The sequence below is a fragment of the Bidens hawaiensis genome, unplaced genomic scaffold, assembly GCF_021521415.1.
Source record: "Bidens hawaiensis isolate Kalapana, Puna unplaced genomic scaffold, B.hawaiensis_p1.1 tig00006734_1, whole genome shotgun sequence".
Lineage (NCBI taxonomy): Eukaryota > Viridiplantae > Streptophyta > Magnoliopsida > Asterales > Asteraceae > Bidens > Bidens hawaiensis.
Genome location: NW_027491459.1, coordinates 123,070 through 195,158, shown reverse-complemented (window position 1 = coordinate 195,158; position 72,089 = coordinate 123,070). Strand labels below are relative to the sequence as shown.

Below are 72,089 nucleotides of genomic sequence, written 5' to 3'. Positions count from 1 at the left end.
CATGGCTCATGAACTCCATACCTGCAATTGAAAGTAAAACTCAAAATTAGGGCAAAATTGGATACACAAATAGGTGGAATTTTAAAATGAAATGAAATGAATTAATAACCTGGAATTGGGTTGACGAATTAAAGATGGTGTCTGCGATGGAGAGAGAGAGAGAGAGAGAGACGGGAGGTCAAGTCCGGCTTGCAGCGGCGCGATGAGGCTGTCGGTGTCTTAAATCTGATTTTTAACCCTACCTGAAGAGTGAAGAAGAAGATTGAGTTGAAGCTGTGTTTGAATCTGGAGAGAGAGAGAGAGAGAGAGAGAGAGAGAGAAGGTACAGATCTGTGTTTGAAATTTGAATTGTAAATGGGAAGAGAAAAATAAGCAGTCAGTTTTTTGTAGGGTTTTGAGAAAGAAAGGGACGTTAGAAGTGGGAGACGTGACCTTCTATATTTTGAACACCATAGCAATTAAAGGTGGGGCTGACACGTGTCCCAAATGAATGTGGGGATGACACGTGTCAGAACCTGTTTTCTTTTATTATATATAGAGATAGAGATAGAGATATTATTGATCACTCATAATCACACAAGACTACAAGACAATTGCCTATATATAAATATATTATTCATCACTCTTGATCACACAAAACTATTGCCTATATAAATATACTAGATGGGTGCCCGCGCGATGCAGCGGGTGTTTGACCCTATCAATCACGTGACAAATATGAGTGTTTATGGTTCGGTTAAAACCTTGAAATCTTTTAAACCGGTCATTGGTTTTACTTCTTTTTTTCTTTTTCTTTTTTTTACTTTCAGTTAGTTGGTCCGTTTCAAATATTTCAAAACGTAGTGAACGATTGGTTCGCGGTTTATACTGGCACCAGACCAGATTGTAAATGTTAAATGCATTTTAATATTTGTTATTATTAATTATTAGATATGTTTAGTTATATATATTAGATATAGTTAAAATGTAATTGAACATAAATCTTTTTATTACAAATAACTTGGCTATAAAACTTTGAATTAACCTAATTGTAATATGCATCTTTTTGTGATATTTGTTGTTATCATTTCGCGTCATAGATCTTCCAGTAGTATTTACCATTTATGTGGCTAAAATTATTATTCTTTATTTATGATCCTCTCAAGTATCATATTATGTTGGTGTTTAGTTATAATTGATGGTACATGTAAATTATTAATTATTTTAAACTAAATTTATTATTAAAGTTTAAACTGTGAAACCAAACTGGAACCAAGCCGTTGGTAAAGATTCGGTTTCAACTTTCAATGGTTGAGTTTGATTTTGAACGACAAAAAATCAGTATCAACGGTTGGATTCACAAGTTTAACTTAAAACCATTAAAACCGACACTAAACACCCATGCGTAACATATTAATTTATTTAAATTAAAAAAATTATAACAATATCATATTCAAATTAAATAGAATAAAATGCTCGTTTTTTTGATGTAATTTTTTTTATAAAAATATTAATGTATGAAAAGGCTATAGTCGTTTAAAAATCATGGGTGAGAAGTTAGTTTAAAGTTTAAATTAAAAACATAATATGGTTAAAGATGATGAACAAAACTTGTAAGTTGAATGAATTGTGTTTAAAAGACAAGTTTCCCCTTACTAACACATGTACCTTATGCATTAACAATTATAGATCCCTTAAAATCAAGTGTCATAATTTGTCTTTGTTTTGTGTATTATATACAGTATAGATATAGATTATATTTAGTTAAGACTAAATCATAAGTTACACTTATTTAAATTAAGCTTAAGAGGCATCTAAAAATGTTATTTATAATATGGGTTAGGCTAAGGGGCTGTTTGTTTCACCTCTTAATGGTACCATTCAGACATGAATATCTGAATTGCTCAGATTCAGACCGTTTGTTTCATTTAACAACTTCATCTGAATGAAAAAATAAACATATGAGTCGCTCAGATACATGAAGAGTCTGAATGAGAACATAGACAACAATAACCCTAACCTAATACACCCCTCTTCTTCATCTGTTATCCCTCCCCACCCTCAACCTTCCAATCAGCCTACCTCCTTCCAGTTCGGTGTTGCTGCAGTGCTGCTTGCCAATTAGTCTTTCTCATCTACTATCCCTCCCAACCCTCAACCAGGTAATTGTTTTCTTCAATAGCAATTTGAGATTTTTATTTTTGAAATTGATGAATCATTCGATCCTTGTTCTCCATCTGCTAAGCATGTATAATGTTTGTGTGTTTGTATTTATAACATGAATTAATTAGATTTATAAGATTAGTCATAATTGTTAGAGATTAGGGTTTCAATTAGGGGTGTTCTTTGAGTTATTTTTGGGTTTCGCATATATGCAGGTTGAGTGGGTCGGGTAACGACTCAATGATTGGGTAAAAATACTACTTAAAGTTTGTATATTTGGCAAAATGGATGAGTCAGGTTAGACGGATAACGGGTCAAAACGGTAAAAATACTACTTAAAGTTTGTATATTTGGCAAAATAGCTCGTGTTCCTGCTTAGAATGTGATATGAGCTCACACTTGGCTAGAATGTAAATGCCATAGGTGAGCAATTTCTACATTTGGTGATTATTTCATATTTACAGTTATGATTTCTTAATTTTACAATCTGATGTTATTATCCTGCTTAGATGTTATACACTTTAAAAGAACACCATAAAGTATATTGTTTGGATAGTAAATCATCGCATAAATGACACTGATAGAAATTGAACCATTTAAATTAACATTGGCTAATTATGCTAATTTTTGTGATTATATGATCTGATTATGTTTTAATTTAATGGTACTCTTCAAATATTCAGAAATAGAGTGTTAAGAGAGAAAATTTTGTAAATGTTTGTTTCTTAAAACCACATATAAAGGTAGTTGTAACAAGATTTTTAATAAGCCTAAAAAATCAACTTATATATGTTATTTTTTTTCTTTTGAATTATTCAAAGAAATGGCACAAAAAAGAACTAGGACTAATTGGAAACCAGAGAGTGTTGACAAAACATTTCTTGAAACATGTATTCATGAAATAACACTCCATGTACTTCAAGGAGGTAGCCTTAAATCAACATCATGGAATAATGTAGCAGAGAAACTGAAAACAGAACACAAATTCATTGTGGATCAAAAACAAATGAAGAACCGGTACGATTATCTCAAGGGAAAATTTCAAGCTTGGTCAAGCTAAAAAACAAAACCGGCAATGTTTATAATCCTGTAACAAACACTTTTAACATGTCCGAAGAAGAATGGAAAATTGAGATTAAGGTATTTCTTTTGTCTAAAAAGTCATTATTATTATTATTATTATTATATATCAATAAGATTATAGTATTTTGTAATATATTTTTTTCACACAGACCAACAATAAAGTAGAGTCTTTGAGAAGTGCGCCACTTCTCTTCCCCGAGCTTTGTGTTCAATTGTTTGAGGGCTCTACTTCAAACGGCTTTGATAGTTGGGGGCCATCTTCTACACTTCCTCATCATTCTGAGGAAGTTTCTGACCACAATTTAAATAATCTTGAGGATTTCGAATGCGCTCAAATGGACCCCCCAACTCAAGGTGTTAGTGAGGAGTCATCCGGTCGGTCTAAAGGGAAACGTAAAGTTAAGGAAACATTTAATTCAAAGCTAATATAAGTTGGTGACCATATTACTAAGGTGGCAAAGATGTTGATTGAAAAACACAATCTTTCTAATGACATAGATGCATGCATGGAGAAGTTGGAGACAATGGGATGGGGAGAATATGATGCCAAATATCAAACGACGCTTTTGCTTTTTGGTGAAAGTGCCGATTTAAGAAAAGTGTGGTTACGACTTCCACCGCCCGTTTGTGAGATATGGGTTAAGAATGCGGGAGCGAAGTATGGATTGTTTTGATTTTATGTGTCATCTATAGAATTTATGTGGATGTTTTTTGGATGTTATGTTGGGATGTTTTGGATATTTTTTAGGTTATGTTATGTAGGATTTTGTAATGTTCGGTTTGTAGGATGATCTTGTAATGTTATGTGGATGTTATGTTATCGATTACCTGGATGTTATCTTATGAATATTTTTAAAATGTTGGCAATTATTGTGACAGGTAGTCTATGGACTCGGATGATGAGATTATAGTGTTCATTTTTATTTGTTGGCATTGGCTAGGGTTAGCCTCAAGAAGAATTGAAAGGATAAGAGACCTAAATTCGGCATTAAGCAGTCATGCATATACACAAGAATTGTTGCATGGATCTTCTACCCAATGTTATGAGATGATGCGTCTTTCACGTGATGCATATGTACTATTGTGCAATCATTTTAAGCAAAGAAATTGGTTGCATAGTAGTATGTCAATAAGTTTGGAAGAAAAGGTGGCTATGTTTTTGATTGTTATAGGACATAATGAACGTTTTCGAGTGGTTAAACGAAGGTTTCAACACTCAACGGAAACGATTCATAGATGTTTTCATGAGGTCCTAACTGCAATGATGAATTTCGCAAGAGAAGTTATAATTCCAACATCTTCTAATGCAATCACAAATACCTCAGACCGACATAAAAAGCTAAAACAAATATTTCCTGGGGCAATAGGTGCGTTAGATGGAACTCTTATACATGCGATCGTGCCTGCTGATCAACAAACTCATTATAGGGGAAGAGGAAGAGGTGAATGCTATCAAAACGTGTTAGCAATTTGTGATTTTGATATGATATTCACGTTTGTATGGGCCGGATGGGAAGACATTGCACATGATTCACGAGTTTTAAAAGAAGTTGCATTTAACCCAAATTCCGGTTTTCCTTTCCCCCCATCAGGTTATTAATCATTTTTCAACTTTTAGAATTAAATACATTATATATATACATATATATGCAACCGTATTTGTAAAAAAATTTTGATACACATTTACAGACAAATCTACCTTTGCGACGCTGCATACACTAACACTCGTGGATTTATGGCTCCTTATCGTAATACGAGGTATTGGTTAGCTGATTTTCGACGACAACGTGCGTTAACTAAGGAAGAAAGATTCAATCATGCTCACGCACAACTCAGAAATGTTATTGAGCGCACGTATGGTGTTTTGAAGGCTCGATTCCCAATCCTAAAGAGAATGGCTCCCTTTTCTTTTCCAATACAAAGAGACATAGTGATTGCATGTTTTGCTGTCCATAACTTTATAAGAAAATGCAATATCCATGATCAATTATTTTTGGACTATGATGAGAACACCATCTTTTCTGAAATGCAAGGCGAAGAAAGTGATGGCGAGTTCGTTCACGACATAGAATGGGGTTCACAAAATGTTGAGTATATGACTACTTTGCGTGACGAGATAGCTACTCGACTAATTTCAAATTAATAAAATTAAAATTGTAAACAAAGTATTAATTTCTATTTGGATTTTAGTATGTTTCCATGAATTTTGAAGTAATAATGTGCAATTTGAATTTTCTATGATTTCTGTCTTTTCTTTTATAATTATTTATCATTCATTGTTTTAAACAAAAAGATACATTTCATTTGGCATAAAATAGTTCAGAGGGTAAGACAGTCATTTTGTACAGTTATTCAGATGTCCAACCAAACAGACTTTAATTTGTTCAGATCTTAGTGGTTCAGACCCTCTTAATCATTCAGACTTCTTAATGGTTCAGCACTTGCCAAATAGCCCCTAAATGTACCCCCCTAGTTGCTTGTCATACCCCCCATTGGAAAAACCAACTTTCATATTAACCCTTAAAATCATATAATTACCAAATTAGCACAAAAGTAAGGATTTAATATTATTTTTTTTACAAGTTGCGTTTTCTTTTTATGATTTCGAGTTTAGGGTTTTGGGTTTCGGTTTTAGGGTTTACGGTTCGGGTTTAGGGTTTAGGGTTCGGTTTCGGGTTTCGGGTTTAGGGTTCGGTTCCGGGTTTAGGGTTTAGGGTTCGGTTTTGGGTTTCGGTTTTAGGGTTCGGCTTTAGAGTTTAGGGTTCGGTTTCGGGTTTCGGGTTTAGTGTTTAGGGTTTCGGGTTTAGGGTTCTTGGTTTATTTTGTAAAAGATAAAATGGTAAAATAAGGATATTATAAATATATATACTATTAAAATTAAAAAAAGATATTATAAATATTTATAATATTAATATTTAATATTAAAAAAATAAATTAATAGTAATACTTGATAGTTTTTAATTTGATATATGTAGTGGAAGTTATCAAATGAAAGTAATATTATAGAGACTAATATGTATATAAATAATGTTAAGAGCTAATTGTAATTTATGTAATAAGTTCAGCGGAAAGTATATTTAGTAAAAATAGAGTAAGAAGGAGTATGTTTAGCAGCACCTTTATAATATTTAACATCATAGAAATTATCACATTCCAAACACATCGATCAACAAACCAAAATTTGAAAAGTCAAAACAATCTCAAATACCATATTATTTTCCGGTCAACTCTAGGGTACCATTAGCACGTCACCACCACATCGAAACGACACCGTTTCACCCACTAAATAATATCACTTTCCCGTTCTGTTCTCGGTTCACACTACCTGTCCACTTGATTTATATACACACATATACATATACATATACATATACATATACATATACATATACATTTACATATACATCCCACCCCTCATCTCTTTCTATGTTCAAATCCGTTGACCCAAATCAAACCCTAAAAATTTCAATTCTTCACAAATTGAATCGATTACAAACTCATCTCGATTCAACACTTCAAGATCTGTCCGATTAACTCTCAGATCTCATCTAGTTTCCAAAGGTATGCTTTTTATTATTATTTTTTCTCTTTGATCTTCAAGAAATCTTGAATCTGATGATAAAAATCGAGTCTTTTTGATGTTTTTGTTTCTGGGTATGATTAAAGATTGGATCTTTACTCTCTTTTTATCTTGTTTTGTATAAATTAGTGCAGATCTGGTTCAATTCTAAACACAAAGTGAATACCCATCAGTAAAAATCGAATCTTGAACATGTCTATTGTCTTACCCAAAAGTGACTCTGTGCATATTAGAGAGGTCTGGAATAATAATCTTGTGGAGGAGTTTGCTTTGATCAGAGAAATTGTGGATAAATATCCTTATATCGCAATGGATACCGAGTTCCCAGGTGTCGTTCTTCGTTCGCTGGCGCAATTCAAGAATATTAATGACTATAACTATGTGACTTTGAAGGATAATGTTGATATGTTGAAGTTGATCCAATTGGGTCTCACTTTCTCTGATGAGAATGGGAATTTGCCCACTTGTGGCGCCGATAAGCCGTGCATTTGGCAGTTTAACTTTCGTGAGTTTAACGTTAACGAAGATATCTTCGCGAACGATTCGATCGAGATGTTGAAACAGTGTGGGATTGATTTCAAGAAGAATAGTGAGATGGGTATTGATGCGAAGCGGTTTGGGGAGCTTTTGATGTCGTCTGGTGTCGTGTTGAATGATAATATTTGTTGGGTTACGTTTCATAGCGGGTATGATTTTGGGTACTTGCTTAAGTTGTTGACGTGTAGAGAATTGCCTAAATCTCAAACCGGGTTCTTTGATCTCATCAAGATTTACTTTCCGGTTATTTATGATATCAAACATTTGATGAGGTTTTGTAATCATCTTCATGGTGGGTTGAACAAGCTTGCAGAGATCTTGGAAGTCGAAAGGATTGGTGTTTGTCATCAAGCGGGATCGGATAGTTTGCTTACTTCTCACGCGTTTAAGAAGTTGAAAGAAGGTTACTTTAATGGGAATACTGAGAAGTATGCGGGCGTGTTGTATGGTTTAGGGGTTGAAGATGGTGAAAAATAAGTAGTGAATGTGATTTGTGAGATTAAGGTTGTTTGTGATTTAGTATGGGTTCGTGTTTAAATGTAGTGTACACAAATGGCACAAGAGTTGTTGCCTGTTTGATGGTCTTTTTTTTCGGATCGTTTTTATGTAACCAAATGCCTCAAGGTGTTGTAGTTTGGAGTACTGTAAATTATTACAGTTAGTGTTTTAAATAACAATTTTAACTTTTTACTTTTGGTTCTTGATTGTTGCTTCTCTTGTGATGTTGGTTTTTGTTAATGTGATCATATTTATTATTGACAGATTTGATGTGAAATAAATACTTGATAAAGTTGCAAGCTTGTGATGGTGGTGATGGTGGAAGTAACTTGTTTAACATGTTATATCTAACCTGTATGGAATGAGTTCGGGTTGACCCGTTTAATTACGGGTTGTGTTTTAAGGTGACCTTTTTAACTAATTTTGTTACAGCCAACCAATCTGGTTAATATGTTTATAATACTACCTGTCAAATCAAGTGTGTGCGTGTTATGGTTAATATTTTTTACATGAATAAATAAATCTGTTGTGTTGGGGTTGAACAGTTCAAAGTTCAAAGTTCAAACTTTTAACCTGGAGTCCTAGAGAGTGGTTGGTGCAGTGGTTTTGGCAAGTAATTGTAGTGGGGACTATAACATGGACATAAACATGGAAGCAATGGTGGAACCATGGTTATGATGACGATTGCAGTGGTGGGTGTTAACGCGTCTATATTTATGGCAATGGCGATTGACATTGGTGAATTATTTATGGCAATGGTGATTGACATTGGAGATGTGTAAAACATGGTTATAGCAGGGGCTAATAGAGGAGCTAGGGGCTAATAGAGGAGCAAGAAAATCATATTAAGTGATGTTGATAAACTATAGTAAACACCATATAAATGTTAAATGATTAATGGTAGACTCATTAAGAATATCAAATAAGTGATGTTAATCAACAATGTTTGAATTAGTAGTGGAGTCATTAATTTATCAAGCAGGGTCAAATTTTTTGAGTTGATTACACATTTACACACAAATTTATATCCTTCTCAAAAATTGTTATACTACATATTTTTCTAACATAAAAAATCATATATTGAATTTATAAATTTTTAAACCATCACATTTATATCATTCATTTTACTAAATTATCCAAGTAAGAAACACTCTAAAATTAAATAAATAAAAAAAAATACATACATAACAATCGTATTTTTAAATTGTAGCTGACGTGATTGACATATATTAAATTTTAAACCTTTTGAATAGGTATACTTCATACTACTCTTTTAACGGTCAATACAATTACAGTTGGCCTTCTGGTCCAATGACATGATGGTAATGATCAAAACTTGAGATCTTAAAGGTCACCTGATGTTGTTGGCTCGACTGAGTCAAGGGTCTAGAGCGTCAATCAGTACGTCAATCGGTATCGATTGTTGACGTCCTGTTTCTCATGTATTAAGGGTGTTTCAAACGCCGTTAAAAATTGTTTTAAGTTAAATAAGAAAAAAACATGAGGAGTATGAATAGTTAAAATTATTAAGTTTAACAAACAATGCAATTTATGATGAACATAAGAAATGAAATGATTGAGTTGTTTGTTTCCTTCGTCTTCAAGCGTCCTCTGTGATTCCAATTCGATTCAAAATCAATCAAACAATTCAATTTCAATTGAATTCAATTCCCATGGATCCGCCAAGTTCTTGGGACTCCTTACGAAAACAGGTTTATTCATTTCTATTAATCAATCCTTAATCCACACTTATCATTATTTGTTTTTAATCGTTCAATTTTCAATTGACGTTATACCGCCATATATTTACATTCAATTTTAGGTTTTGTTTGCTTGTTTGAACAAATTAGGGTTTTATAGACGCCGATTAGTGGACGTGGATCACAATTTTAACAAATTAGGGTTTTATTATCAATGAATGATTTGATTCACATAATGAAGCTTTTATTACCTGTTGAATCTCATAGTTTGTTATTTATATGAATATGAACAATGTCATGTATGTTGCATGTTAGAGTTAACATTTTGGATTTGTAGGCAAGGAATCTTGAAGCAGAGTTGGATGATCAAATGCATATGTATCGGAAACTCGTGTCTACGAAAGTTGACGACGGTAATAACGAGAGTAACCTCGGAACAAACATAGACCAGCTGCTTAAAAAGTTGCATCAAGTCATTTCACAAATGCAAGCTTGGGTGTCGTCCGGTGGGTCAGAAATCTTTTCTCATTCGTTGACACGTCATCAGGAAATCCATCATGATCTTACTCAGGTATTTGTGTTTCTTTGTTCTTTATTGTTGTTTCATTATAGGTGAACACATTAATTATGCATGCTATAGAACTGGTTTGTATGCAAGTGTTAATAAAGGTTGGTTGTGTTATTTTAGGAGTTCAATCGGCTTCGTTCTAGCCTTAGAGCTAAACGAGAGCATGCGTCACTGCTTGAAGATTTCAGGGAATTGGACAGAGCAAGATTAGATATAGAAGAGGGCAGTGGGTCCCAGGAGCAGTCTCTTCTTAAGGAGCGTTCCCCTCTCATGAGAAGTACAGGACAGGTGCTTATCTTATGTCTTTGGTGACTAGTTTCTGATTTATTAAAGTTTATGTTTATCTTGTCTTCAAATAGTTAGTAGTTTTGGTTTTAGGATTAAATTGGTTTATATGAAGTTAGATAGGAATAAGTCAGGTTATACTATTGACGTTTTCTGTAGCAAATACTAACCTCTAAACAACATTCTTGGCTACAAGAATTACAAAAGGAAAATAGGAAATCCAACATAATTGTTGTCAAGTTGCATTAGCCAACAGAACATCCCTCCGTTGAACCAGCAGCTTGACAGCGGCCGCTTTCCTCGTTTAACCAACTTCCGGTCTAAACTTGCCAATGGAACAACTTCACTGCGCACAGGAGCTAGTATAGAAGTCACCTGATCAGGAGGCCCATAATCTAGTTTCAATAAAGAAACTTGAAATGTGGGATGAACCTGTCACTCCGGAGGAATATCCAGTCTATAAGCAGCGTTACCAATTTTCTCTAAAATCATAAATGGACCTCTTTAGTAGCTCCTTTCCAATAAAGCATCTCCTTTGGACACTGTAATTTGACAATTTGATAATGTCATTTCTTAGCTGCCATTTGGCATTCTTCACTTGCTGAACTTGCTGTAGCTTTAGAGTTTAGAATAATAGCTAAGAGTTTGAAGGTTAGCATCTTCCTGCCAACTGCAGAGCCGGCCATGAGGGGAGGCAGGGAAGTCGACGGCCATAGGCCCGACACCCCGCTAGGCCCAAATTTTTTTTTGTTTTTTTAAATATATACTTTTATGAAAAAAAAATTTATGTATAATCAATGTTTCAACACAATTACATGACCACTAGCTTGGTCTAATGGCAAAGATGTATGCCATCTAACCAAGAGGTTGTGAGTTCTAGTCTTATTTGAGACATTTTTAAATTTATTTTTATACAAAAGTTTTTTAAACAACTCAAATCATAACCAAGTAAGCCCATTTAAAATTAAATTGTTTAAACCTAATAAAATGTTCCTTTCACTTAAGGCCCAAAAAAAATTTCGCCTTCTCGGAGCCGGTCCTGTTGCCAAGTTGCTTTAATCCTTTTCAATAACATAGTAGTAAATGATGACAGTGACATATACCCTTGACAAGGCATCTGCTACCAAATTGCCGACGCCTTGTTTATAAACGATCTCATAACTGTAGCCATTAACTTTGCCGTCCAAGTTTGTTGCTCAAGAAGTGGCTTTAAACTTCTATGATCAATCCGAATAACCAAGTGTTTCATAATCAAATAACTCTTTGCCATCCAAGCATAATTATCAAATGCGCTAGGCGCATAGACCTCGCCTAGGGCCTAGGCGCAAAAAAAGCGAGGGCCTAAGGAAAAAAAAGTGCACTCAAATAAAAAATAAAAAATATATTATGTATATGAAAAATAATACTAATCTTCAAATAGAATAAACAAAAGCTAATATATAACATTTAATATCATCTAATTAGTACCAAAAGTTATAAAATAGTCAAGATTCAAATGTAAGTCGACCTTTCCTAGACCAAAGTTTCAATAGCACTCTTTGCGTTTGTTTTGCTCGGCTTTTATCTTCTCATGTTCTTGGCATAGACAATGCCGAAGCGCTCGCCTAGGAACTAAAAGCGCATTTATTGAGCCTCACTTGAAAAATGGGCCTAGGCGCAAGAAGCGAGGGCTTTTAAATAACTATGCATCCAAGTTTGTTGCTCAATAACTCTTTTTTCATAAACAGAAAGTGCTTGTTGTCTGATTTAGAGTGCCTTGCTTATAAAAGCAATTGGATGGTGTTCCTGCATAACGACAGCCCCTAACCTTTTAGACGAAGCATTCGTTTCCACTACGAAAGCCTTTAAGAAATCAGGTAAATTGAGCACAGAATTGCTTGAACTAAGACCTCATTCATTTTTTCAGCTGTACGCAAGATTACTTCATTAGTTCCAGCCCCTTTATGTTCAAACACTTGGTTATTTATCTTGAACTGCATAAACTTGACAAAGTTCCAAACTATATCATTGAGTGGTTATAACCATTGCACCCTAAGGACCATAAAGTAGTTATCTAAAGGATTAACCAGGACATCCTCCTAGAACCAGGTCTCCTGAATCAGCCATTGAAAATCGGTACGCATTTCTGGACATGGCAGTTGGTGGCCATAGATTATTGTTACCTTCATTGCACTAATTTTTTGAAGTGGATGTTGCAACCTCAACGCTTAACGTTGATCAATGAAATTGTGAGTTGAACTGGAGTCTATTAAGATGTGCAACTGCTTAGCTTCTATTATTCTTATCACTTTTATCGTTAAATAGGTTGTAGATTTGACCTGATGCCCCATCGATTGTGGGTGCAAGTTCCATTTGATACAAAGGTGAAAGGTGTGTGAGCTTGCCATTTAAAAAAGTAAAACTAAGGGAAAATTGCAAAATTTGGTTACATATTGTCTGATTTTTCTCTGTTTGGGTAACACTTTAGGTAAATGATTTGGTTCAGTTGCAGAAACAGTCACGGCACCGATGTGGATTAGATGAATTATGTGATTAAATAATCAAATGTTTAAAGGTAAGAACATTTATATTATATTATTATCAGTTGTATCTATTATTCTTATTAGTATTATAAAAAACAATAATTAATTAAACATTCAAGTTCAAAACTGACCACCGCCGCTGTTCTTCGGCTACGTCTTCCTTTCTCCATATTTCCAATCCCCCCCCTAAACGAGACCTGAAGTCTGAAAATGTGATTTTGGCTTCTCTGTTATCGAGTGCGGTTGTATACATGTTTGCTTGATTGCGTGTGTTGGGCTTTTGGGTTTGGAATTAGGATTTCTTGATTATAATGCTAGTTATCTGGAAGTTGGGGTTTTACGATTGATGCATTGTTGGATTGCAGACCTAAACTTATATTTGATTTTATCGCAAACCAAACGCAACCTAAGATTAGATTGTTTATACGTGGCATTGGTGGTGGTTGAAAGTAAGGGCTGGTGCTGGGAACACCAAGAGCTTCAAGAACAATGGTCGTGGTGGTTGAAGGGAAGTGACGGCAGTTAACTCTGTGTTGAAACAGTCACAAAGAACCCAACCTTTTATAATAAATTTACCAATTATCTATTAACATTTCATATAATCAGTTTATAACATTACCACTGTTTTATCTAAAAAATTCCATGTGTATGCACAGATGGATGGTGTAATATCACAAGCACAAGACACCCTTGGTTCACTTGTGTTTCAACGCTCGACATTTAGAAGCGTTAATTCAAAACTTAGCAACGTTAGCAGTCGCCTACCAACTGTAAGCATCACATGTTTAAAATATGGTTTTCTTCTTAATATCGACACCAAAATCAACAAGCATTTTTATATGCCGGTTTAATCTGTTACAGGTGAATAGCATTATTTCAGCGATAAACAAAAAGAAGTCTATGGACACCATAATTCTTTCTCTAGTTGCCTCGGTTTGCACATTTTTAATTCTGATTTACTGGCTCACAAAATAGGGAATGGTCATTGGTAGTCAGGGCTTTGAGGTACCAATCATTTTTTTTTGTAATCAATTGATTGTAAAAGTGAACTTTTTAGCTTGTTTTTGTATAGAATCACACATATTTTTTTACTTTTTTTGCAAAATACAAAGTTTGGTAAGTGTTTTTTTATGAGTGTGAGGGTAATTTATTTATTTATTTGTTTTTATATTTTCAACTTTATTTGTGAGACACGTCCAGGTTTAACTTGTGAAACTGGTCCAGGTTTAACTTGTGAAACTGATGACGTGACACCTATTCGGTTTAGTTTTTGTGATTGTATTACATGGTTTGGTTATATGTTAAGTTGTTAACGTATGATGTAATATAAGAAATATCGGTTTATTTCTTATATTACATCTTGCTGCAAATGTTAGCAAAATCAAGCCACCCCGTCATCAGTTTTGCATGTTTGAAAACGCTTCTTGGTTGCAATATACCTACAAAATGAGAACTAGAACAAGTGTGTTGTACAAATCAATAAACTTGTGTATGTACATGAACACCTGATAGGGGTGGGGTGTTCATCGTTTGGTTTGGTCAGTTTTGATTAAAATTTTGGGCCGAATAGCTAGTTGCTGTTTTGGGAAACGACAAACCAAAGTGAACGGGTTGGGTACGGTTTGACGGCCTTGTTTTGTCGGTTTGAAAATTTCTTTTTATCGAAGTCATTGACTTATTTATATTTTTGATATGATGCATATTCAAATATAAAAGTATACAAATAACAAATATTTGTATTTGATATGATGCATATCCAGATATAAAAATATACAAATAACAAATATCAAATGGCAGGCTTATTTTGGTTTGGGTGGTTTTGTTGGTTTCAACGATTTTTGAACACCCCGATTCATGAACACTATTGTTACGGTGTGTGTTCTTTAGCTGCAATGAATGTTTTTGTTTTGAATGCTAATTGGCATGCTTGGTTGTATATTGGAAATGATTATGTGTAGATGTTACTATACTTTCTTGGCCTTTAATCATTGATGATGTTAATCTTCCTGAAAGATGCAGTTCTAGCTTTTATAGTGCTCAATGCAAAACCTCGGAACACATACGAATCGCGCCTATAACACCTATCCTCTTTTACCCTTTTTACTAAAGTTACATGCTAATCTAGAAAACCCCAACTAATCAGAATATAACAAGTCTAAAACGTACTACTTTTGGAGTCATTTCCTACATACTTATATCAATGTGGACAAATGGCATCATTTGTTTGGTTACTTTTTCGTCACGTAGTTGAGAATTGATCTTAAAACATTATTTACATGTAAAACTTTAAAAAGTGTGACTTTTTGTTGGTCTTATCTAGATTGAATTGCAACTTTTACTAAAGAAAACATTTTTTCGAATTTTAGTAAAAGAAGTGCAGGTAACTTTATTTACCTTTGTTTGATGATATTTCATTGCTTTAAGGCTAAAGTGGGTACTTGGGTTGTTGGTGTAATATGTCTTAATGTTTTGTTTTTGGAAACAATGGGGGCTTGTTTTTTTGGACAACAAATCTTGTAAAGAGATTTGATCCACTTTTTGATTAGATTAGACTTCCATTAAATTATGTGGAATCATATGCTATGTTTAGTAACTACTCCCCCTCTTGTCCCCTTCCTTTCAAATCAAATTATTTAATAATCTCTTTTCATATGCAATAAATATCTAAGCAACATATAGCTAACTTTTTTTTTTTTTGTAAGTTTTAGTTATTGACTTGATTTTGTTAAAAGAAAGAAATTAAATCAAGAACTTACACTTAAATTTGTACAAAAAGTAGCAACATATTTGAAAAATACTTAACAAATGTATGTTTTCTTTTTAATTTTTATAAGTTTTATGTAATGTTTAAAGTACGAACACGTTTACGTGTAAATTCAACATTTATATCCTTTTTTTTCCTACTAGAAATTGTAGTATTTATATACCAAAAAGTCTTGGCAATGAACAAAACATGTTATTCCAATTAATGGTCTAATCGTTAATTCTATTTTTGATCCAGAAAACCCAATGTTTTTATGTAGACAATAATAGTGTGAACGGTTGCTAGATTATTGGTGAAAATCTATTGTATCGAGCCTTCCAAATGCACCAACATGCCACCTTTTAAATTTCCCTTAATTTCCTTTTTCTTGCCACCCAAAATAGTGCTATGGTAAACGAAGATGTATCTAAGTGAGTAAGCAAAAATAGGCCGTATCTTGCACCATTGACTAGGTGTCGTCCCAACCATACTTGTGATTTCACAAGAGACGAGTAGGTGATTGGCTGTTTCATCAAACGAACCACATAAGGAGCAAAGGCTAGTGTTAATTTGAATGTTTCTCTTCCATAAAGCTACTCGAGTTTGTATTTTTCTCAGTAAACCTCACGCCAATCGAAAATATTTAATTAATCGACACCCAATTATTCCATTCATAATGAAAATTCCCCAAGATGCAATTTTTGTGATCAATTACGCATCGAATGGACTACACTGAGAAGAAGCCGTTTTCTTGGTCTGTTAGAAATGAAGATTGAGTTTAAAAGATGTTGACATCAATTTAATCTATTTATGAGTCTCCTCTTGTGATGAAGGGGTCCGCAGCCAACTCAGATTCTAAATTGGAGTCGCCAGCATTTGTATATGTTGTTTTCAACTTTTGATAAACATAATGTTTATGTTCAAGTAAAAAGATTAAATTTCTTATCTACATTTGACTTACTTTAGACTAAACTGCTTAGTCCTATTTGGTGAATTGATTGTTTCTTAAATGATTGTTTCTTCTTATAGTGATTGGTTAGCTAAACTGATTGATCAAGTATAAAACACAAAGAGGACTTTTATTAATTGTTCTTAATTGATTGTTTCGTCTTAGTGACAGGTAGAGAGATGCAATGATAAGTCGCCGACAGGTCCGACGGCAGTGTGGTGGCGCGAGAGAGACGAGGATAGAAGTGGAGGTGTCTGAGTTAATAAAGAGAAAGCCCGTGAAAATATGTCGCCTTGACCGAACCACATAAAATCTCGTGTTTTTATTCTACTTATATCGTCTATGTGTGTATATGATTATTATATACTAGTTTGAGCCCTGTGTATTACACGGGGAATTGATGAAAATTTAAACATTAATCAAAATACAATCGGCAACACAATTATCATATATTGTTAATAAAATTACAGTTAATGTTAAAATTAATGGAATTACTAAAGAAACATTACACAAATATTTACTAATAAGAAAAAATTTCCTTGTACACTACGTCTACGATTGTGTTGGTCAATATACCTAGTTTATCAATAATCAAAATTTTTAGTCAATATCTGCCTGTAAATCTTGACAAAGCGACGTATAGATGTCCATGTGAAAACACGAGTTCTTTCAAGTACAAGCCAACCATAAATAATAAAACAAGACTAGGTATTAAATCTTAATCTTAAATATGTATAAACGAAACCTCCTTAAATTCTCTAAAGCCACCATATTGCTTTATTTGTAAATGAAGTTTTCTCATGCATTTAAACCGAATTCATGAGTATGAGTCTTACCAAACTCAGATAACTTCTTAAACGGGTTATAACATCTCATTATCTTAAAAATTAATCTCATCAAATATTTGATATAAAAATCATATAAAATAGGGATATGCTAAAATTAGTATCCGTTTTTTTAAAAAATAGTATTTATAATTAATAAACAATTTTATAGTAAAAAAAATGGGTCATAGGTCTCACCAAACCCATATAACTTTTAAAGTGAGTTATAACATCTCATTTATTTGTGAAACTCTTTCATCATCAAATCCTAAGTATATTAAGAATTTCCTTACAATAAATAACATTAAAATCCAAAAAAATATATTAAATATTAGAAACGAATAATATAAAACAACCCCATATTACAAGGAATAATAGTTAGTTATATATATGATAGCTAAGAAAAGAACTTCATGATTCCAGCTTTCCAAAATAAACCTAAAGAATAACTTTAAATGGTTAGTATGTCGATAAACAAATTTATGAGAATGTAGTCAATATATATAATGAATTTTTTTTAAGAAAGAAAGTATTTTAGTTGACTTTTATTTTATATACTTGAAAATCCAAAAATATATTAATAAGAAAGCAGTATTCCGACCACTTTAATCCCATTTGGCATGTTCTTTTCCTATAACTAAACTATTTCATTTTATTACTTAAGGATAAACATGACGTTAAAATATAAAAAGAAAAAAAAAAGAAGAAATAATAATCATTAACGCACTTGCTTTATATATATACATAAGAACAATGCTATTTTGGGTTAATAATAAAATGGGTTTAAAAAATGTGAGGAAAACTAAGAGAGTGACAAGTGACAAAGTAGTATTCTTTTATTAAAGGAGCAGATTAATATATAGAAACGTACACTATCAAAATACTACACACATTGCATGGTCTCTTGATTTGAAGTCCACCACATCCAGCTCTAACTAAGCTATCTTGGACTTAGTCAAGGTGTCTCTTTTTTTCCCTTTTAACTCAATGCCCACCCCATGTTACACATGCATAAGCAAGGCCCATTGCATGTTACACATACATACAAAAATGATAGCCTCGCAAATGAATAACCACTTCTTTACAATCTATAGTCACTATATAGTCAAAGATGGTTCCCCACACCTCACTTGGAGTAGTGGGCTCTAGACACTTGTTGTCATGGTCATGGCTGGAACACAACTACACGAGGACAAGGATTGACACGACTGCCATCACAACTTTCTAAAGATGTGGAGTAATTTTAATTTTTTAAGGGTATCCAGGGTGTTCTTGGCTTCACCATTCAGTTTTGTCGGGTGAGTTTCGATTTCCTCCATGTTATTTTCGGCTGGGTGATACCGAAGATGGGAGAAGAGAGAAGGGGGGGGGGGGGGGCATTTCTTATGACCAACCGTACAGTTGCATGCATACCATGTAGTAGATTTTAGTGTATTAGTGTAGGCTTAGGATACTTTTAGAACTCCTATGAGTCGTGAGAAATTTGAGAACTCTTATGAGTCGTAAAAATTTTAAGAACCAACACAAAAACATGTTTTAATTATTTATTTATTTTTTTATAAATTTGGAAGAGCTTACATAAAGTTTTAGAAGTATTTTCATTAAAAAAAGTTTTCATAACTGGGTTTGGTTCTTAAAAGAACCTGACCATACATACATACATACATACATACATACATACATACATGAGGCATATGGCTTAACTAGATACGGCAATATATATATGGTAGAGCGTCCTTTGCAACGAGTAGAACATTCTTCATGGACGGTTAGCATGTCCTATACAGACGACTATCATGTCTTGACAAGGATGAGTGGTAGGTCCTTTATGGATAGTCAGCATGTCTTGACGGGGACAAATGATAAGTCCTATTGACGAACAACATGCTCTTTATGAACAAGTAATAGGTCTTTGTATACAAGTTTGTCCTGAACCTGCGTATAGTTATAATTCTGAATGTATATGGGTTAGTTGGTATTTATGTGTAAGGTACTCTTGTAGTACAAGTGTTGTAGCGTATGGTAGGTACTCTCGTGGTACGAACAGGAAAGTCATGGTGGGTACTCCCGTAATATGAGTGTTCATAGGGTAACATTAGTGTGTCATTAATGTTATGAAAGCTAGCACTCACTCATCGTAAGCTGAGTTTTGTGTGCATGTCAGTGTTTGGCGGGTAACGCTCAAGTAAGGGCTGGTTTAAAGTAGGAGCTATCTGGCATGCAGACTGACATCCTGACGACCGTTGCTATGTTTATGCTAATTAGTATAGATAAGTCCTTGTGACTTGAGTCGACATTGTTTGGTTAAAGTCTTCCATTGTAATGTAAGGTGGATTATTCAAGTTATAAAGAACTATGTTGCATGAGTAAGCCTAACTTCTGAGACACTTTAAGTTTGGGGGTGTTTCAAGTATCAATTAACACAATACCGTATCTAAACCCATAAATTTTGTTTATGAATTAGGGGTGTTTACGGTCCGGTTTTCATGGTTTTTGGGGCAAACCGTGAACCAAACCGTTGGTAATGATTTTTATTTTTGTAAACCAAAATCGAACCGTATAACTTTTAAACCGAACCTAAACAAACCGTTAACGTATGGTATATTAATAGTAAAGTTGTCAAGAATTTATAAAGTTTAACAAGTATACAACAAAATAGCAAAACACAATTTAACCACAAACTGTGAAGTTTATTATTAGAATGCATCATCTAGGCTTTGCTCATCTTTTTCTTAACTGTTAGTATATACTATTTATCATTTAAAAACTCTAAAAAAGTTAAGAACTCTTAGGAACTCTACACAACCAAACATTTTTTTAATTTCTTTTATATATTAACATTATTTAAGAGTAGGTTTATCATATTTTATATAAAAATTTTTTGATTACATATATAAATAACAAGTTTACATATGAGTAAAATTTATGTACTAACAAATTTACATAAGTGTAAAACAAAACATAGATATGTATAAAAATTAATTTTCAAAATTATAATCGTAAATATAGATATAAAAAATGATAAAGCTACACTCAACTAACATTAACATACAAAAATTTTTATAAAAGACGTTAGTTTTCATGAGTTCCTTCAAGTTCTTAAATAATTTAACAGTTCTGTAATTATACACATTCTTAGTATACATATCTTATATACATTAACATTTTGAAGTTAATTATGCCCAATAATGTATTTTAATACATATATACATATAAAATATAAATATTATAAAATTTAAAATAATTAAATCACACGGTCCGGTCCAGTTTATACAGTTGTTTTCTGTTGTAAATTGTAAATCAAACCGTTTGCTACGGTTTGAATATTTTGAAGCCGACCGACCGATAATTACGAAAAAACACCGTGAAACCAAATCAATAACCGGTTTGGGCGGTTTCACGGTTTCGAATCAAACCATGAACACCCCTATTATGAATATCATATCCAGTTTTATACCTTAAGGCTATGTGTAGTGGATGAACTACAAATTGGGGCGTTTTACGCCATGTGGCGCCTAGTGAGCAAAGTGTGAGTTTTTGTTCTTGGGGTGTTGTAACATCGAGAAAATTTCGAGTTCAAAATGTCAACCTTCCAAAGCATAGGGACCAAAAATATCAAAATTCCAAACCTTAGGACTTAAAATGAAAATTCTGATTTTCTGTCCCAGCGCGATACGTGATGGGACAAAGGACAAACTCATCGCGAATCACGAAGAGCTTGGTCAAACCTTCTAGAAGTGAGTCAACGGCGATACGCGATCATCGTTGAAGCTACGTCATCGCGTATCGTGATGACGTGGCCTGACACCTATGGCACAAGTTCTGCCACGTGTCCACACGTGGCACACAGTCTGCCACATGTCCCGACACGTGGCACTTCGTCCGCCACGTGTCAACACGTGGCACACCGTCTTCCACGTGGCGACACGTGGCAGACCTATATGGTGACTGGCTTGGGCTACGTAGCGATACGCGACGGGTGACCAGGAAGCCATCGCGTATCGCGAAGGGCTTCCAGGTACTGCCTATAAATAGCAAGTCCGGGATCTCACAATTCACATCCCAAACTCAGCCATCCAATCTCTCTCTAAGATCCAACAATCATACTCGACCAACCTCGATAAGCGTGTCTCAATTTCTCATTTTTCGTGCCAACGTTTCCTCGAAGTTCGTGCCACTCTCCACCAACATATCGACCAAGAAGGTGTTTGTTATATCTCCACAACAAGATGGTGAGTCTCGCAAGGCGTGCTGACAAGTGGTGAAAGATTGGTGTTATCGTTTGGTGTTCGAAGGAAGGAGTACCGAGAAGAAAAGTTGATCGTGAAGGAAAGGAAAGCAAAGCGACGTAGGAGTGCTGCTCAAGTCATTAGGGTTTAAAGGCCAAACAAAGGTAGGCATAATGTCCGAATAAAATAATAATAAAATATTATAAAGGCTTAAATCTTAAGTCGAGGTTATACTCGATACATCGATAAAATAAAAGAAAGCATAACAAGGAAAGAATAAAAGATAAGACTATGAATATTGATAAATATATATATGTGTGTAAGTATATATATTCTTTGTTATAAAAATATTATTTAAGTAATAAATAATTATTCTTAAATAATAAAGAAAAGAAAAGAGTACGTTTCTTAGAGAAGAAGAAACGTAGAGTTTTATAAATAAACTAAAGGTTTATAAATTACTTTTAAACTAAAGGTTTTAAAGTAAAAGATATTTTGAACTAAAGGTTCATCGAGGTAAAGTTTATAAAATAAGACTAAAGGTCTTAAGCCGGATTGTATATCCGACTAATAATTGGTTATACTCTTACTATAGGTGCGAGATAGCAACGGGAAAGACCCTCGGACGGTGTTTGAAGCCGATCCAAATCAAAAGGTGAATACGCCCAACTTTTACAAACTTGTTTTCAAACGAGTCAACGTGTTATATGAAAAAACTTTACATGAGACTAAGTGTCTCAAAAACATTTATAAACAAGGGTATAAATACTGGCATCAGGCTAGCGTGTACGTTTGTCTGGATCCTTTCATATGTGGTGGGCAAATCACACCTGGTCACAATTACGCTCGCCTGCGGGGAGTATGACCTTGTGCATACGTATAGGCACTCAACTAGTCGAACACTGCGGTGTTTCGCTGGGGGAACCGAGTATAGAGACTTGAGTTTATATATTGCATTGTTTTAACTTGATTATTCCTAAGCCACGTTGGGCCGAGACCTACGTAGTCTCGAGAGGTGATTAAGTAAAGAAAATATTTTTAGCGTCAACATATTCACCAGCATTCGTTGCTGACGTATTTTCTTACATTTTGCAGGTGACCAAGGTTAGCTCTTGGAGTGACGAAGTGCTAAAAGATATCCGATGGCTCGGATCTTTTGTTTTAACATGATATAATGAAAATGGTGGTTTTTGTAAAACAAGTAATCTTTTAAACTTTAAAACGGGAAACTTTTAAATCCCGTCTTTTGAATATGTAAATATTTATAATTTAAATCCACATGTTTATAAGTCTTCCACTAATTAACCGTAACTCTGGTTTATTAATAAATATGGTACCAACATATGTGTCACACGCCTAGGCCGTGGTTTGAGGTGTGACAGGTGTAATGGTGTTATAGCCCTATATATATATATATATATATATATATATATATATATATATATATATATATATATCTCACACACACATGTGTATAATAATAATATAATTATAAGGGAAGCATGCGAGAAGAAGTTGCCCCCCCCCTCGCCCCACAAATCGCTAGGGGGCGGTGTTGTCGCCAGGTTTCGCCCAAGTTGACGCCCATTACACATAACCTAATAAGTTTTTTTTCCATCCCCAAGAGTATGGATTCCTCATGAATGATGCTATTTTTCATATATGACAGTTAACTTGTGATTGGATGTCTTCAAGTTAATGACTAACGACTAAGAGACAAACCTTGTCCCACTTTTGGAGTAAATATATTTTGTATTACAATGATTAAAATTTATTATGTATTTATATTATACTTAGTACAAGGACGTAAATATATTTAATTTTCGTTTCTCTTATTACAAACGCACGTGTTAGCTGTCACACAAAATGAGTTAAATAATTAAATGAGGTTGAAAAGAATAGGGTTTTGTGCATTCATCTTTATCTGTGCGCTCATCTTTTTTTCCTTTTCTCGTATCAAGTTGGGGGCTTTTCAAAAAAATATTATTATGTATAAAATTTCCTCCTTTTGTTTGGTTAGAGAATGACAACTATAAACTAACACGTTTATAGTTGGTAGCGTTACTTTTTGTTAAAGGTATGCGTGGTGTTTTTTGTTTTGTTTTGTTTTGTTTTTTGTTTTATAAAACTAGGGTTTTTTTGAGACTTTTGATCACATTGGGGGGGGGGGGGGGGGTGTTTAGTTTTCATTTTAATCACAAGAGGGGTTATCGACATTAGTAGTGATGATTAAGTGGGCGAGGTAGGCTATAAGGACGGTGGCAACCCCTCTTGGGGCTATTACCCTCTACTAATGTCGACAACCCCTATTGTGATTATAAAAGAACCAAGGCCCCCCCCCCCCCCCCCCCCCCCTGATTGATCAAAAGTCTCAAAAAAGCTATAGTTTTAATAAATACATATCTTGTGTGTGAACAATGTTTACACAAAATTCATTTTTTTAAGTATTCAACTAATGGTTCTGATATGTAATGTTTAACTAAGATTCTAAGAATCAAATAAAAAGCTCACATATTATAAATTGGATAGTAATTACTAATTATGGAAAATTTCAGTGTTAAAATTGGCAAATACTCCGTAACATATTAAATAGTGAGAAAAGTAATTACCAACCTCAAAAGTCAATATATTTAAATTGAGTAATTGAATTCACTTCACAAATTTTCGCTCCTGCAAGTTTCAAAATTGCCCAGCAGATTGCAAAAACCTCATATATTAATTTTTTTTTGGAAAATTGGAGGCCTTTATATTTATGGGGCCTCAAGCCCTTGCTTGGCCCAGTAATACACTTGGGCCGGCCCTGCTCGTACAGAGAAAACATTAACATTCATTTATTTTAGAGTGGAGGTATGTCGCAATCACCCGCTGGAGCATCAATCACCGGTCACCATGTGACATTTATCGTCGGAACCCTTCCATACCCATGTCCCATTACCCGTCGCCTTCATGCTACACGCATAAACATCCTCGCCTTTCTCTTGGTTATACCATCAGGAAAATGTACCAGCCAGATAAAAAGTGTGTAGAACCAACGTTCACAAAATTAAAGCATAACAATGAACTTTAAATTTTCATTAATATTTATTACATGCAATACAAGTGCAGTGAAAAGAAAATTTACATACACATAAAAGTAAATTACACGAAATGAAAAAAAGAACATGATTACAGAAGAAAATGAACACTAAATAAGACAGGTGTTGGCTAATGAATTCTATATAATAGAGGTATCTTAAAACAGATTTCAGGCCACCAAAATGAATATGTCTGTCTCCAAGAGTACAATAGCAGAAGCAGTGTGTACAGCCGAGATTAATCTAGCACCCAAACTATACCTAGAGCTAGAGCGTGCAAGTCGGAAACGAGCAAACCGAACTATATTGTGGTGTGAGGTCGAGTGATTTGTTGCGAGTTGTGTCAGTGTCTTCAATCTGCTCAACAACCCTTCTATATATAGAAAGTGATGTGTGTCTTGTCATCGGACACCTGTCACGCTCAAGCGCTGACGCGTGGCGTGCTGACTCACCTCACTTTCGGACACATGGAAGCTGACTCACTATTGGATGCGACTCTTGGCAACCATTGGCATACACTCGTTCAGATCACGACACATAGCAGGTGAGTCATCCACACTGACGGCACTTGTCTCGACTTGGTACCACACCTGCAAAAATACTAAGCTGGCTCGTTGCGATTCGAAGTGCAAAGTTCACCATCAAAGTGCCCATCGCCCGTGCGCGTCGTGTGCTTTGAACCCTTGCTAATGCCGTAAAGTATGTCTTGTCATACAATAATATAATCTTGTGAGTCATCCTCCTTATAAGGAGCTCACAAATTTGTTATTCTATCAATGTGGGACAAGACCAATTTCGCATTTCACCAATATGGGACAAGGATTAAGTTATTCTACAAAGGCTAATAAAAATAAGAAGTGTGAGAAGTTACAATTAATTGACATGTGTCATGTGAGAACCAAAATAAAAAGGGTATAAAAGTAATAGTTCATTTTTTCTTTCTTCACATGCAAGTCACATGTTAATTCTCCCATCATTTTAAAACGTCTAAAACTTTTTCATATGATATTCTTTTTTAAAATCTACATAATAGCAAGCGTTTATTTTTAATATGAGTATGACTTTGTTATATAAAAATTAAAACAAAAGTTACATCATTGTGTCTTTTTGTTTGCCATTGTGTTTTTCTTGCGTCACTGTGTCTTTCTACTTGTAATTAAGTTTTCTTCATCATTGTGTCTTTCAAAGCAACATTGTATTTTTTTAAGTATTAATAACACCGTTGTGTAATAATATGCGGAACGTAAAACACAATGATGAATACATATACAAAATGACCTGAACCATAAAACGCAATGAAAACAACATATTACACAGTGACATTAACGCAATACACAATGAGCGTCATACTCTTTTTCTAAAATTAATTGAATGTCATATGTCAATCCTGAACAAAAGACAATGAACATATTACACAGTGACTAAAACACAATGATAAGTTGCAAGACAAATGATAAGTAAAAGACACGATGGCGAAAAAAAAGTCACAATGATGTAATCTTTTTTATAATTTTTATCTTTAATACGAGTAACAATTGAAAACATAATAACCAAAATATATATAACACACTGCCTAGAAAAACCCACTTAAAAAACACGATGAACAACCAATAAACAATATACAAAAACCCACATTTTTATGCTAATATAGCAATATGATACTCATATTAAAGATAAAAAAACACATATTATTATGGTGAACATGTTTTTAGAAAAAATTGTTGTGTGAAAAAGTTATGGACGTTTTAACATGATGGAGGGAAATGACATGTGACTTGGATGTGAATAAATAAACTCAATAAAAGTGGGTTATATCTTTATGTCATTCCTATCAATTTTTCCTCTTAATTAATCTCTACAATTCAGATCTAAGATAACTGATTAAATTCCTTCTCACCATTTTAAGTTTTGTTGTCCTTTGTATTTTAACCTTATCATATTTTTCAAAGTTTAAGTTCTTTAGCCGATCATTTTAGATGATCGATATCGCATTCATCTCTATTCTTTGGACCCATTAACAATTAGTTTATTTGTCTCCTCGAACTACTATCTATTGTTAGTCCAAAATTTCCAATAAAGTGGTGGGGTGGTGGTGATGTTGCTTGATTACTTGCACACCCGCAGGCCTTTACCCGATGGTTGTGTAACGCCCTGTACCCGGTAGCCCTACTTTAACGTTGGATTTACTCATAAACACAGTTCTACAGATCAGAGTTTGTTAAAACTTTCACGAAAACGTTAACTTAAATCATTCATTACAAAACATTAAATCTTTTCTTTAAAACCATGATAATAAACATCATATTTAAAACACCATTTCTTTCATCTTCAGATGCCAGCCGCTCAATCCGTGCCATGTGCCAACCTCATGCTAGCTCTTTAATTATATTCACCTGCGTGCATACTAAAAGTCAGCTACGCTGAGTGAGTTCTAGTTAATCAGGCGACATACAATACATACACATATATTACATACATACATATCTTAACCTTGTATAAATATCCATAAGAGGAACGTCACATAATATCTATTAAAAGAACCAAGGGCATTGCCGTGCTATATATATATATTCCATAGAAGGACGCTCTGTATAAATTCTCCATAGAAGGACGCTCTATATAATTCCATAGAAGGAACATCCTATATATTTCCATAGAATGAACACTATGCTTTCCATTAAAGGAACACTATGCTTTCCATTAAAGGAACACTATGCTTTCCATTAAAGGAACACTGTACTTTCCATTAAAGGAACACTGTACTTTCCATTAAAGGAACACTATGCTTTCCATTAAAGGAACACTATGCTTTCCATTAAAGGAACACCGTGCTTTCTATAGAAGGAACACTCAATATATATTATCCGTAGAAGGAACTATGTACATAATTTATTATTTAATATCTATATAAGGAGACAATCACTATACTTGGCAATACATGCAATATCCGAAGATCGTTCACGTACCGACAAGCAATCATCTTTACATTACATACAATATTCAAATCTATATTTATAACATGACATTACGTGCAATATCCGAAGATCGTTCACGTACCAACAAGCCCTCATCTTTACATTACACACAATATCCATGTCTATTTTATTAACCTGACAGTACGTGCAATATCCGAAGATCGTTCACGTACTGACAAGCTTTCATTCTCATTCAAGACATATATAGATAACATATAAATCATACATGGCATACACTTACCAATTTAGGGTAAGTGTATTAACTATCACATCGAGTATGCACACAGCCCCGAAAACATAACAAGGAATGGGGCTAGAAACTCACCTGAACTCGGTTACGTTCACTGTTGATGGTTACTCCTTCCGTGAGATGTGTACGGCTAACTGTATAACAATTACACGTAACGATTAACTATCACTACCGATATCACGTTTCTAGTCTAACAATAGCCCACAACGAACGGGGGTCCGAGGGCAGCGCCCCTGGCAGCGGGTTTCTAGGGGCGGCAGCCCCTAGCGGGGTCCAAGGGGCAGAGCCCCTGGCTGGGGTTAAGCTGCCAGGTCAGCTTGGACCATTAACTGTCTTAACACACTTTCCATTAGAATTTTAGGTCATTTTCTAATTCGCTAACATGATTGCTACAACGAATTAAGCCTAATCCTCCTTCGTTCGCTATCACGAATGGCCTAGTTCGTTACCTCAATTATAACGAATTGATTCTGACTCGCTAACTGATTCGTTACCTTATCTTCATCTGATTCGTTACTCAGACACAGCCTAATTCGTTACTCAGACACAGCCTAATTGTTAATCTGAATTATGACGAATGGTGAGTAACGAACCGCTTGATTCGTTATTTGGACATGACGAACTGGGTAGCTAATTCGTTATCTTGACAGACGAGTAACATCTACCTGATTCGTTATCCTCATTATAACGAATCATCTAGTTCTTATCCAGACTTTGACTCAAGGTCAAAGTCAAAATCGTCAAGAACAATAACAGTCAACATATCTTAGATCTGCAATTAAACCTTCAATTCTTAACGGAATATCATTTTGGTATCATTGGAATCGTCTATGCAGCGCGCACAAACCCCAAGGGTCCAAACATTCAAATATCTGAGTTTACAGGGTGCGATTTATCTATATACATACGGGTTCTATTAGGCTAACAATTAACCCATCAAATGTTAATCGATTTCCATAAGATTTGTTACTTTGGACTCGTTTATAACATACTATAACAGATCTATGATTTCCCAAACCAAACCGAACCTATATGAACGATTTCTAAATATAGACGTACCTTAAACGAGTCAGTTTACGAACACGGTTAAGCCTTGATTTTGTTTGTTCTCCACGAAGATCTAGCACCAACGGGTTCGGGTTTCCACCTTCGAATCTTGGCTCGGGTTATAGGATGGTGTTTGTGTGTGTTTATCAAGGTGTAGGCTATAGTGTAGATTTGGATAAAAATGGAAAGGATTAGGGTTTAAGGGGTATTTATACTCCCTTAAGCCCATGGACCTAAGGCCCATCTTTCCTTTTTGGTCCATCTTTAATTCTATTAACCAAGCCCGCTACCCCTTAAGCTTTATTATCATATTATCATATTATCCCACTAACTCAAATAATTCACCCGACGCAGGTATAACATTAAATATTATTCTAGAATTTTCGGGATGTTACAAGTCTTCCCTCCTTAAAGAGGTTTCGTCCCCAAAACCTAACTTATTCCTTGCAGGAAGAACACTTCTTGCATTTCCTTGGATCGTCTTTGCTTTATGGGTTACCATTCTTACTCCTGATTTGCAGTTACCGAGCTGTGTTCTTGTGCTTTAGCTATTTAAGGTAGCTTGTCCATGAGACCCTCGATGTTACAAATCTCGTCTCGCCCTTTCAAGGGACCACGTTTCGTCCTACTTAACACTATTGTCTAAGATAACATTTATCACAACACAACAATCATTCATGACCAAAATCAACTCATAACAGTTTCTTAGCATAATTAATTCAGACAACTCCAGTCTAACTTTAAAATAATACATAAAACACGCATTAAGTCATTGATAATTAAAACACATATTAAAACTTTATCCAATTTGGGTTTCTAGGTTCTGAAGCGATGCTTGTTGACTTTTGAGATCGGCTTCATGTTTTAATAATACTCCGCTGATATCAACAGCTCTTGAGTCGGCTTTCTTTTCTGCTTCATTTGTTTTGGTCATCAATTGAATTAGCATTTCTTCGATCTTCGAGTAGCTTGGGTTTTGATGGCTACTAGAACTTTGATCTTGAAATTGAGGTTTAGGATGGAAGGGTTGATTCATAGGTCTCTTTTCGAATCCGGATAAAGGTTGAGTGTTACCTCCGTCTTTCCAGCTGAAATTCGGGTGGTTTCTCCATCCTGGATTGTAGTTATTGCTGAAAGCGTTGTTCTGTCGAGCGATGAAATCGACTTCTTCCATGGCCATAATGACTTGTTTACGGTCACTCGTCTTATGACTTCCTCCACAAGTGTCACAGGTGAGTCTGGTTTTTGATAGTTCGGCTTGAAGTTGTTCGAATTTTTTAGAAAGAGCTTCAAGTTGTGCTGTGACAAGAGTGTTGGAGTCTGCGTGGTGTATTCCTTTATGGGTAGGTGCAGATCTTGGTGGGTTGTAAGAGAAACTCTTCTTTGCGGCTTTCTCCAGGATTTCAAATGCTTCGTTAGGTGATTTGGATCCCAGGTCTCCACCAGCGATTTGGTCGATGGCCTGTTTGTTTTGACTGGGTTGTCCATCAAAGAAAGTTTGAACTTGTAACCATACGCTCAGTCCATGATGTGGACATATTCTTAGAAGACTTTTGTATCTCTCCCATGTTGTGTGTAACGACTCATCATCATCGGTCCGGAATCCGGTAATGCTGGCTTGGTATTTGGCAGTTTTATCGGGCGGAAAATATTTGAGGAGAAACTGTTCAACCATCTGGTCCCAAGTGGTGATGGAACCAGAGGAAATAGATTCTATCCATTCTAAGGCTTGGCCCTTTAAAGAGAAAGGAAAGAGTTTAAGTTTGATTTGATCGTCTGAACAGTTTTTAATTTTAAAGGTTCCGCAGATTCGTAGAAATCGAGATATGTGAGAAAGAGGGTCTTCGTCAAGGAGACCATGAAATTGAACTGAATTTTCCACCATATGAATGGTGCTAGATTTGATTTCGAAATTTTCGGTAATTTCGGGTGGAGCCACTTCATTGCCATAGCCTTCGAGAGTTGGCTTGGCATACTGGCTCATGTTCGGCTCATTGTTCTGGGCCGCCATCATTTCTTCGGTTTGATTTTCTCCTGATGCGGTGGTGTCTACTGATTCATCTTTGATTGCTTCTGCGGTTTCGAAATTTTCTCTATATGAATGGTGCTAGATTTGATTTCGAAATTTTCGGTAATTTCGGGTGGAGCCACTCCATTGCCATAGCCTTCGAGAGTTGGCTTGGCATACTAGCTCATGTTCGGCTCATTGTTATGGGCCGCCATCATTTCTTCGGTTTGATTTTCTCCTGATGCGGTGGTGTCTACTGATTCGTCTTTGATTGCTTTTGCGGTTTCTGTAGTCCGTTTACAAGTTCGTCGATGAAAGAGTCGTTCCGGTTCAGAAATTGGAGAAACAAGCTCACGCTCAAAAGTAGAGGACATACATGAGGCTAAATCAAAATTATACTAAAGTAAAAGTTAGCTAAAGTTAATCTAAAGGTTAGTCTAAGTTAAACTAAGCTTTTTAAACTATACTAATGTCTAAGTTAGTTAAACTAAAGTAAAGTAAGGTAACTAAAGGTAAAAAGTAGGCTAGCCGTAAAATTATATAGTTTAATAAAATAGAAGTTAAAAATTTGTACAATTATAGACAATGATTAAATTAAAACTTGGATCGTTCTTAGAAACGTACCGTGTATCCCCGACAACGGCGCCAAAAACTTGATTGTTGTTGTGCGTGTGGTAGTAATATTATGAAAGGTTGGATGAGTTGCTTTTGCACAAGATCGTGTTTTAAGTTTATAAAAGTGATTTCTACAAAGACTAAACACACACAAAATAGGCAAGTGTACCTATCGTATATGTAGAATAGTATTGGTAAGAACCAAGTATCGATCCGTGGACACAAATGTTTCTAATAATGAATCGTTGTTTTACTTTAATCGGAGGTTTTAATAATTTTGGGGTTAATTTTCTTCAAACTTCTTATAAAATATAAATACTTATATATAATATATAGGTGACCAAGAAAAGAGATTCTAAACGGGTTGTTCAATTATGCGAAGGTTACCATCTAAGATCAAGAATCCACTCAATTTTAACATTGATAATTAATATTTAAACATGTGGTAAACTTGTCGTAGCAATGTATGATAGATAGCTCCTTAAACCTTAAGTGAGCATCTTTGGCACTAAGGAGATAACATGCGCATTTTAAAGTCCACCCTTTCCTAATGTCATGCCATCTCAATGATATCAATTTAAGTTGGCAAGTAGTTTCGTAAAGTAGAAAGATTAGGATTAACTTCGATTTCTCAAATACCAATTCTAACAACTTCGGGTGGTTGTAGTTTAGTCACACAACCTCCCCTTGGTTGATTTATGTAGGTTATAATTACACATTCCAATAACATATGATTTCTTTAACTAGCATGATATCCTAAGCAAAGCCATTTTCGGATTACCAAGACTTAGAGAAATACATCATAATTTATATCTCGTCATTTCTAAGTACAATATAAGGATCCATGTTTTGATAATGTATCAAAGTATTTCTATCTTTCAAGAACATGAATCGATCATGAACGATTGCCAATATAATTGACAACCACCAACTTTGAATTAGTGATTTAATATGGTGAAACATTTCTCATCAAAAGATAATTGTAATATAACCATGTACTTTACTAGACTACACCGCATGTTTTGTATAATTATCAAGTAAAACAAAGCTTCTTCATAGATTTTAGATGGTAAAAGGAGTTTAGCTCATAATGAGCATAGTGATAAAAATTAAGATGATTGATAATAACAAATACATGATTAAACTTGGAACAATCTAACCAAATGTAGATGAATCTTTCTTCTTAATGATGATGATGATGGTTGATGATGATGATTAGTGGTGATAACCTCCAAACCTTCAAACTCTTCACTAGATCTTCAAAGTGAGTGTTAGTGTGTGTTTTTATAAGTGAAACCCGGAGAGAATTCTTTTCAAGGCACACCCTTCAAATAGCACAAGAACCACTATTTAAAGGCAATCTGGAGTGTGAAGCACGGCCCCGTTCTTGATGAGCACGACCCCGTGCATTTTTATGACATGTGCCATATTTGTTTTGTCTTTTCTGTGACGTGTCCACGGCCCCGTGGTTGGAAGGCACAGCCCCGTGATTTTTAGTGACATGTGCTAAATTTGTCGTTTCTGGAAGGTAAGCACGGCCCCGTGCTTCCTGAGGCACGCCCCCATGCTTTTTAGTGACATGTGCTAATTCTTTTTGTCGTTTCTGAAAGGTGAGCACGGCCCCGTGCTTCCAAAAGCACGTCCCCGTGTTTCCTGAAAGCACAGCCCCGTGTTTCCAAAAGCACAGCCCAATGTTTCCTGAAGCACAGCCCCATGTTTCCTTAAGCACAGCCCCATGTTTTGCTGTTTTCTTTGGTTTTTCTTTGGCTTTTCATTCGTTTCTTCGTTTGAGACTTGGATTCACCTGAAAATATATTTTAACATGATAAGTAGTTATTTTAACTATATTATACGATAGAAGTTGCAGTTTTTAGAGATTATTTGATGCTAAAAAGATGTATATTTTTATATACATCAACTAGCCTTAACCAAAATGCGAACATTCTGAGGAAGTCCCATTACATAACACTTGATCCTCTTAGCTTCGGTGTTCACCATGTCAGGTACCAACCTAGACATGCGGTTGAATTCAGTAGTATACTCCCGGTGTGTCATCTTTCCCGCTTTCAAGTTCAGGAACTTCATCTCCACTCTTTCAACTTCGGTATCAGCTCAGAACCTCTTCATCACCAACTCCTTTAGGTCATTCCATCTCATCGCCCTAACCTCTTCTCGGGTCTTCCTTTGTTCCACAGTTTCCCACCAGTACATAGCCTCATCCTCAAATGACTGAGCGGCGTAACCCACTGCTTGGTCGGGACGACACTCGCTAATTCGGATAATCTTGTCCATAGTGGTTACCCATTGGAGAGTAGCGATTGCGTCTCCTAGACCAGTCAACTTTGGCGGGTCACACCCTTTGAAGGACTTGTAGTTACACCCATCTCGGCCACCCTTTCCATCATCAAATTTCACAGATCCAGCTTCACCCGAGTCACCCTTCTCTCTATCACCATCTTTCTTACCATTTACCCCTGACCCTTCAGCGGTTCCCCCATGACTTCCAGCAGATCCCTCGGGGATCTGGTTCTTCACATCCGCGGCTACAGCTTGAACAATGGCTGCTTGAATCGCAGGGTCAAGTTGAACCCCTTCTTTGTTGCTCGGGTTTCCTGCAGCTGCACTTCCTTCGTCTCCGGTGTTGAATGTTGTTTCTACCGAGGGTTGTCGGACAACCCGAGGCCTGCCACTACGTCCAGTGCGACCTCCGGTTCCAACAATTTCCCCAGCTCCAGCCATTCGTATTCTAAAAGGGGAAAACACAATCGGTGTCAAGTACGACATTCCTCCTACCATTTAACGCCATTTTCTTGCACGTCATTTTATCATAACATAAATAATCATCCAAACTCAATAAATTACACGTCATAGATAATCATAAGTTTTAAACCTTAACACAGAACAAGTTCTTAGGTAATCATACTTAAAATGAAATTTAAACTATTGTCTAAATAATTATGCCTTCATCAAGCTTTCCTCTCTGCAGTTTTCCTTTGCCTATGCTCCTTTCACTTTCGCGCATCCCGCCCCTGTTCCCTTGCACTTCCTTTCCTTGTGATCAGTTTTTCCGCATCTGTAACACGCGGGCCTTGTAGTGCAGTCAGGAGCATAATGTCCCACCTCTCCACACTTGTAACAGACATTCGATCCAAGCCTGCACTCTCCACCATGAGCTTTACCACACTTATGACAAACGTTGGTACCCTTACCCCATTTGCAGTCACCACCGTGCATCTTTCCGCACACTTTGCTTGTTTCCTTGTTTGCTCTCTTCTGTGTCTTCCTCCTTGCATGCTCCCCGACATCTGCGGATCGTTTGGTTCCTTTCGCTCCTCCTTCATTGCCATCACCTTTCTCACCTTCTTCTCCTGTCATCTCAGTGGTCTTTACATGTCCTTTGGCAGACTTTCCAGGACGTAATTTCTTTACTGTAGCAGCTACTGCTTGAACAATGGCTAATTGAACAACAGGATCCAGTTGATACCCTTCATCGCTGCTTGGTCCTTGCAGAGTTTCACTTTCATTGTTTCTCGTGGTAGTAACTGGTTCTTCAGAAGGTTCCCGGACAACATGTGGCCTACCAGGACGTCCAGTATGACCTCCTTTACCAACAAACCTTCTTGCTCCCGTCATTCGTATTCTATAAGGAAACACAAATGTTATCACTTTAGGAATTATTTAGCACATGGTTCGTAAACTAAGTAGTTAATGACGTTGATCAAATGTAATTAACTATTTGCATTACTCCTCAGGTTCTACATACTTCCCTTTATGATTTCACTTGTGCTAGTTCCTACTTTCAAACAGTTAATCAATCAAACAATCAAGAAATCCTATCCCTAACCTGCCTATATCTTCATTTAGCAAATAAGCTAACATTAACATACATTATTTACCATACACTTTACCTTACTGAGCTTGCTTGAGTGACACATGGCTATCTTGAACTGGCATCTTCTTTCTTGTCTTACTGAAATATCATTCTCTGTTCGAGTCTAAGCATGTAGGATGCTTAAATCTCTCGAACTTTGCTCTGATACCAACTTGTAAGGCCCCGACTTTAACGTTAGATTTACTCATAAACACAGTTCTATAGATCAGAGTTTATTAAAACTTTCGCGAAAACGTTAACTTAAATCATTCATTACAAAACATTAAATCTTTTCTTTAAAACCATGATAATGAACATCATATTTAAAACACCATTTCTTTCATCTTCAGATGCCAGCCGCTCAATCCGTGTCATGTGCCAACCTCATGCTAGCTCTTTAAAAGAACCATGGGCATTGCCGTGCTATATATATATATTCCATAGAAGGACGCTCTGTATAAATTCTCCATAGAAGGACGCTCTATATACTTCCATAGAAGGAACATCCTATATATTTCCATAGAAGGAACACTATGCTTTCCATTAAAGGAATACTATGCTTTCCATTAAAGGAACACTGTACTTTCCATTAAAGGAACACTATGCTTTCCATTAAAGGAACAATGTACTTTCCATTAAAGGAACACTATGCTTTCCATTAAAGGAACACCGTGCTTTCTATAGAAGGAACACTCAATATATATTATCCGTAGAAGGAACTATGTACATAATTTATTATTTAATATCTATATAAGGAGACAATCACTATACTTGGCAATACATGCAATATCCGAAGATCGTTCACGTACCGACAAGCAATCATCTTTACATTACATACAATATTCAAATATATATTTATAACATGACATTACGTGCAATATCCGAAGATCGTTCACGTACCGACAAGCCCTCATCTTTACATTACACACAATATCCATGTCTATTTTATTAACCTGACAGTACGTGCAATATCCGAAGATCATTCACGTACTGACAAGCTTTCATTCTCATTCAAGACATATATAGATAACATATAAATCATACATGGCATACACTTACCAATTTAGGGTAAGTGTATTAACTATCACATCGAGTATGCACATAGCCCCGAAAACATAACAAGGAATGGGGCTAGAAACTCACCTGAACTCGGTTACGTTCACTGTTGATGGTTACTCCTTCCGTGAGATGTGTACGTCTAAATGTATAACAATTACACGTAACGATTAACTATCACTACCCATATCACGTTTCTAGTCTTACAATAGCCCACAACGAACGGGGGTCCGAGGGCAGCGCCCCTGGCAGCGGGTTTCTAGGGGCGGCAGCCCCTAGCGGGGTCCAAGGGGCAGAGCCCCTGGCTGGGGTTAAGCTGCCAGGTCAGCTTGGACCATTAACTGTCTTAACACACTTTCCATTAGAATTTTAGGTCATTTTCTAATTCGCTAACATGATTGCTACAACGAATTAAGCCTAATCCTCCTTCGTTCGCTATCACGAATGGCCTAGTTCGTTACCTCAATTATAACGAATTGATTCTGACTCGCTAACCGATTCGTTACCTTATCTTCATCTGATTCGTTACTCAGACACAGCCTAATTCGTTACTCAGACACAGCCTAATTGTTAATCTGAATTATGACGAATGGTGAGTAACGAACCGCTTGATTCGTTATTTGGACATGACGAACTGGGTAGCTAATTCGTTATCTTGACAGACGAGTAACATCTACCTGATTCGTTATCCTCATTATAACGAATCATCTAGTTCTTATCCAGACTTTGACTCAAGGTCAAAGTCAAAATCGTCAAGAACAATAACAGTCAACATATCTTAGATCTGCAATTAAACCTTCAATTCTTAACGGAATATCATGATTTTGGTATCATTGGAATCGTCTATGCAGCGCGCACATACCCCAAGGGTCCAATCATTCAAATATCTGAGTTTACAGGGTGCGATTTATGTATATACATACGGGTTCTATTAGGCTAACAATTAACCCATCAAATGTTAATCGATTTCCATAAGATTTGTTGCTTTGGACTCGTTTATAACATACTATAACAATTCTATGATTTCCCAAACCAAACCGAACCTATATGAACGATTTCTAAATATAGACGTACCTTAAACGAGTCAGTTTACGAACACGGTTAAGCCTTGATGTTGTTGGTTCTCCACGAAGATCTAGCACCAACGGGTTCGGGTTTCCACCTTCGAATCTTGGCTCGGGTTATAGGATGATGTTTGTGTGTGTTTATCAAGGTGTAGGCTATAGTGTAGATTTGGATAAAAATGGAAATGATTAGGGTTTGAGGGGTATTTATACTCCCTTAAGCCCATGGACCTAAGGCCCATCTTTCCTTTTTGGTCCATCTTTAATTCTATTAACCAAGCCCGCTACCCCTTAAGCTTTTTATCATATTATCATATTATCCCACTAACTCAAATAATTCACCCGACGCAGGTATAACATTAAATATTATTCTAGAATTTTCGGGATGTTACAGGTTGCAACGATGAAGCCTCTATATTCATATTTTCTATATAATATAAAAAATTAGAGAAAACAACTAAAACACCTCGTCTTTCTCTGTGTTCGAATAAAAAGTGGTGGAGCGGTGGCGGTGCTGCCGGACTACCTGCATGCCATTACCCGCTGATGGCGGTGGCGAAGCCTCTATATTCATATTTTCTATATAATACAAAGAAAAAAAAATAGAAAAAACAACTAAAACACTATTACATTAGATTCTCTATGTTAATAGAGAAAAAATTATAGAAAACTGAAGCATGTCTTTATATTTAGAGTCTCATACCCATTCATCTCTAAAGTATGAAGAAAAATATAGTTTTTAACTTAACTTTCACATCATATTCTTCATACTTTAAAAATATGTAGCAGATAGTAATAGTAACTCTCTATTTACAAAATGTTATCATTCTATATAATGTCTGTAAGTATAAGAAAAAAATTGATAAAATAAATGTTTATGAGTAATATATTGATAGAAATAGAGTGAAATATGAGATTTTTTTTATATAAACAAAATTTAAAGAAAAATAATGTTTTCAGTTAAAATCTATAGATAGAGATATCTCTACAAAAAAATTGGTCTAAGACAACCCTTATTTCACAAAAAAAGCTGCATTAGTTGAAGTTGCATTAGACCTAATGAATCTTTTTGTTAGATAATGCAACTGTTTCTGTTAGATAATGCAACTTTTTTGTTAGATAATGCAACTGTTTTTGTTAGATAATGCAACCCTTTAAAGTGTTGCATTTGAAAGAAACAGTTGCATTATCAAATAAAAATGTTGCACTAGATCTAGCGCAACTTCACCTAATGCAGTTTTTTTGTGAAATAAATGTTGCGTTAGGCCAATTTTTTTGTATGAAGAATAGGATGTGAGTTCTTTCATATTCAACTCTTTATAATCTGTTCAGGGTGTATAGATAAAGAAAAATAAATAAAATAAGTGTTTGTGAGTAAAATAAAGATAGAAATAGAGATAGAAGATTTGATGTGAGAGGTTTTGAAAAGTAAGCAAGATTCAAAGAAAAATGTGTTTTTGTAATTACTCCCTCCGTCCCTCTACAAGTGTCATGGTTTGAAAAACATAAAATTTAAGAAAGTTTGAATGATTGCATTTTTTTCTTAACAAATGACTATACTGCCCTTGACATATATAAAATGACAAATTCAAGAAACTTTGAATGATTGCATTTTAAGGGTAAATTGTAAATTAATTAATAAATTTTGAAAGTGAACATTTGTAATGGGACAAACTAAAATGGAAATGTGGACACTTTCAAATGGGCGGAGGGAGTAAATTATAGCAATAAGGATGGAGGCTCCAACGTAAATGCTCTTAATAATATCAAATTATAGAGATTTTTTCTTTCTTTCAATACGAAAAGAGGGAATGCTACCGATTTAACAAGTTGAAGGCTGGGTGGAACACATAAAAAAAGTAAACCAAAGATGAACGATTGTTGTGTGTATATGGATACTTAGGTACTTTGAAACATTACCTCCATCAATTTGTATACTTACGGGTAAATATGAGGTGTAATTCATTGACTAGCTGGTGGTTACGGGTAAAATGGGCCCTTGTAAGTTGTAACTAGCAAATTAAATAGAAGTCAATATGCATTCCTGAATTATAATTCGTGTGTTCGATTAGGTCTATATTTGCCTCAGGTGAAAACTTTTCCCCTAGAAGTATGGTATATTGCAAAAATGATTAAATCTATGACAAGGTACCACTTTAACAGCATAGGGTATGAATGTAGTAACATGATTAGACTGCAACTCAACTATTTGTGACTCAGATTAAAAGCTTTACCTAAACTGTACTGTACTTTAACTAAAATAAAATCATGTCTCTTTAGTCTTTATCTAGGAAACCTCTTTCACATAGTATTTTTTCCACTTAAAGCACAAAGCATTCACTTTCCAAAACTACTTCTTTCTCCCCTTTCAATTTCACACACCCCTTCAAAGTTCAAACCAAGAACATGTCAAATGAAGATGAATTACTTTCTTCTTGTGATCCATTAACCGATACCGAATTCCATAACCCGAAAAAGACTGGAACTTATGATGCCGATAACGAAAAAGAACAAGAAGAAGAAGAAACTTTTGAAGGAAATGATGAATCAAGATTGAATCAAGAACTGAATCTTATAGAGAGTTTAAACATGGTCACTTCATCAGAAAGTACAACACAAGTACAAGCAGCAGATGCAAGTGAACCTAGGGTTTTCTCATGCAACTACTGTCAAAGAAAATTCTATAGCTCACAAGCTCTAGGTGGCCACCAAAATGCCCACAAAAGAGAGAGAAATCTTGCAAAAAGAGGACAAAGAATGGGATATTATTCAACTCCAATGATTTCAGCAGCTGCAGCTTTTGGTCATGCATATATGCATCAACAACACCACCATGATCAAAACTACACTTCCACCTTTTCATCACTTCCTTTTCATGGCTATAACAACAACAGATCACTTGGAATTCAGGTACACTAAATGATCCACAAACCTTATAATAACAATTCGAGTTCTTCGTCGGGTTCAAGAGCTTTTATGGAGAAAAAGGATGGTCATCAAGACCTCATGTTGCTCAGCAACCATCCCACGGTGGTGTTGGGCGGTTTGAAGTGCTTAGAACAGGAATAAACAACTCCACCATGAAAGATGAGATTGGTGGTTTATGGTGGCCGGAGTTAGTTAAGGCCAATCAAGATGAATTCCAAAAACTTGATCTGTCCCTCAAGCTCTAGTCAATTCATGTTACATTTTGTTCAAAAAAAAAAAAAAAAACTTTGTGGTTGAGGATCCATTATACTTATGTTTCCTTTACTTTTTTGTTTATTTTTCTTTTAATTGAAAATAGTGTGTATATTTAGATCTTGGAAAGTAAGATTGTTTTAGTTATTGTTCTTTTATGTTTATTTTAGTTTCATCATTTCTAAGTTTTCTAACCCACCCCACCAAACAAAAGTGGGGATGGCAAGAAAGAGTGTAGTAGGAAGTATAGTCCAAAGAATCAACCAGAGAACTATGTTTTATATATTATTATTAAGATTAATAATATTTATATTCCCCACAAGTCTAGTTTTATTTGTTATTCAAAATCGAACAAACAATTATCCTTTTGGGTTTAGGCGTTTGGCTTGCATTTATGATTTGAAGTGAAATAATTGTTATATTTAATTCATTATAAGTAAACACTGATTTTGATGTTGTCATAGTATACACAACGGAGAAACTGATCGACTTTAATGTATACTCAGAGAAAGGTGAATGGTTTTTTTTAAGACCAACTAATTTAAAAGGCGACCCCATGTAAAATGATCACAGACAACACTGGGTAGCCCAAGCTCCCAATCTCCGGTCCATGAAAAACCCACTGACCAAAGGGCACTTCGGTAAAACCCAATTAGGATCGGATTCAAGCCTGAAACCTTTTCAGGCTTCATCCAAATCTTCACTTCTTCTCCAATGTCAGTTGAGAAAAGCTCATTTGAATTTAAAAAGGATTATTTTTTATAATTATTACTGTAGTAAAATAAGTTGACAATAATAATAATACAAAACTTTGGAAACAATTTAAAAATGATATTTGTTTTATATAGGGTTAAGCAAGTTTTTCATTTAAAGGACTTATATATAGATATATTGTTTTTTGAATGGCAACTCTTTCTTAGTTTTTTTTTCATCTATGAGATTTGAATTAGAGATGGGTATTTGGTATCGAGTACAAATACTAGTATCGTACTGATATATTCAATATAGTATGTTGTATCCACTTTTCATAAATTAGTTGTATTATTTTATAAGGAGTGTGTATTGAATATAATATCAAAACTATCGATACTATGTACCAAATATTCATCTCTAAATTGAAATGTTAATTTATTTAAACTACATAAACAAGACTAATTAAATGAATTTTACAAATTAACTAGTTAATTAATAAAAAAAAGTTGCTGAAAAAAGGGGTTGAAGTGGATTTTCCCTAAACATGATCAATAAATAAATTGAAGAATTCAAGATTTGTTTAAAAATGACAAAAGAAACTTTATTTAGGTGCTGTTTGTTTTTGCAGACATAAACTGTCTGTAAGCTGATTTCATCTGTTTTTATGTCTGCAGCTGAAGATGTGGTCTGAAGCTCTGTAAGCTGAAAAAATAAGACTGTTTGTTTTTATAAGTTGATACTGTCTGCATAAACTGAAAATATGTAAATTATCAAACTTATCTCACTGGATAGAAGTTATTTAACATTCAAGTTACATAAAATTATAATATTAAAAACAAGTTTAAAAAACACATAACATAAAATAAACTCAAAGCACATTGTTTTGCATTAATTGTTGTGCTATTTGATCTCGAAGTTGACTCATGAATTCACGATCCGCTGCACTTCCATGTCGAGCTTCTCCTTCTTCACCATTATCTTGTGCATCTTCATCTCCATCTTGAAAACGTACATTTGGGTGATCATATTCATCAAAAAGGTCATCGCTTAAACCCTCTTTCCGTATAAAATTGTGAAGTGCAAAACATGCAATCGTAATATTTCGTTGTGTAACCAACGAGAAAGGCGCCATTTTTTTTAATATTGGAAAACGTGCCTTTAATACCCCATAAGAACGTTCAATAACATTTCTAAGTTTTGCATGTGCGTGGTTGAACTTTTCTTTTTCGGTCAATGCACGATTTCTTCGAAAATCTCCAAGCCAGTACCTCACATTTCGATATGGTGCCATAAATCCACGAGTGTGTGCATACGCGGCATCACATAGATAATATTTATCTAAAAAAGACGATGCATGCATCAAAACTATATATGTAATATAAGAAATAAAGTTGAGATTGTAATATATATACCCGGAGGAGGTAGTGGAAATGGTGCATTAGCATTTGTTAAAGATTCAGACAATATTCTAGAATCATGTGCTACTCCTTCCCATCCGGCCACCAGAAAGGTAAATACCATATTGAAGTCACAAATGGCCAAAACATTTTGATAGCACTCGCCTTTTCCTCTTCCTCTATACAAATGTTGTTTATGAACAGGGACAATGGCATGTATCAAAGTTCCATCAAGTGCACCAATCGCTCCCTATATAGAATTTAATCGTTAATAATATACATGGAAAGAGATCACAATAGGACTTTTAGGACGTACCTTAAAAACTCTTCGTAATCTTTTATTACGTCTTGGAGTATTTGGATTAGATGTTGGTACTATAACCTCTTTAGCAAACTCCATCATTGTTGCCAACACTTCATGAAAATACTTATGAATTGTTTGTTTCGAGTGTTGAAATCTACGTTTAATAACGGAAAACCGTTGATTGTGACCGAGCATCATCAGAAACATAGCCATTTTTTCTTCAACGGAGATGTGTTTGCTATCTTTTAACCAACCTTTCACTCTAAAATGTGTGCAAAGTCGAACAAATGAATCACGTGACATACGAAGGAGTTCAATGCTTTGTTGATTGTTCCCATGCTTGTCTCATTTGTATCGACTGACCAAAAATGTTAAATGCTGCCAAAAACAAGGGATCTATAGGCTCTAAGCCAATCATTTGTTCACAATACTCAAATAGCATAACAAAAACAATCATGGGTTCACAATACTCAAATACCATAACAAAAACAAATGGCTTAACAAAAACAAATCAAAGGTGGTTTGGGTCAAATACCATAAACCGACACACTCTTTTTTCTTAAAATGTATTTTCCTAAAGACGAAAGTTTATGGACCAAAATAAAAGAAATCATTTATATATGTTGACTTCTCTGAAAACTACTACCAATCTTGCCATATATCTCTGAAAACTACTACCAATTTCATAAATCTTCAACAACTCTCAAACAAAAACAACCAGACAATCAAACTCTAAAATACACACTTATAGCACATCTGGTACACTAGAATCTATCTACTGATTACAACAATCATAAAGACTAAAACTGGAAAACAAACGGATTTAAGAATCAAAACCCTAAATTAACAGAAGATGAACAAAATTGATGTTTGAGAGAGAAACTGAACGGATTGTATGAATCACGATAAAACTTCTCGACTCTTTCAATTTATATAAGCAGACCAAATCAGCCCAAAACACAACCACCAGAACGAGGTGGTCGAACGGCGGTGGTCGAACGGTTTAATGATGAAGCAGCGGGGGGTCGACGGAGGTGGTCGAACGGTGGTTATGGCGGCGGTATGGCGACCGAACCAAGGGAGAGAGCAGGAGGCGGTATGGCGGTGGTTATGGCGACCGGAACCAAGGGAGAGAGGAAGAGAAGGAGTGTACCTGGAGGAGCAGAGGCGGTGGCGATGGCTGCCGGCGAGTGGAGGAGCGACGGAGGCGGTGGCTAGGGTTGGAAGGGCTGGACGACCGGTTGTGGAGGATGAAGACGTTTGAAGCATGTTTCAATAGCTTTTGTTTTAAGAAGTTATAAGCTGTTTGCAGATCTTATTCTTTTAAAAAAACAAACTGTCTTCACAGCTGATTGTCTGCGCGCCTGCAGACATTACTCTCCTGAAGATGTTTGAAGCAAAAACAAACATCACCTTAGTTTCAGGATGCTGTCTTCTGCTTCCTTCCATCAAGATTTCCCTCATTAAACATCACAAAAAACAAGAAAAATTATGCATTGAAAATGAGGATCCGTCAACATGAACATGTTATGCCCCCGGCCAGTCCCCATATAAGGGGGGATGGGGCGGTGCGTGATGGAGCTCCCATCACGCGTGGTGAGCCTCTCCACACCGCCGCCGCCCCTTTGTCACGCGGAAAAAATGGATTTTGCGTGATGGGTGTCACGCGTGATGAAGGGTGATGGTGGGGTTCTCGAGGAAAAAAATGACCGTTGGGAGCCGTTGGGAGGTGTGTGTGGGGGGGGGGGGGTTCACCGGAAAAAAAACAGGGAAGAAGGAGTGTTTAAGAATAGGGAAGAAGGAGCTGGTTTTGTTAGTATTATTATTATTATTATATTTTAAATACAATTTACACATTTAACCCATTAACTTTCACATTTTTTCAAAACAGAATTTAGAATAATTTACGAATTAAACCTTGAACTTTTGAATGCTATAAAAATTATATAAAAGTCGGCTAAGTTGGCAGAAACGTGACGAGGCCTATATCAACCATTTTTTTGTCGGTTTTTATTTATTTATTTATCTTTGTAACATTTAATCTTGCAAAAAAAAAAATTCATCACACACCACCACACCACCACCCCTAGTAAAAAAGCCATCACATGTGATGAATTTGGGGTTGGTGATGTGATATCATTTGATTGGGTGAGGTGTGTGATGAGTGATAACCACCCCTCCCCCAATAACACAACTAATTTTGAGTTTATAAACTCAAAGTCTGTTTTTCACGTTTAAAAGTAACACCCATTGTCAGTTTTATAATAATAATAATAATAATAATAATAATAATCAGGTCGTTTCAAGAATTATTAAAAAAAATTTAAGCTAAAGGCAAAAATAATTTGGGCCTAAGTAAAAAGATTTTTTTATTGTGTTTAAACAATTAAAATTTTAAATTAATTTACTTTATTACGATTTGGGTTATGCAATTTTTATATCTACATAACAATGGGCTTAAATTAGTTGAGTAATTGATTTTAAATATTATAAATACATATTATTTTTCTAAAAAAATCAGGCCTACGGGAGTGATGAGGCATGGGGTCTCTATCTCAAATCTTCATTTTCCATCTGATATCAGTTGAGCTAACCCTCATTGATCTCTCTTTTATGACTTTAAATTATTTGTGTCCTTAATTAGAAAAGTAAATATCTTCTAGCTCGTACTCATTTCAGCTATGCAAATTAATCAACACATTGTCTGATTTGCCATATCCCCAACTTTGTTTCTTGCTAACAAATTGGCTCATGACGGTTTCAACTTGTAACGTATTTGTTTTCAACGGTCCGCGACTAACAAAATCTTAACACCGTTAGTAGCACGTCGCCGGAAAAAATTTTTTTTGCCAGAAAACTCACATTTAAAAAAAAAAAAACTCAACATTTTTAACCCAAGCATCTTTGTAACTTTGTATCGGACATTTAGAAACTTTTTCTAGTACGTAAAAGCCCCAATTTTTTAGGTCCCCGGAAACTTAGAACCGTCGTTGGAATCGGTTGGTGGTGCTCAAGTGGTTGTGGTTGGTGAGACAATTGGTGGTGATGGTGGTGTTCAGGTGGTGTTTTCCGGAAAAAACATGTGATTTTTCCAGACAAAAACATTTTTCCGGTGACCTGCATTTTGGTCTTAAATAAGTTGAGTAATTGGCTTAAACATTAAGAAGGTAGGGTTTGTCTTCTTCTATAATGTTTTGGTATCATTCCATACCAAAATGCCAATATACCTTTTTATTTTTATATAAAGATGGACTTAAATAAGTTGAGTAATTGACTTAAACATTAAGAATACATATTTTTTTAAAAAAATAAAAAAATCAGGCCTACGGGAGTGATGAGGCATGCGGTCTCTATCCCAAATCTTCACTTCCCCTTAAATATCAGTTGAGCTAAATCTAAATGATCTCTCTTTTATGACTTTAAATAATTTGTGTTCTTAAATAGGAAAATAAATTTCTTCTAGCTCATCCTCATTTCAGCTATGCAAATCAATTAAGATTGTCTGATTTGCCATATCCCCAACTTTATTTCTTGTTAACTATATGAGGACTTTTCAACATGTCTATTGAGGTTTCTGTTGAGCGAACTTAATTATAGACTCCACTCTGATCCACATTCCACAAGCAAAACATTTAAATTGCGTTGATGGCATTTGAGGCTAAATCGCCATATAACCTAATATATTCCATGTAGACTAACGACGTGGTATATATTTGCTTAAGTATTCCTGGTAGAACAAGAGTGGCTCGATCGAGTACCATTTTAACATTTAGCTCTTCATACCAAGCAAGATTGACAACTTTCTTTGTAGGAAACGACAACTGATTTGTTTTTTTGGTTATTATAGTGTAGAATTTCTACGAGGTCATTCAACCTGAACACCATCCCCCCCCCACCCCAAATACATACTTAAGTATTGTTTCTCCTTTCGTCCGCAGCCAAAATGCCAAAACGGGATGATAATATTTGAGATCAAACTTAAAATTCCTTATGATCTAATACTTTTCACTATAAATGAATAATATGTGATTTGTCTAAATTCTCATAAAAAAATAAGTCAAAAGACGTACATTTTTGTTAATAATATGTAAAACAAAGTTGGTCATAGTGGTTTTTGTCATGTCAATTAACAAAACATAACGATGATACATAAACTAAATAACCTTGTACCATGTATCTAAGTGGCGGAGCCAGGAAATTTTTCCTATGGGTTCGGGATTTTTCGGTGTTTGAATATTTCTTTTCGCCATCAAAATTTTCGGACCCAGGTGGGTCAGATATATAGAATACAATTTCACTATCATAACAAAAGGGCATTGTCAGCGTTCAACAAAATACAAAGTCATTTTAAATAAAAAAAAGTATATTACATTCTTTGAAAACGATTGTTAACATTTTTAATCGCGACTTTCAAAAAGTAATTATTTTTAATATAACAAATGCAAGTATCATATATATATAATCGTCAGTCAACAAATAAAAACTAAACTTGTTTTTTTACTAAATTTGATTTGGTTATTTTAAAATTAAAATTAAAGAAAAATGGATAGAAAAAATGACAGAAATTAAACATTAAGTTGGGTTGAAGGATATATGTTAGATTTGAACTTTTTATTTAGAAGAGACCCTATCAAATAGAAATAGAAGTAATATTACAAACTTAATTGACTAATGCTTAATTAACATAATAAGAGGTTCAACCCAAACTTTTAAACAATCTTATAAACTAGGAATCACAATTACTTTTTAGAATTCATTATTATATAATAATTTTGGTTACCATCTGAAAAATTAAGAAAATTCAAATAAAAGATACTAAAGATTTTTGAAGCATAGTTTGCTCACTAAATTAAATTAAATTAAATGTAAAGGAGTAAAGAAAGTATAAATTGTCTTGCACTCACCCTAGACAAAATAAATGATCAAAGGGGATGTGTGAAAAGGGTTAAAAGTATTAGGTTGGGCATAGAAATGACCCAAAACACAATTAACCATAAATAAGGCATCTGGAAGGTTAAGCATGCATATTTCAATATTTCATTCTTTCTTCTTCATTTTCACGGCACCTACATATCTAATTCATAGCAAAGATACCTTTTCTTTCAACGTATTTCGCCTTTGTTACTGGGTTCGCTCGCCGAAAAAGAGCGGGTTCGCTCGTTAATTCGATACCAAGGCTATATATAAAACCGAAAAAAGATCGGGTTCGGACGAACCCGGTGGCCAAGCCGTACCTCCGCCACTGTATCTAAGAACTAATCTTTTACTAACACTTGATTATATCATAGAAATTGTAATTTTCACGATATACAATATTTTCGAGCTAGGTACATCACGCTATGTTAGATTAAAGTTACTTTTAATCACTGTAAATTGGCAAATTACTTTTATTTTTATGAATGATTGAACGACAATTTAGATCACTCACGGGCCACGCTGAACCACCCGATCATCTTCATTTTCAAAGTATGGCCAGAACCGTGGGGTGTTAGGCTGCCAAGCCCTCGAAAGGAAACACGTACATCAGTCCGCCAATCAGTCCCTACTCCACTCCCCGGATCACTCTCCATGGGAAACTTACCATATGTGAGAAAACTTCATAGCCTTATTTGGAACCTGTAATTTATCACATGTGAAACTTGAACCCAAAACCTTCCCCTTTAAATTAGTCTTGGGTGCCTCACTTCAACTACTTTTGCTGGGATCATGATCAATTGGCAAATTACGTACGATGGACGTGTTTTAAATCAAATAATAAGTTACTTTTAAGTTTTTTACATTAGAAGTTCAAAACATGTGATTAATTAGCAATTTGTCTTGCAAATTTAAAATTCATAATTGATTTTGAAGTAATTTGTTTAATTTATTTTTTAAGAGTGGAGAAGATTTTATGATTAAAAAAGCCCTAATAATGCAAGGGCTATGAGTACCATTTTGTGGAAAATTTTATAATAAAAAGTAAATTAATGCTTTGCAGTTAAGTTAAACACATTTAAGTATGGAATGATGCATAATTAATCAAGGTAGGGTTTGTCTTCTTCTATAATATTTTAAGGATTATCTTAAAATAATACGATGTCAAAATCTTACAATCTAAGAGAGATCTCGTTTGTATTTCTCAAGCTCTAAATATGTTGTTGCTTCTTTTTTAGTGGTGGACAACTATTAAATTAAAACGACTAGCAAGATCCTAGTGCAAATTACAAATAGCGATAATAAAACAATTTAGGTAGACAAAAACTTAAAAAAAACATTATTAAAATGATTCAATTAATCAAGATTTTGATCTTGTCATGTCTCTAATCCAAAAGGAAAATGCCTACCTTGATATCGGCAATCGCTTTTTCCGGATGTAATTTAATTGAAAATTTTTTCCTACCTCACTTTCCATATTGTTATCGATATGGAAATAAATCGAATGAACACATGAAGAACACACGAAAGCCTAGATTACGATCTTATTAAATCACTCCCTACAACATACAACTGATTTGGGGTTTACAACCTCGAAAGAATTGAAAAAATAGACGAATTACAGAAATATATACAGAAAACGAAATCAAAACGAGAGAGATTGATCATAGCCGTCTTTTTTAGCATGTTTTGCTTATAACCAACTCTTACGAGCTATTTAACAAACTAGCTTGTGCACTTGAAACATTACACCCCTCAACTATGTAAGTTGTAAGAAAACAACCTAAATGCGATATCTTCTCAATTCTCACAACTTAACTATGGTATGAGGTTAACCCCTAAAGTTTAACTTGCCATTTAACTGTTACTAATGAACCTTTAAGAACCTTTGACTCATTAAACCATTGTTGCTCACCAGTTGACGACATTTTACCATGATCACATCTAACATTCTTAACACATATGAAAAATAGTGTTGCCACCATTAATGCTTGAACCAACTTCCTCAAAGGTTTGGCTATGTTTAGGGACTTTGGAAATTCATTAACCTCCAAAACAAAGTTTCCTGATGGCGTTCAGAAGCTGCACCATACTTGTATGTTGTTCCAAATCACCTTTGCAAACTTTCAGGACACTAGGAGCAAATTTTCTTTGTATAGTTGTATAGAGGGAGATGGGAATGGGTTTGTTTTTGCAAGAATTCAAAAGTTTCCCAAGGAGAAAACGGAATGAACGAGATTCATAGTAAAGGTTCTCCTTCTTATATTATAATCTGAAAAAGTTTAAAATCTCTCGGTAACTATATATCTCAAGAATTTTTCTCATTGGCGCCATCCGTGCATTAAGCTAGAACTAATTCTTTTTCTCAGTTTTTTCAAACTTCTGGAAAGATAGTTAAGGTTACTCCAACGCCAAGGCCACCGAGTGACCAAGAAACTCCGGTAACCACAACCCCAGCTCCTGGGGGGAACACCGGTGAATACACGATTTTTACGAACACTACCCCGGTTACCCAAGCCGGGGCAAGTGCAGTAAACAATCCACCCCTGGGATTCATTGATACCCAGGTGGAGAAACAACAGAAGAGACTTCCCCAACAAACACTTGAACAAGTTAAAGCTTGGGCGGAAGCACGTCAGAAAGAATTCCAGGCTGAGTTGGACGAACGTTTATGTTCACTCCAGCATGCCAATGACAAATTCCGAAGCACTAGACAACAGCTCAACATGAGCAACGATTGCGAGTATGTGGATGATGAAGATTGGGAAGAATCTGACAGTGACGCAAACCCTCGTCATAAGGCGAAAGGGAAGCGTAAAGAAGACTTCCACTCGAAGAGAAATTTCGAGGAAACCTTCAAACCAAAGAACACGGGGGGAAACCCACGTGACTTCTCCAAAACTTTCAGACCAACTGTTGCGAATGCGGGAACGTCCAAATTCGCAAGCGACATTGCGGAAGCAATCGCTCCAAAGAGTGCCAAACAGATGTCCAACATAGGCACTTACGATGGCATATCTGACCCGGACGATCACCTGAATAGATTTACAGCGGGGGCAACCGTCAGTAATTGGACGGAACCCACGTGGTGTTACATGTTCCAAATGACGCTCGTCGGGGCAGCCAGAGCGTGGTTTGATCGTCTACCGGTCCACCACATCTATGATTGGGCAGACTTCCAGCACAAGTTCAGCCAGCACTTCAGTCAACAAAGAAAATATACTGAAGAGCAGTGGGCGATCCTCAACTGCGTCCGAGAGGAAGACGAATCTTTGCTAGACTTCATCACTCGCTTCAACTCAAAGAAGCTAAGTCTGGGCACCATTAGCGAAGATCTTGTTCGCACCGCTTTCATCCAGGGCGCTGAGTACCCAGAGCTCATCCGCACGTTGACGGGTAAAGATGGCATGCCATCCACGTGGGATGCCATCATGACGGCAGCTAAACGCTTCACCGAGACGGAGAAGCAACTGGGTAGAAATCTTCCTCAGAGCACAAACCTCTACACGCAGAGAACAAGAGAAAATAACGTCCGTACCGCCCGACAAAATAAAAAGAGGAAGCTTGGTATTTGGCAGTCAAGGATAAACTTTGACACCTCACCCAGCTCTCGCCCTCTATTAAGCGGAAGGGACAACACGCACTCGTCAAACCGGAATCCCATATGGACGCCACTCACCAAAAGCGTCACCGAGATATTTGCCACCGAGAAACTCCCATGGCCAAAGGCTCCGATAATCCGACATCGTCATAACGCTGATCAGACCAAATCCTGTGACTTCCACGGGACAAAAGGCCACACCACGGAGGAGTGCACATCTTTGAAGGATATCGTACGAAACATTCGTCAAAGATGGGAAACTCACACACCTCGTGGCGTCAATCAAGAACGGAGGGAGGAATGACAATCGGTACAAGGTCAATGGACGAAAGCCCGTCGACATCAGCATTCACATGGTTCATGGCAACATCAGAGGAAGAAAACGACGAACAACAGAGCCAAGTGCGTGGAAGGAAGCTGAAGTGCGCTTCCCGCGTGTGCCAGGAGGACCCAACAAAGAAGGCCCCATAGTTATCAAAAGCCAGCTGGGGCACTACATCACCTCCCGCACTCTTGCTGATAACGGCGCTTCGTCAACGGTCATGTACAGGCATTTCTTCGACAAGCTAGACGACGAAGACAAATAACGCCTAGAAACAGTTTACGCCTCGATAGAAGGGTTCGATGGCAGCACAAACACCCCCTTGGGTATCCTATCCTTCCCCGTCACTCTCACGGACGGGAAGTACTCCCGCACAGAAGACGTGGACTTCGTTGTAATGAGGAAGCCATACCACACATATGACATTCTCTTCGGGAGAGATGGGATGGCAAGATTTAATGTCGTGGTGTCTTCGGTCCATGGGATGATGGGATGGCCAACAGCTGAGGGTGTCGCGATGATCACAGGTATTCCCCAGGTATGCATCGCATCTGTCTCATCTAAACCCAAACCAAAGATGGCTAAACCAACCATTACCGAGCCGGAAGAATGGGCCTTCAATGGCAAGTACCCTAACCAAGCCTTTACCATTGGCCCAACAATCACTAATCCCATGCGCACCTTACTCAAACGCTTATTGCAAAAAAATGCTGACATCTTCGCGTGGACACCAGCTGACATGACTAGTGTACCCCGAAGTAAGGCGGAGCATAAGCTCAAGTGTGACCCGGCTTTTACGCCGGTCATACAAAAGCGTCGCGTAATAGGTGCGGAACAGGCTAATGCGAGTAGAACCCAAGTCAAGGAACTCCTTGACGCAGGCATCGTACGCGTTAGTAAATATCAAACATGGGTTGCAAATCCCGTCATGGTACCGAAATCTAACAAACAATGGCGCATGTGCATAGATTTTAAAGACCTAAACAAAGCATGCCCCAAGGATTGTTACCCGTTACCCGAAATTAACCTTAAGGTAGATTCGTTAGCACCGTTTCGCCTTAAATGCTTCCTTGATGCGTATAAGGGATACCATCAAATCCACATGGCCGTTGACGATCAGGACAAAACCGCATTTCGGACGCCCGATGGCACATTTTGTTACCAAATGATGTCATTCGGACTTAAGAATGCTGGGTCCACGTACCAACGCCTGATGGACAAAGAGTTCCATGCCCAAATCGGGAGGAACTTAGAGGTTTACATGGATGACTTGGTCATCAAAAGCCTTGAGCCAGAGGCGATGTTGACAGACATCGAAGAAACTTTCAACACGCTCAGAAAAATAAACATGAAGCTCAACCCGAGCAAGTGTTCTTTTGGGATGGAAGAAGGGAAGTTCTTAGGAGTCATCGTTACCAAAGATGGCTTCAGAGCGAACCCTGAAAAGGTCGAAGCCATTATGAAAATGGAATCACCTACTACCATCAAACAGGCTCAGACACTGAATGGACGACTAGTCGCACTTAACCGCTTTTTGGCAAACCATGCGGATAGGTCGTTCCCATTCGTGTCAACATTGAGAAATTGCTTGAAGAAAACGCACTTCCGCTGGACACCAGAAGCGGAAGCAGCTTTTCAAGAGATTCGGTCACGCTTGATCGAACTCCCAACGCTCACAGCACCAGAAGTGGGGGAGGAATTAATTCTCTACCTCTCCGCCACAGACAGAGCAACCCGGGCAGTCTTACTAGTAGAACGAAAAGGCATCCAGATGCCCATCTACTATGTAAGCCGCGTCTTAACGGACGTGGAAACCCGGTACTCTACCCTGGAAAAATTAGTCTTAGCACTTGTACAGGCTTCACGCAGGCTAAGACGATATTTCTAAGGTCACCCAATCACCATTCTCACCAACTTCAAACTTGCAAACGTTCTAGGCAAACCCGAGTTGTCGGGACGCCTAGCCAAATGGGCAATTGAGTTTGGGGAATACGCGATAAAGTACAAGCCAAGACCAGCCATAAAAGGCCAGGTCTTGGCCGACTTTATTGCGGAAGTCCCCGCATCGCTGGAAAAAGAATGCCAGGAAGAGGCTCAACCCTCTCCAGCACAAGACATTAACGATGTCTGGCGACTCTATACTGATGGAGCAGCCAACAACGAAGGTTCTGGCGCAGGGTTAAAACTAATTAACCCGGCAGGCCAAGAATACACTTACGCTATTCGGCTTGACATCCGCGTTGAACTTCCTGGAGCACCATCAGTCCCGCACAAGGAAATTTGTGTCATCCAAACCGGCACGGAAACATGGATGACACCAATCATAAATTACCTTGCAGCGGGTATACTACTAGAGTCGAAGACACATGCAAGAAAGATACGCTGTAAATCACTGAACTATCAACTTGTTGATGACATACTTTACATGCGTAACTTTCTTGGCCTACTCCTCAGATGCGTTGACGACTAAGATGCCGACTACCTCCTAAGGGAAGTACACGAAGGCATCTGTGGAGTACACGCAGGTCCACGCGCAGTTGTAGCTAAGCGAAACAACGTGGGATACTTTTGGCCGGGGATGCACACGGATGCGCTGGCCTACATCAAAAAATGTAGGTCATGCCAGCTTTACGCACCCAACACGCATCGCCCGAAGAACGAACTTGTTCCAGTCACTTCTTCATGGCCATTCCAGAAGTGGGCCATCGATGTGACAGGCCCATTTCCAACAGCAGCAGGGAACGTTCAGTTCCTAGTGGTAGCCATCGACTACTTCACCAAGTGGATAGAAGCAAAACCCTTAGCCCAAACAACCGCAAAACATATCAAAAAATTTATTTGGGAATTTATTATTTGTCGTTTTGGACTTCCACAGAATTTGGTGAGCGATAACGGCACCAACTTTGCTGACCAGAAGCTACAAAAGTGGCTGAAAGAGCTTCAAATCACCCACACCTTTACCTCAGTGGCACACCCGCAGGGTAATGGTGAGGTGGAAAGAGCAAACAAGAGCATCGTCGACGGCATAAAGAAAAGACTCTAGGAGCATAGATCCGGCTGGGTGGACGAAGTTCCACATGTCCTTTGGGCAAACAGAACGCTGAAAAAAGCAAGCACGGGCGAGACTCCGTTCAGCCTCACCTATGGCACTGAAGCCATGGTTCCAGTCGAGATTGGTCTACCCTCACCAAGAGTCATAACTCAACCAGAAGACAATGATGCGGAAAGACGGTTAGACCTTATGCTAACCGAAGAGCGCAGAGACCTAGCCGCAACGCGTGAAGAGAACTACAAGCGACAAATGCAAAAGTACTACAATACGCGGGTGAAACTCTGCAACTTCAATGTCGGAGACTACATACTGCGTAACAACGAGGCTTCGAACCAAGAGCGCCCAGGAAAGCTGGCCCCGGTCTGGGAAGGGCCATACATTATTAAAGAAGTTTTGGGAAAGGGCGCATACCGGCTCGAAAGGCTCGATGGCACCCCCATCCCAAGAACATGGAATGGAGCTCAATTACGCAGATGTTACATGTAGATCAATTCCAAACTTGTAAAGAAAAGGCCTAGAGCCACTTCTAATGGAAATGATTCTCCTTATCACATTGTGTTGATAGCCTTACCATTATACTTATGAACTGACCACACTGATATGCCGGTATTCACCGCATAAATAAGTGAGGAAGTAAGTCGTTGCGTGTGGAAAGCGGCACAACCCGCATAAACACAAAAACAGTAAATATTTCTAAGGGGAAGATGAGGAAAACCTTCACGCAGGTCAGATATAGATAAAGTTTGGTCATCCTACTAAGTGAAAGTGACGGTCCAACCCGCACAATCATGATAGAGGAAACAGAACATTAACCTATTATCTAACACGCGTCGAGAGGTTAACTTATTCAAAACACTTAGAAAATTGCTAAGTTAAACTAAAATATGCATGAGCAAATCATATAATGTTTACAAGGCAAGGCGTTAACAAAACATTTATATTCACAATAAAAGTTGTTCAAACATTACAAAATGGCTAGGTATCTACCCGCCTACAAAAAATACAAATCTATCCTAACGGTTGGAAGGAATCTCAAGATTCAAGCTTCGGGACCACTTCCTCCAAACCCACTTGAACCCGCACCATCAGTCGGCTGCGGCGGTTCGAGGAAAGCTTCGAGAACAGCTAGCCCGTCATCAGCAGCAGCAACTTCATTCACCTTCTCCACAACCGGATGCGGGAAGGCAGCATACTGGTTCACAGCTTGGTCATAGGCAGCTTCAGTATCAACATCGTGTAAAGGAAAATTGGAAGGCGGGATGCCTTTCTCTGCAAGTCCTAGACCAAGCAAGAAACCAGCCTTCTCCCCATCCTCATGAGAAGCGTTGAGGGCTGCGCTCATGGCATCATCATAGGATGTGTTTGCGAATATCCGATACACAATCTATAATAAAAAATATATATAAAAAACTATTCTAAGTATAAAGAAAAGCGCAAAGTAAAGAAATTATGGAGCTATGCGTACCTGCGGCAACGCTTCTCGTAGAAGCCAATCCTTATTGAATAGAGCTTCTTGAAGGGTAGCTTGAGCTTGATCGCGGGCGCGTTCGGCTTCATTCTTGTTGAGGTTGGCAAGCAACACGTCCTTGGCAGCAGCCTCTTCAACGCCTTTAAGCTTGCGCTCAGTGCGATCAAGCACAGCCCTCTGATCCAAGAGCTCATGTAGCTTCTTGGCATCCTCTAAAGCCAAAGCCTCATGAGCCTGCTGAAGCTTCTCCAGTTTGGCTTTAAGCTCTTCATTCTCAGCGCGCAGAGGCTCAGCAACGGCTTCATCTTTGGTGGCCCTTTCGGTCGCATTACGCGCAGTTTCCTTGGCTAACCTAAGCTGTTCATTAACAGCTTGAGTAGCCTTGGAACGGGCCTCATGCCTGGCTTGGATCTCGGCCTCAAGGTCCTTGAAGGCCTTTTCTTTTTCAGCAGCGGTGGCGGCAAGCTTCTTGTTCTCCTCCCGCAGCGATCGCACCTGAGCCACCTCAAGGCTACGCGCAGTCTTTAACTTGTCGTTTTCACGACAAAGTAACTCGACACGCGGCTGCATCCGGGCGAGAAGAATTCGAAGCTCGTTGGACAACCTGCCCTCCTGGTAGCTAGCCATAGCCTCCCCCAGTGCACCGCTTGGAGCGGCATGGCGCGCCCAGTCGACGCAGTCTGCAGCCGTCCTGAGAGTCGTGCCTCGGCGGATATTCCACCTTGGCGCATAGACCTTATTGGAATCTGAAACTGCAACAAAAAACAGTTAAGAAAAAATGAATCAGGAGGAATAACAGGCCAAAGTAACCCCACGCACCTGTAGGGTCGATAACAGGCCGATAGCCGCTAAACCCATCACCTGAACCTAAAGGATATCCATCCAAGAGGTCAAGGAGATGGGAAGGAGGCAAAGGTTGGACTCCCTGATCAACAAAGGTAAGTCTAGAGGTCCCAACTCTAAACATACCTGAAGAACTGGCCCCAACAGAGGTAGTCGCTGACGCCGAATGTGACAATGCAGAAGCCATTGAGGTAGAGACCATCGGAGATGAACTCATTTGAGATGAATTCATAACCGTGGTAGCCGCCGCAGATGAGCTCACGGAAAAAGTCACCGCCGGTCTGGTGAAGGATGTAGTAAAGATGGCACTGACGGCCGGCGGAGATGACGTCATAACTGGAAAAGTTGCGTCAACAGTATGAGCAACTTAACCAGCACCAGAAACAGGCGCAGCCGCCTGGGTCATCGCCTCAGATAGGTTGACCAAACCTATCGTCGTGGGTCCTGAACCGCTTCCTCCCGCACCGCTCTCGAAAGCGGATAAGTCCACTCCTGCATGAAGAAAAACAAAAGATATTAAAAACAAAGGCGGAAGGAAATGCGGAAAAGGTACACAAAAAATATACTTACTGGCTTTCTTGATCCTGAAAGACCTGACAGGCGGAGATAGACCTGATGAAACTGGCCTCTTCGCGCCAGTCACCTTCGCAGCGCTTGGTGGCTCGGAAGTGACAGCCGTTGTCTCAACCTCTGAGACAATGGTCTCGTCACCACCACCAAGGTTCCCCGCCGCCTCCTCACTTTCAGTCTCGGAATCAGACTTATTCCCCAGGTCGACGACGGAAGCAACCTTCGCCTTGCCCTTCACGCCAGCAGCCTTCTTCTTCCTCACAAAGAAAGGCCCATCTGCGGATCCCTCATCAGAAGATGACAAAATCAGAGGAATTCCAGCAGAAGTTTGAGCATGGAGAGGACGAGGATTAAAGAACTCCTTACCTGGCCGAGTGGCGCTTAAAATTTCGTGGCCCGGCGGGTAGACCTCTACGAATCTATCCGCCGTCTGCTCCAAAATGGGCAACTCGTTCTCATCGAGATCACGAGTACCCAACCGTGCGGGACCACCAGTCTCCCGCGGATGCAAGAGCGACTGTAACTCGTTCCCCTCTGAAATAAAAAAGATAATGTTAGAAGAAAATCCTAAACCAACACAAAAGACGGAGCATACCGTAAGGAATATAGTTCAAACCGTATTCAAGGACGATGGGTATTTGCGGCGTCCCAGACCCGGCATCCTTCCACACGCGGCTCATCCAAGCATCACCATCCCAGATTCCGCGAAGCGATAAACCGGAGTCTGCATCTGGGAGATCTTGGCGAACCATTCCGTCTCCTGGTAATTGGAGGCGTGAAGGTTAGGGAGTGCCCTCCCATTCTTGAACGTCATCGCGATGGGGACGACGCGAGCGGAGAGGTAGAAAAACTCCCGCTTCCAAGAACGAAGACTACGCTCAGTAGCGCAGATCTTCAACCCCTTGATCCGAGTAACAAGGGTATACCGGCCCTGTATGCACCTCCAGGTGTAGAAGGTCATCAGACGGTCGACGCGGGGCTCGATGTCCAAAATACGGCACACCCATTCGAAATGGCAAACTTTAGCAATCGGCATTGGGTGCACCTCCGTCAAATGAACACCGTGTTTCTCCATAACACGGTACACGAACTTCGTTAAAGGGAATCTTAGATTCCCATATAGGAAGAACGAAGCGTAAACCCCTATCTTGCCCTTAGGGGCATCGTACACCGTCTGGTTGGGCTCCGGAAACTCTGGCTCATACGGCTCCAGCATGAACTTCTTGACGATGTAATGGTATACATCGACAGAAAGAGTACACTGGCACTCGCCAGCAGTACTCTTATCGTCCTTATCGGACGTAGACGTCGGGTTCTCGAGGTAAACGTCAGACTCCTCGACGTTAACCTCAGGATCATGAGTAGAAGAAGACATTTTTTAAATGTTAAAGAAAGCGGTTTCAGGAGAATGCTCGCCGGAAAAGATGAGTATTCGCCGGAAATCGCTTAAAAGGAAAAGAAAGGTGAAGTGAAGGTATGGGATGAGATACACCCTCTCCCCCCTTATATACTCATCGCAATGAATGCGATGAATTCAATGCGGATGAGAGAGAAAGCGCAGGCGCAATGACACGGCGACACGTGTGGATACAGCAAGCTGGCAACAGGTGTCGGAATGGTGCGTGTCATGAAACTCGCGCCCACGCGCCTGAAAAAGCGTCCTGATTGACCACATGCTGTCACGTCGTCATAACTTCCTGCACGTCCTGAAACCGTCAGAAGACGCCAACGTCCCTTCAACCGTTTGGACTGTCCTTATCCTTTCACCAACTCTCCGAATTCCAAAAAGATTCAAAAAGATTCAAAAATAAGAGGGAATATACCCCCTTACCTTGGAAAATAAGAAACCATAAGACAAGTGCGGGTACAGTGTCAAGGCGAAACCCTTCACATACTTAGCACCTGCAGGGAATTGAATCCAAGAAGGATCTTATGGGCCATGCTTGCGGAAAGAGAAATAGCACCCCCGCATGGCGGGAACGTTGAGAACTAGATTGTTTGAAGCTTCAGGGTGGAATTGGTTGTTTAACATAACTGATCACCATGTCAAACTACCAAAACCTCGTGGAGAATCTACACAAGTGAAACTCAACGCTCCCAACCTGCGAGGAGGTTACACACCTACCCGCATCACACCAAAAGATCAGGCAGAAAAGTCGGGAATTTCTGCAAGTGACATTAGGAAAACTGCGGGAAGAATCCCCACGGAAAACCTTAAAAAATGAAAAACCTTTTTCAAAACCCCTTGCTTAAAGTCCAAAAGTTCCCCTCACTTATTAACAATTCATGAGAAGAACAATGGACTGGGGGGACTTGAAGAGGTAGGTCCCAGCAAAGCCATGTTGGACCCGCAAGACTCACCTTGAAGAGGGACGTCTGCGCAAAGACCAACTGGATCCGCAGGACCCACCATGCTCAGAGAGATGAAGACCTTACACGCAGTAAGCCAGCTGTTCCCGCAGGAAAGCCTCCCTTGGTAAAGTACCCTGCCTGTTCCCGCAGCTGCATAAACAAGCCATGGAAGGCTACCCGCACTAACAGTAAGGCTACACGCATAAGGCACTAACTCTTATACTTCAGTAATGTCACCTGAAGAAGGAATGAGCAGGGCTGGAATATTCCCGCCCAAAAGAGCCAGTCCGTACGCTTCTAGAAGATCTTTTGTACTATACCTACCAAGGTATGGATAAATAGACAAGATCTGGCAAAAGCAACCCATGAACCAATCACAGGGTGACAGCTCACCGACAATAGTACGAGGAGCAGCACGCTCCAGTACAAAATGTCACTATCAGCCGCTGCCTACCCACCAACTCCCATCGTGGCACAAACATAGCCCGTAGTTGGTGGAAAAGGAATATTATACAGCTGGCCGTACCTGCTTGGAAACCTACCTTCGGCTATAAATACTCCAACACCTTGGAACGGTATCATCTTATCTTCTCTCTAGCTATTTCTCTCTATATACACTTATATTCAGAGCAATCTAGTCTGATTCTCACGCCGGAGGGTGGTCACAAGGAGGAACCCCCCCCCCTTCTCAGTGACGAGCTCACGGTGTCTGTTTTGCAGGTCGAGAAGAATAACCATCTTTGCTGGACCTAACCATCGTGGGAAACATCTACTTAACCCCCAGATTATCCTTAATCTGCCGGGGCCATTTAGTGTTTCTTCAATATATCTCAAGAATTTTCCATCTAACAGTCTTGTCAACTGTCAAGAACACCTAGATGATATAAAACTACTAGAAGCAATATTCTAACCTAAGACCTCAGCTAGATTGGAATATGTAATTTCGTTGCACCGCCCCTTGAATGTTACAAAGCTAGTTTTTCGCACTTATAACAAATGCATTATGACATTTTTGTACTTAAAAATGTGTATGTTCAGACTAATCTATTTGCACTTACAATGACATATACTTGTTTAATCCTTATGTAAATGTGTGAGTTTAATCTAAATATTCACACTTAAATGATTTATAAACTTTCAAGTGAATTGATACGTAAGAGCATTCACATCCCCTCCACCATGTCATCCCCTACCTTCAAACAAAAATAAAATAAAATACTCTACATTCCATCCACCGTTTCTCCACACATATCATAAGTTATTAAAAACTATTCAGTAATTTTTCATATATGAAAAACTATTATTTATTCTTTATATTATGTGAGTGTATAAAATCAAGAAAAATAATAGTATAAGTGTTTACGAGTAATATAAAGATAAAAATAGGGAATGTGATGTGGTGGAGTTTTTTTGAAATGAGAAATAAATTATAAGAAATATTATTTTTATTTAAATTATAAGGTAGAATATTGTTAAGGATATGTTAATGCTCTAAAAGCAAAAGCATAGAAAGCAACTCATTTCTGGCTTGTATTGCATATTTAAATGAGTAATATAGGTTTCAAACCTAATTTGTTTTAGAATTTAAATACAAATCCAAACCATTTAAACAAATTAAGACATGTTTGATATCCATATTTAATGTGTGTAGCCTTTTGTTGTAATTGATATGTTGTTCCATAAGGGCCTTGTCAATGTTTTCAAGCGGGCTTGCATGGTATGACAAAATCACAAAATAATAGAATTTGGATTGGGCCCTTGACAGTATTAAGTACAGGGCTGTTCACGAGACGAGCCGAACCGAGCGAAGGGTTGCTCGTTGCTTGGCTCGTTTACAACCAAACCGAACCGAACGGCTGAAATTCGAACCGAGCGAAAACCGAAACGAGCCAAAATCGAATCGAGCATTTTTCGATCGAACATCGAGCGATTTCGAGCATTATTTTTTTCTTTTTCACTTTAAAATTTTCAATAAGAAACAAATTTGAAGGTTGTAAATAATATATTTTATAAATAAATTAGTAGTTTTTAGTTAAGCATGTAATATATTGTAAATTTTTATTAAAAATAAGTTTAGAGTGAGATATAATGATCATGTAAACAAAATTTTAGTATTCTAAAAACTTGAATCGAACAAATAAAACTATAAAATTGACGGAATATAAAAAATTTAAAGGGAGAAAAATAAATTTAAGCTTATATTTCTGTGTTTTGTCTATATATAATTATATATAAAATAAATAAAAAATATTCGAGCCGAACCGAATCGAGCAGACCCTTGCTCGTTGCTTGGCTCGTTTACAAACCGAACCGAGCAGAGCGACTCGTTTTCAATCGAGTGAAAAAACGAGCGAGCATTTTCCGAGCAATTTTCAAGCGAGCGGCGAACAAGTTCGAGCGACGAGCGGTTTGAACGGCCCTAATTAAGTATCTAACGATGTCCTTTTATTTTCCGGGCTTCCTATTATTCGTCATCACGGATTCACGTCACATGGGTTCAACTAAAATGGTGAGCACTTTTCAAAATGTTGTTTGGTTTTGTGGGTAAAATTAAAATAAAAAGGAGACAAAAATAAAAAGTGTGTGAAAGATACATGATCACAAAAAAAACTCATAAACATTAATTCAAAAAAATAATAATAATAAAAAACGAAAAAAGTTAAAAATAAAACTAAAACGTTTCCGCCATTTTCCGTTCAAAAAAATAAAAAAAAATTGAGGAAAAGACATGTAACATCCCTAAATTTCTAGAATAATAATACAATATATTATTCGCGTTGGAATCATTAAATAGAGCTAGTAGATTAATATTAATAAATAATAAAGATGGAGGTTAAGTAGGCTTTAAAGATGGAATTAAATATGGACTAAAAAGAAAAGATGTGCCTAAGGTCCGGGAGCGTTGGTCGCCTGAATATGAGAAGATGCACATCTAAAATCCTCGCGAGGACGTCTTTTCGGTGTGAAGCTTCGTCTGGATGGCCGTCTGATACCTGCAAACAATAGCAAACACTTCCTTTTGGCCGGAGAAAGCTCTAGCCAGAGGGAATTTGGTGTACAAAAAGAACCGTTGGTTGTACGGAGGGAGTTACAAAAAGAACCACTTTTACAATTATAGACGGTTTTATAACCTAGTACTTTAAATAAAAGATTAACTTTTGTATATAATTTGTATAAATCTAGGTTGTAAGAAATACTTATGATTATAAATGCCACGTCATTCGATGGATAAATTATGTAAATTTCAAGACCTAACTCTCAAAACCACCAACTAGTGTAAACTAAGCCGTATAGATCTCAAATCGACCAAATTTTTTCGGCTTGAACAATTCGATATGTTTCAATCTTTTTGAACATCCCTATCACCCATACCATCATTGGTCAAGATGATATATCATATATGATATTCTTGGGACCAACTTCCAACTCAAAATCAAACCAAACTAACCCAACATTTTTATGTTGTACGATCTTATTTCATTTTATGGTTTAATAGCTCCTAATCATAACCACAAATATTTAAAAAGTATCTACAAACTGCTCATACATTATTGTTTTTTTACATCAAAGCATTTAAAATACCCTTAAAATAAACAGCTTTAAACTTCATAATCAATCCCACGTATTCAACATCAAAAGACAATAAACACTTTCAATAACCACCATCTTAATTATTTAAACTTATAATTAAAGCTATGAAAACAAACGACATGACAGCCTAGAAAGGTTTAGCAAACCATTAAATACACGTAACTCGACCACTATTTTATTAAAAAAATACAAATTATATTCTATCATCCCCAAAGCAACTAAAAAGCAAAAATAAAGCAATCGCTTCTTCAAATTAAAGTCATTTAATATTAATAATAATAATAATATTAATTTATTATTTTTGATGTGGAGTGATAGAAGAATAAATTCATGAGACTTGAGTTCGATCTTCACATACAACACTTTAAAGCTGAGGGTAGTGGGGGTGGACGGGGGGTGCAGTCCATGTGGCAGTCTAGGTGGCTCGCGCACACCACTACACCACCCAAGTGAACCACGGGGCTTGGTCAAGCTTTTGAGCATGTGGGTGGATTAAATACTTGGCGGTGGGCAATCAAGCTACATTACACCCTATGGGGCTTGGTTGAGAGGCTTGATCTGATGTCATGTCATCGCCTACGTGTCGGGTTTTGATTGGATTACTTGGGGCTCAACCAAGCCCCATTACCCTTAGCCTAAGAAGGTCATGGGTGATTCAATGAAGAAGACCGAGATTTTTATGATCTTCAGTTCGAATCCTGAGAGCGTCTGGGTTTTACCACCAGTGAGTTTACAGACGGGTGGTTTTTCACAGAACTAGAACTAACTTAGAGGCGTTTATGAACCTTGTATGGTTGGGATGACGATACTCTTCCATTACAACAACTATGAAGTACTTAAACAATTCTTTCTTTACATACGTTGAAGTTATAGTTAAAGTAAATCAATTAATCATAGATTTTTCAAATTAAAGTAATTTAATAATAATAGCCGCCGATGTAACCTAAGCAGTCAAATTAAATTCCACCAATTTCTTCTCAACTCAACATCGGCTACTGTATGTATGTATGTATATGCTGATTAAAGTATGAAAATCCATTTTCTATTACAAAAAGCAAACCCCAATTCGAATCCCAATCAACCCACCTTAAAACCTCCTCATTTCTCGATTTCCACCGAGATATTTTTGTGGGATTTGTGGAAATGAAGGCGTACCGTAATGGGTTTCTTTCAAAAACCCAAAAAGTTCGATAATTTCACCAAACCCGTCTCAAATTAACAATCTTTTTGCTGAATTCTTTGTGGGTTTTGTGCGATTGGATGTGTTCTATAATGGGTTTGTTTGGATTTTGAAAATGATGATAGAAAGTGTTTGAATTTCGTTTCGGTTTCAGTTTCGGTTTCGGGGATCAAGAAGATGCTGTGCATGATTATTCCTAGAAAGAAGAAGACAGGGACTGTGCCTGTGTATTTGAATGTGTATGATCTTACTCCCATTAATGGTTATGCTTATTGGGTTGGTCTTGGTGTTTATCACTCTGGTGTTCAAGGTTGTGTTCTTCATATTCTGTTTTCTTGATTTAGTTCTTTCATTTAATTGTTATAAAGTTTATAAATATTGCAAAGTTACAAGCTTTGTGTTTTGTTTTCACTAATTGCAACAATTTGAGCTCTCAAATATCGAATTGATTATGTAATGTTATCGATTATTATGATTCTATAAGAACTTAGTTATTTGATTAATTGTTCAAAAAGAATTTACTTTTGCAAGAATGATTTATCAAGAAAATGCAAGATTACATTTTTTTAACTGTAAAATTCTGCCTGAGAGGTGTAGTTATAATCAAGAATTCAAGATTTTAACAAAGTGTAATTTTTTTTATGTGGCAGTTCATGGTGTAGAATATGCATTTGGTGCACATGAACATTCGACAACCGGGATATTTGAAGTGGAACCTAGGAAGTGCCCCGGATTCACATTTAGGAAATCGATTTTGATTGGACGAACGGATTACGGCCCACTAGAAGTTTGGTCGTTTATTGAAACATTAGCAACCGAGTTCACCGGAAACAGTTATAATCTCATTACAAGAAATTGTAATCACTTCTGCAATGATATGTGTCTAAGGTTGACCAAAAAGCCGATTCCTAGTTGGGTCAACAGACTGGCTCGACTTGGTAAGATCCCAAATTTCTTATCTTTTTCATTAGTCACACTCGGATTTATTTCGTTTAATAGTTAAGAGTGCATTTCAAGATTTATAAATTGGCTCAACTTTTGGTTGAACTTGCCTTGAAAGTCACTTGGACCACCTTCTTAGAAGTTTGAAATTTAGAGGAAAACTTCAACTTTAAGTTGTAACATGACTTGATTATAGTTTGCACAAAGGTATTTGACTATTTAGAATCTTGTTGACAGAAGTTATTTGTAAATTGAAGCCTGATAATTTTCCAATAGGTGAAAATATGTTGGGACTTGAATATATTATGTGACAATTAAGACTTTTAAGAGTGTGTTGAGATGATGCAATTTTGGAGGCTTCTTAGCATATGCTCATAGTTTCTGTTCCATGAGCTAAGAGAAGACTTTTGACTTTTGAGGTCAAGTCTGATTACCTTAAATTTAAAAAAGTAGATTAATATTTTTCACAAATTATAGGCAGTTTCTGTTTTTTTGACTCTTAATATAGTCAATGATTTGCCCATAAATTTCTTATTATTACCATTATAACCTCCTATCATCAATACAATGTCATTAGACATTTAGACAGTGTTCTTGAGTAGCATGTATACCTTTTTACTATTATTTGGAGTTAACATCATTAATTAATTTCTTTATGCATGTTCATGTTCGTGTGCTCCAGCCACCAAACAAGTTAGATACACTTTAGTGGACCGAGGCGAATCCCCGCGTGATCCAATGTTTATGATCATTAGAACCCTTGAATCAAGATTACCTTTTTCTGCTAAATAAACATCTACATTAAAGATACAAACACAAATATGGATTTATGGATCTTGTTTGTTCATTAGTTTTTGGTGCTCTATTATCACGTGCTAAAAACAATAGATTACAACTAATGATTTGTTTAATCATTGTGAAATTTGAAGGTTTTCTTTGCAATTGCGTCCTTCCTGCCAGCTTAAACGACACAAAAGTGAAACAAGTTCGAGCAGAAGACGATTCCAACACTGATAAAAAGCTTGGAACCCGTTCAAACCGGTTTGCATCAACTTCTAAACCTCAACCACAAGTATCGTCTTGTACGTCAAGTTCATCAACAACAAACACAAATGTGAAACCGTTAACAACCAATAAGTGTGACAAAAAATAATCTTTATTTGTTGAAGATGAACAATAATGCATACATATGATAATAAATTTGTTGAAGTTGAAGAATATGTTATAAAGATATGTGTTTATTTTTTTCTTTGTTTTACAAAAGGGGCAGTTTTAATTTTGGATTTGAAGTAGGTGGAATGTATATGCAGCCCCATAATTAATGAATGTGAATCTAGTCAGAGTTCAAATGGCAGTTAAGTTGCTTTCTAGCATATTGTTATGGGGAGTCAATATTTTATTATTTTTATGGTATTGCCATTGGGATTTACATGGTGAGAGTCCTCTCATGTGATGGGGTATTTATTGTTATTTTCTTGGTCCAAGAAGATATGCAAAATTAAAGTTATAAATTATTATTTGAATATTTAAATATATATATATATATATATATTATCAACCATAGTAAACAGTGGTAAGCTCTTAATGATGGGTCTTCTAACAATGTGTACATTAGTTATGTTCTTTCCCTTTCAGAATGTAATGAATTCTTACTGATTTTAATGTATAAATGAGAACAAACATGACACTCCAAATGTCAAATTTGGACTTTATTTTGTCATGGAATGATTAGTTGGTGTCATGAAGCTTTTGAAGCATTCAACTTGTCATTGTATAGACAATAGTGTACTATACTTGCCATTTGTTCTTGTGATATTGCCTTGTTAAAACTTACCTAATTTGAAGCCAATGATCTTGATTGTGATTAATCCTGATTATACACTTTTACACATTTATAAAATTTGGTTATGGACAACATCGAGTACGAATACAAGTATCCTGGGAATAATTCAATTCCAATTAAAGTTAAAAAATTTTGTATGGAAATTGTTAGATAGAATCCCAACCAAGGAGGTGTTAATAACCCACGAGTCAATATGACGGATCGCAATTGTGTGTTTTGTGGCGAGCATCCGAAAAACTTGAATCGTCTAATGGCAAAGTACAAATGGGTTAACTTAGTATGGTCGTTAATACAATCCTTGTTAAAGATCCGTCAAAGGGAAGTCATTAGACGGTTAGTTCGGGGGCTCTGCCATCACTTGGTTTTTCAAAAAGTAAGGTAGAGACGATACAAGAAATTATTGCAGTAACAATTTGGTTGATTTTGAAAATGCAAAACGAGGTGATTTTCAACAATAAACATGTCTCGTTACAGAAGTTGGTAAGTGATTTTAAGGCAATCTCCTTTCTTTGGATTAAAAATGGAGACAAGATAGCGAACCTGGATTGGAAGTAATGGTGTCGTTTTAATTTCATTTTTTGTTCGTAAAAGTTTTGTTCTGTTTTTTGTTTTGTACCTTCTACTTCGTTTTGTAACCTTGTGCTTGTTGGACTCTGGCTTCTAGCAGGAATTAGGCATTTCAGGGGCTCCAACATGAATTGGTTTTTCAAAAAGTAAGGCAGAGACGATACATGCAATTATTGCGGTAACAATTTTGTTGATTTGGAAAACGCAAAACGAGGTAATTTTCAACAATAAACATGTCTCGTCAAAGAAGGTGGTAAGTGATATTAAAGTAATCTTCTTTCTTTGGATTAATCATGGAGACGAGATAGCGGATTTGGATTGGAAGAAGTGGTGCCGTTTTAATTTCATTTTTCCTTTGTATGAGTTAAGTTATATTTTTTATTTTGTTTCTTTTGCTTCGTTTATAACTAGGTTTTTCCTTTGCGAGTTGCGCCAGAACTGTTCGACATGAATTAAAGGGCAAATCGACATTTCTATGATTTGTCGAATAGAAGTTGGATATACAAGATTGTCTGTGGGCAGTGACGGAAGATACTGTGGGCTGAGCCCCCAATGCTATATTGGTTTCTTATGACCTGTGTTTTTATGAATTTTAATTCACATATTTTTAGGTTTGACATTTTATTTAATAAATGAATACTTAAATTCTTTTTTATATAAAAAAGATCCAATAAAAGATTATTGCATTATTAGCCCCTGAATTTAAGTCTTGTATAAGAATAATAATAGTAAGACTATGTATATAATCTACCTCTATCTATCTATCTATCTACCTAGTACCTGTATAATAAAAGAGTGAATTTTCAACAACCATTTTTTTATACTTTCATCAAATCTTTTTAAATTGTCACATGGCATTTTGACATTTTTTTTTATTTTTTCATTTTCATTAAAATACTTTTTATCAAATCTTTTGAAATTACAACATGACATTTTGACATTTTTTTTTATTTTTTCTTTTTCATTAAAATACTTTACATCAAATTTCTTTAAGTTGTCACATGACATTTTTGCTTTTTTTTTTTCATTAAACTTTTTTTATCAAATCTCTTTAAATTGTCACATGAAATTTTGGTATTTTTTTTATTCTTTCTTTTTCATTCAAATTAAAATTCAATTCACATATAATGGGTTCTGTAAACAACCAGACTATGTCAAAAGCAATTCCATTTCATCCTTCAGACTTAAACCTAACAATTATATGTAATCCTCAACCCTAATTCTATAATGATTATACCCTAATTCAAAGTATAAATGCGATCAGACTATACATATTCAATTAATGATCGTCGTCTGCTTTTGCATTCGTATTCTACATTGGAATTATAAGGTTTGTTTGATTTCTTCTTTTTACATGTGTTACAATCGATATTCATCATCACGGGTGTCGATTTATTGAATGCAACACAAAATTAAAACATTCATAGGAGATTCGTTAGTAAAAACATGGATTTCGATAAATTAATTATATAATTTTGGTTCTTTGATTAAATTCAATTTATGAGATGGGACTTCTCAAGTTTTATTACTTTGGTTTGAAATTAAAGAGTTATATTCAGATTTTTATATAACTTTGTACAACATGACGTGTATATATAATCTCCATGAAAGCTTACCAATAGAAAACTTTAAGGTTTTGTAACGTTTGTTAACTACTACAAAACACTAATTTCTATTACGTGTATATTATTGGTAATTTTATGATATTAACAAAAATGTTTGTAATTTTTTATATTATCATTTATTTATCAGTTTTGTTTTATTAATTCCTTGTGTATTACATGTGTTTTTTATTATATATTTTTTACTAATCCGTGTATCACGCGGGTTCTAACCTAGTCTATATAATAAAAGAGTTGATTTTCAAGCAATCATCTCTTCATACTTTTCATCAAATCTCCTTAAATTGCCACATGGCATTTTGTCATTTTTTTTTATTAGTATATTTTTCATCAATTATCTCTAAATTGCTACATGGCATTTTGGCATTTTTTTTCTTTTTTATCAAAATACTTTCATCAAATATTTTTAAATTGCCACATGACATTTTGACATTTTTTTTGTTTTTTCATTTTCATTACAATATTTTCATCAAATCTATTTAAATTGCCACATGCCATTTTGGCATTTTTTTTATTTTTTACTTTTTATTAAAATTAAAATTGAATTCACATATAGCGGGTTCTGTAAACAACCAAACTATATCAAAGGCAATTCAATTTCCATCCTTCAGTCTTAAACCTAACAATTCCCATTGGTCAATGCTTTTCTCAATCAGAATTCATTTGTAATCGATGTCTTCAAATTTAAAGGTAATCCTTAACCCTAATATTTTGATGACAATCGGAATTGATATGTAATCCTCAACGCTCATTCTATGATTACGATCGTTAATTGTATTCTGATGTAATCCGACTGGAATATACACATTCAATCTAAGCGATTCCATTATGCATATTCAATTTACAGATTCTATTGCAATATACATATTCATATGTAATCCTCAACTCTAATTCTATAATGATTATACCTTAATTTAAAGTATAAATGTGATTAGACTATACATATTCATTTAACGATCGTCGTCTGTTTTTTCACTCGTCTTTTACATTAGAATTATAAGGTTTGTTTGACTTCTCCTTTTTACATATGTTTCAATCGATATTCATCAACATGGGTATCGATTTGTCGAATGCAACACAAAATTAAAACATTCATAGGAGATTCGTAGGTAAAAACATGAGTTTCAATAAATTAGTTATATCCTTTTGGTTCTTTGATTAAATCCAGTTTATGAAATGAGACTTCTCAAATTTGATAACTTTGGCTTGAAATCAAAGAGTTCTATTAAGATTTCTATATAACTTTGTACAACATGGCCTATGTTTGACTTAGTCGATACGATGATGTAATGGTTTCAATTCATCAAAATTTATCCTGTTTATCTAACTCTGTGTCATAAATTTTATCAAATAAACTTTTGATTGTTACAATCCTGATTGGTAACGTGATTTAAAATTTTGCGCAGATTGTTAAAAATAGCAGGGTTTCGATTTTGCGCATATTAATAAAGAGTGTTGAGGAATTCAAACGTGACTATGGTCCAAACTTGCTCAATAAAAGGAATTTAGTTTTAAGAACCAACTGTATATCATTATGATATCCTTTTATGGGCTTTATAGATCCAAGTGATATAAACAAGTTGGTAAGTTAACCATTTTATCCATTAAATGTCAATTATGTATATTTGGAGTGTAATATTATGAAATGTAGTAAATCTTCAAGTGCCAAATATATATATATATATATATATATGTATATGTATGTATGTATGTATGTATGCATAGACCTCTCGACTCCTTTCATTGGAACCTTTGATCTAGAGCTCATCAAAGAGCTTACTGAACTTGCCACGGAACATTCTATTTACATCTCCATTGTCTCATTCTTGTGGGCACGATAGCGTGAGAGCATTCTGTTCCTGATCTCGGCTCTTCTTTCATAATAGTTGGAATTACAACTAATTTTTCAGATTTTTGTTATGCCAAGCCGACAAACCGTTGCCCTTCAGCTGGACGCGTGTATTATTATTCCTACATCTATGTTGGTGAAAGGTATATTATTTAATTCAATACTTATTCATATTGTAA

At 36.4% G+C, this 72,089-nt stretch overlaps 4 protein-coding genes and 2 pseudogenes across 5 annotated transcripts; 5 read left to right on the top strand and 1 right to left on the bottom strand.

The window, feature by feature from the left end:
• The first annotated feature begins 4,348 nt into the window (after window positions 1-4,348).
• On the top strand, window positions 4,349-4,825 carry LOC143633466 (uncharacterized). The gene has a single exon (XM_077101773.1). The coding sequence runs from the start codon at window positions 4,349-4,351 to the stop codon at window positions 4,823-4,825; it is 477 nt and encodes a 158-aa protein (XP_076957888.1).
• Window positions 4,826-6,643: 1,818 nt separating this feature from the next.
• Window positions 6,644-8,035, top strand: LOC143633449 (putative CCR4-associated factor 1 homolog 10 pseudogene; annotated as a pseudogene). The gene is made up of 2 exons (XR_013153671.1): window positions 6,644-6,786; window positions 6,940-8,035. The product of XR_013153671.1 is annotated as a putative CCR4-associated factor 1 homolog 10 pseudogene (transcript).
• Window positions 8,036-9,397: 1,362 nt separating this feature from the next.
• LOC143633425 (Golgi SNAP receptor complex member 1-1-like) lies at window positions 9,398-13,925 on the top strand. The gene is made up of 5 exons (XM_077101742.1): window positions 9,398-9,552; window positions 9,878-10,111; window positions 10,229-10,396; window positions 13,572-13,685; window positions 13,777-13,925. Exons 1-5 carry the CDS (start codon window positions 9,514-9,516, stop codon window positions 13,888-13,890), a joined length of 669 nt encoding a protein of 222 aa, XP_076957857.1. The 5' UTR covers window positions 9,398-9,513; the 3' UTR covers window positions 13,891-13,925.
• Window positions 13,926-39,605: 25,680 nt separating this feature from the next.
• On the top strand, window positions 39,606-40,815 carry LOC143633424 (zinc finger protein 1-like; annotated as a pseudogene).
• A 1,546-nt stretch (window positions 40,816-42,361) lies between these two features.
• Window positions 42,362-43,407, bottom strand: LOC143633465 (uncharacterized). Its single transcript, XM_077101772.1, has 3 exons — window positions 43,207-43,407; window positions 42,906-43,140; window positions 42,362-42,831 (listed from the first exon to the last, which is right to left on the bottom strand). The coding sequence occupies exons 1-3, from the start codon at window positions 43,405-43,407 to the stop codon at window positions 42,362-42,364; spliced, it is 906 nt and encodes a 301-aa protein (XP_076957887.1).
• Window positions 43,408-64,845: 21,438 nt separating this feature from the next.
• On the top strand, window positions 64,846-67,353 carry LOC143633423 (deSI-like protein At4g17486). Its single transcript, XM_077101741.1, has 3 exons — window positions 64,846-65,397; window positions 65,738-66,025; window positions 66,959-67,353. The coding sequence occupies exons 1-3, from the start codon at window positions 65,265-65,267 to the stop codon at window positions 67,180-67,182; spliced, it is 645 nt and encodes a 214-aa protein (XP_076957856.1). The 5' UTR covers window positions 64,846-65,264; the 3' UTR covers window positions 67,183-67,353.
• Window positions 67,354-72,089: the final 4,736 nt, after the last annotated feature.

What these genes read in the sequence shown, in the direction of transcription:
- LOC143633423 (XM_077101741.1), top strand. Translation starts at nt 65,265, where the DNA reads ATGCTGTGCATGATTATTCCTAGAAAGAAGAAGACAGGGACTGTGCCT. An exon ending in TTATCACTCTGGTGTTCAAG is followed by an intron (nt 65,398 to 65,737) that starts GTTGTGTTCTTC and finishes TTTATGTGGCAG; the next exon opens with TTCATGGTGTAGAATATGCA. An exon ending in CAACAGACTGGCTCGACTTG is followed by an intron (nt 66,026 to 66,958) that starts GTAAGATCCCAA and finishes TGAAATTTGAAG; the next exon opens with GTTTTCTTTGCAATTGCGTC.
- LOC143633465 (XM_077101772.1), bottom strand. Translation starts at nt 43,407, where the DNA reads ATGGCTATGTTTCTGATGATGCTCGGTCACAATCAACGGTTTTCCGTT. An exon ending in GATTACGAAGAGTTTTTAAG is followed by an intron (nt 43,141 to 43,206) that starts GTACGTCCTAAA and finishes AATTCTATATAG; the next exon opens with GGAGCGATTGGTGCACTTGA. An exon ending in ATTTCCACTACCTCCTCCGG is followed by an intron (nt 42,832 to 42,905) that starts GTATATATATTA and finishes CGTCTTTTTTAG; the next exon opens with ATAAATATTATCTATGTGAT.
- LOC143633466 (XM_077101773.1), top strand. Translation starts at nt 4,349, where the DNA reads ATGTCAATAAGTTTGGAAGAAAAGGTGGCTATGTTTTTGATTGTTATA.
- LOC143633425 (XM_077101742.1), top strand. Translation starts at nt 9,514, where the DNA reads ATGGATCCGCCAAGTTCTTGGGACTCCTTACGAAAACAG. An exon ending in GGGACTCCTTACGAAAACAG is followed by an intron (nt 9,553 to 9,877) that starts GTTTATTCATTT and finishes TTGGATTTGTAG; the next exon opens with GCAAGGAATCTTGAAGCAGA. An exon ending in TTAGCAGTCGCCTACCAACT is followed by an intron (nt 13,686 to 13,776) that starts GTAAGCATCACA and finishes AATCTGTTACAG; the next exon opens with GTGAATAGCATTATTTCAGC.